Source organism: Pyrus communis, chromosome 9, assembly GCF_963583255.1.
Source record: "Pyrus communis chromosome 9, drPyrComm1.1, whole genome shotgun sequence".
Lineage (NCBI taxonomy): Eukaryota > Viridiplantae > Streptophyta > Magnoliopsida > Rosales > Rosaceae > Pyrus > Pyrus communis.
The window spans coordinates 18171260-18243348 of NC_084811.1; positions in this window are offsets into that span (position 1 = coordinate 18171260).

The following is a 72089-nucleotide window of genomic DNA, read 5'->3' on the forward strand; positions in this document are numbered from 1 at the left end:
TAGACCACAAGAACACCCTCTCAGTTCTGATGAGGCCTTCACTTTACGGATGCAGAACTATTCGAGCGGATGTGGTATACCCGTCAAAATGAATATTTGATCAGTTAGGGATATATGCCCATACGTGTACAAAATTCGAAATTGCTAGAGTTGAGAAAATTAACTCACATGTTGGACTATAAGATGAATGATCTTGGGAAAACTCGACATTACCTCGACCTGAAGTTTCGAGCTAGTTCTGATGGTATTCTGGTCCACCACTCAAACTAGACCCAGAAGGTGTTACGTCTGAGTATATCTTGATCGTCCGTATACTAAATGCAAATGAGACCTTTACGGAGGGTATAGAGCATAAGGTTTCATATTGGAACGTAAGGCATCCATATCTAAGTACCATTGGCGTTTGTTGTACTTAGCTCAAATGCACTAGAATTAGACATCTTATATGTTGATAATCTTTTGGCATAAAGTAGCACTGCGCCTAACACGCCACCACCCAATTTGGTGTTAAAAACGTTTTTTCTGTTACTACGGATTTTTGCTTATCTATCCCTATGCATCTCAGAATAGATCACACCCCCTTGATCTTTGGAATGATGCCTGCCTTGTGGGATTCGCTGAATTAGACCATCTGTTTGACTGCACAAGGTACGTTTCCGCATGGTTATATCTTTACCATTAAGGAAACCTTTTGTTACGAAACCTTTGAATCGTTCCAAGAGTCACAATGTCTCATCTCATGAGAGATATGGTCGAGAACTCTTGTTGAGCATATTCAAAATCCCTGCGATCTTCATCCATTGTTGAGTCCCAACAACGATCCATGAATACAACGCCATATGTATCGACCAGATCATGATACATCCAACATGTCAACACCAAGCATATTGTGTCTACATCAGCATGAGCATCAGAAGATTAAAGTCAAGCAGTCTGATCCCTTACAACCTTACCGACCTATACACGACGTCACTGCCGAAGTCTACCCTTCCAGAAGCTTGTCCAAGGAATTGGTATGCGTAACTTTCTCACTTGTGATGCTTGTAGTTTCATTTGGAAGTTTTGTCAAACTCAGGGGGATTATCCATAAGTATACTCACTTGATCTTAATGTACTATTTTTCCCTACGATTAAGAGCATTTTTCCCACTGGGTTTTTGCTACCTAACTAGGTTTTAACGAGGCACCCATCCTGGGCTGATCATACCCTTGTGAGCTCTTCTACTTGCGTCCAGAAGATGTATAGTTTTGACTTAATGCAACTTCTTAGTTTTCTTCTTAGGTTATGGGTTTTTCTCCCACCTTGGGTTTTGGCATAGCGAGGTTTTGTGAGCCCATGAATTCTTCCGTTTGTTTTGAGACTCGCATTTACTACTTGTGCCAGCTAAACGAGACGACTTCATCAATTGCTTCTACATTTGCCTGAAGATTTGATGCGCCATCTACTTGAGTATTTGCACACTTAAGGGGGAGTGTTGTGACAGATGTTCTTATCAATATGTGATTGTGTAAATCCTAAGTAGAGATAGAATAGGAATCCTTTGGGATCTAGAAGATCTTTCCTAATATACTTTGTATTACTTGGAAAGCAAGTTTTTCTCCTCCTTATTACTATAAATAAAAGCACAAGGACTGGGGAATTAACACACAATTCCTCAAGCCTATTCTTCAATCTCTTTATCTTCCCTTTGCCGCACCTTTCTATTAAATATAAGCCACAACAATAATTAGATTTAAGACAATAAATGTGATACATTATTAGGATTAGTGCAAGGTGTTTTTTTTTTTTTTTTTTAATCAAGTCCATTGACAGTATTTCCAACTCGACTTCTTTTCATTTCTGGTTGATGAGTCAACCTATGACACCTCGACTAGAATTTTAGTGGGCACCAAAATTAAGGAATGTGGCCATAATTTGGATGGGTGATAAAGCCATGATATCCATGAAGTCATAATAAAAGTTGTCAAATATTAAAATCTACCAAAAATTCAACAAAACTTCCCCTAAATAGGGATAAATCCAAATTAAATCACTTGCAAGGAACCACATTTAATTCAACTCATTCTCGAAAGGCCACACCAATAGGTCTCGACCCCATATTACATGCTACAAATAAAGTTGAGTAAGTATCTGACTCTGTAAGAATATATCAGAACCTACGATATGTACCTCGACATCGGATACGATTTTTATGACTACTGAGTTTGGTGCCATGGCATACAAAATCATGTACTAGCCATAATTAGGGTAAGTTGAAAATATAATTGTGTCATTGCCGAGTAATCTTGAGGCAATGACAAGCTGAGAATATAACTGTGTAATCATGTCATTACGGGTAATTTCAATGTAATGACAAGCTAAGAGTATATTTGTATAACCAATGCATTATGGAATAATCTCTATGTAATGGCAAGTTGAGAATGTATCTGCATAACCATGTCATTACCGAATAATCTCGATGTAATGACATGGTATATGTTTACGAAACAATGTAGATGTAATGGCAAGTTGAGTACGCATATGTATATGTATAACCATGTCATTACGGAATAATCTCAACGCGAATGTATTTGTATAACCTTGTCATTACGGAATAATCTCGACGAAACGATAAGCTGAGGATGTATCATACAGGTGTAAGTTGAATACCATGTCCGTAGTATGGACAAGCTAAAACCATACATTTGTATGCTGTATACCACTCTGTCATATGGACAAGCTGAATAATATAACCATAAACGTGTAACTGAATACCATGTCTGTAGTTTGAACAAGCTACATATGTATATCATACAACCAATGTAATTCATAAAACATAACTGAAATTCATATTTATCTAGACATGCTTCAAAATTTAGATAAATAAAACATTCTTTGAAATAAATGTCCACCCACACATCTAGCTAACTCTCATATGAGGAATCTTGTTGTTGTCAATCTGGTACAATCTATAACTAGACCAAATCCCAATAAATTCACATCCTAGACTCCTATACATGATAAACTATTTACTTTCATTTAGTCTTATGGTTGCATCTAACTTTCAAGTTAGAATGCCTACATTCCCTATGAAGAGATCAAGCCAATCGTAGTTCATCGTTTGTTAAGCTCTAAAATTTCTCCAGGCATTAATTGGTAGAAACATAGAGTTCCAGAATCACTCAATGGAAACACGTATGCAATAAGAATTTGAATCATTGAGTGTTGAAGTGTTAAACCACTTCACTAGATGAAAACTAGGCTAGGACTTCACCTTTATGTTCTTATCCTAATGATTTGCTAAGTTTATTGTAAAATGTATAGTGAACCATTACCACACGCCCTCCAAATCGTTTGATGTGTGTAACACTATTGAAATAAGTTTCAAGAGAGACAGCGGGAGTTTAAGGACCATATGACTATTGTAGTCATAGGATAAGTCAAATAAAGATGGCAAAATAACTCCAAGGGAACAAACTTTTTTTATGATAGGATGGACATTGGAAGAGGTATTTGCAAGAAATGTCTTGCAAATGTCAAGAACACATCTTTCGAAGGTGTTGTAAATTAATAGTTCAAAACTTCTTGAAATAGTTCAAAAGAGTTGGTTCTTTTACTTGAATGTTTGACTCTATATTATTAACTATGTTTTGCAATCGTTGTAAAAGAGTGCCTAATATGAAGTAGAAGATTAATAGGAGAACAGAAAGCACTTCACATTCGGAACGTGAATAAAGATATTGATCTCTGCTAAAGCAGTTAGTATGAACTACCAAAAAAATTGGAAAAACAAAGATTGTCTTTACATTCCAATTTGAATAAGAAAATTAATTGTCACTTTAGTTTTAAGAGGTGGATGAATGTTTTAATTGACAAAACATTGTTCTTTATTAATGAATGATTGGATTATGGTAATCTGATTAATTGTTTGTATATTGTAGAGATGTGATAGTGTCAACTGTTTAGAATATAATGATGCTTAAAACCCAAGAGGTTACAAGGTAGTGACTAACCCTACTGAGTTGTAACACCTCAAAAACATAAACAAGAAGTTGGCTATAGTTGGATGCTTTGGATCGTTAGGTCCAAATCCAATGCCTTCTTGTTAAACTTGTACAAGGGAAAAATGTCCGAATCTTTATTCTTTTTGAAAGAAGGAGTCACAAAGTTGTTGAGGTTAATTCACTACATAATACTACTCATGTTGTATGACATTCACCGAAGAGCACTCTCGGTTGGACTATCGTGGCATTTGTCCACAACATAATAATACTCATGTTGTATGCATTCACCAAAGATCACCCTCCATTGGACTATCGTGTATTTTGAATAAACACAAGTTTGAATACTTTGCAAAAGATTTCAAAGAATTCAAGAATGTAAGTTGATGAGTAAAACATCTAAAGTATTGATCTCTTTAGATTTGATTGAAGGAAAAGAACATTTTATAAGAGTTTTCTTGAAAGGTACCAAGGAAAGTAGCATCGTAAGATAATGGATTTCTCTGTTAGGAGAAGAACGAACTCTAATTGATATAGTTCGTTAAACATTGTCAAATTACCCGTATATAGGATTTACACTTCTAAGACAACATAATTGTCAATTAGAATGTCTTCCAAAATGTTTCATAACTCCATATGATGTAGTTGGAAAGAATAACAACTCTTAATTGAGTTAAGATTTGGGGTTGTGTGCTAATAAGCAATATTTGTTTGAGAAGAATCTTGTGGGATATCCTTAAATTAACATTTGGATATCACTTCTATAGACCAACTAACAAAAGTTGTTTGTTAGGTAGTTCATTGCAATCATACAATAGGATTTGCCAAAGATAAAGCAAATGAACGAGAGATAAAACTCAAGGAATGGGTTCTTTGAGAGACAAGATGATACTCAACAAACTTAACGATCTAATTCCTACACTACAAGCTCCAAGGTAGTCGAGAAGGATCTATAAACCGTTTTAGTTGAATGGTTTGAACTTTATGACTATATCATAGAGTTATACCTCTTAATTTGAAAGAAATTAGAATGAAGATCCTTACGACTACATTGAGTGTTTGTATGACATATACTCAAGGAAATGGTATGACAACATTTGACCCAAAATAGTGAAACCGTCAATGCTAATTGGCAACTTAGGGTGACTATAATCAAAGAGACTGGTTGACTTGGAAGAAACCATCTTTGACGTAGTCTTGGTTTCAATTAATTCGAAGATCGCTTGCTACAACTAAATAGTGAATCGATGTTTGGACATAATATGGGTTTCCTAAACCATTATCAAGATAGTCTTGATGATATATGTCTACGAATCATAAGATGTGTAAGTTGTAGAGATTCATCCATCATGAATCTAAGGAAGCTAGTGAGAGCTATAAGTGTCTCATGAAAAAAGATCGAATCCTTTGATTTCTCGTAAAGATGTAAAGGACAAGTCTAGTGAGACTAGAAAGTTGTTGTTCTAAAAGGGAATGTACCCTTTGACTCCTAAAGAAATATAATGCGTAAATAGAATCCTTTATGCATATGTAGGAAAGTGATTTATGTATTTATTTAGCATAAAAACATTGATATGATTGGTACCTAGAATGGTACAAGATGATATCAGTGCAAGCCTAAGATCAAAACCATGACAACTGTCAAGTGAGTCCTTATGTATTTAAGAAATACTATAGGATAGGTTCCTCAAGAATGGGGAAGAACTAGAGTAACGAATGGAAGCATAAACATAGATTATGAATCTAATATCGTATCCATCATTGGACATCTCTTCATTATGACATAAGATCTAATTGGATATCTATTTATTATGACTAAAGAGATATTTGGGTAGAAACACTAAAAGTAATGACTTTAGTGTGTTTCATCATGCATGCAAAATATATAGCCATATAGAAGCTTACAATAATGTTGTTTGGATGGGAAAGTTCATTTATGAACTCTCCATTTGGTTTCAATCAAGAAGTGCCACTAGTGTACCCACAGTATGACACTAATAGGGCGATAGCTCAAGTCAAGGAATCAAGGTTTCATCAAGATCCAAATGCAATTAAGAGACTGAACCACATGATTGAGAATCATGTATAATGGTGACGTCGTTAATCTCAAGGTTGCCTCTAAGGATAACATATAGATTTCCATTATCTAGGCCTACTACTCATCTATTGTTGAAATGACTTCAGAAGAGGTATCATCACTGATGACATGTCTGATTGGCTCTAGTACAAGTGGGAGATTGTTAAATGTGCCCTAAACCCAAACATATGATGATACTTTACGAACATTTCACATATTAAACTAAACTAGTTTTGTGAAACCCCATCGTTGATTTATCGTATTTTGTACTATCGAATTTATGAAATTACCATTGTACCCTTAAGTTGACTTTCGTTGATCGTCTCGTTGAAATGTGTAGCTTGATTTTAATTAAATTATTCATATCGTACTCATCGCCACGAACATGTAGGCGCGAACGGATTCGAAATCGGATGTATAATGAAGATTCTACATTTGAATGTCGAACGTTTTCAGGTATTTTGTGTTTTGTCTTATGTGTTCTTAAATTACAAACCAAGAGGACCCACTTGGTATTTTGTCCCCTCATCCCCTTTCCCTATTTGGATACCCCCTTTCCTTTTTGAGATTCCTTTATCTCTCTCTCTCCTTCACTTTTCACTTTCTCTCATTCTTTCTAACTCTTACCCCCAGACTCTCTCATTCTCCTCTTTGAGCTCCATTTGCACATCAACAAACCACCATCACCTGGACTTAGAAAGCTCGAGGACACCAGGCCAAACGTCGTGGAACCCCAACAATGACGGGATCACTGTGCATTGTCCCTTGGAGTAAAACCTAAAATTTTTAGCCCAGAAACAGCTTTTCTGCTCTAACCTTTCTGGCCTAAAATTTTAGCCCTAGATTATTAAAGAATGAATTTAAGCTAATTTTTTTTTTAAATTAACTTAAACAAAAAATTATGTAGACTATCCTAAAATAATTTTAAGAACATTTTAACCAAAAAAATATTTAAATTCGATAAATATTGAAAAATCACTAAATCGACACATGAAGCTCATGAAGCACTATGGAAAAATCACTAAATCGGATCATTAATGAAACCATGATTAATAGAAATGGTTTGGGAAGATGGTAGAAAGAAAAATTGAAAGAATTGTAAGAAAAAAGTGATTTCGTGGGGATGTTTGAACAAATATATAGGTATTTATAGAGTTTTTGGGTGAAGTTTGAGTTAAATAAAATTTTTAAATCATTTAAGCTGTTGGATTTAAATCTGGGCCATTAGATCTTTTTTTTTTACCGTTAGATTTGATCATATTCAATCTCAACTGTTGGATTCAATAAATAGATAAATATAAAACTAAAAAAAAAAGTTTGAACATGGACCATTGGATGAACCAATGGCCCATTTAAATTGGATTGCACGATAAAAAATAGAGCCATTAGGCTCATGTTCTCATGTCAACAAGTGGGTTAGGGTCATGATTGCATGGCAACAAGTGGGCAGCAAGCCCACGTGGGTGTGTTGGGTAACCTGCTAGGCTTGGCGCGTCCGGGGCGTTCACATGTCCTTGCCTGGCAGGTGAATTTCACCACTAAACTTGGCCTAAATCTTGGTCGGAATCTGGAATTTTTTTTAGTTTAAGATTTAACCCCATTTTAGAACAAGAGTTGGAATGAAATTGAGGGGGAATAGAAGGGAAAATTTAGAACTTACTCCAAGGGTTGAAGTTAGTCTTAGGGAGTAAAGTGGCAACTTCTGAGTTATAAGGAACCAAGTGAGACTAAAATCGAGTTCCAGGGGACGTAGCTAAAAATAAGCCTAAAAACAATTTGCTAAAACCCTTTTAATCAGTCATAATATTGCCATTTGGTTAATAATTGAAGGGTAGTTGATGTACATGTGGCTATTGTTGATTAGTTAGAATGTAATAAGAAGAGATGTAGAGCATTGCTACCTATGCAAATTAGTTAGAAATATAGTGTTATAAAGGCTGTTGAGAAACGATTGCGCTTCATTCAATACAGTTAGACATTTCTCTTCCGTTGCTTTGCTTCTTTCTCTTTCTAGCTTTGCTTTTCTTAGCTTTTGATAGGAGCATATTTATGCGACTTTGTTAGCTTGTTTCTTTGCATTTAGTGAGTTAGTTTCTATTTATTATAGTGATTTAAGCTATTTTCGGGTGTTTGTAGGTCAAATTGGCAAAAGGGACAAGAAATAGCAGTTTGGAGCATTTTGGAGCAGTTTTGGACTTGGAATGGATAGCATATGTATAGAGCATAATGGATGGATGTTTTTTGTGACAAATGATGCTAAAAATGTGCTACAAATCTGGAAGAATTAATTCAAGGCATTGAAGATAAGGAATCAATTGAAAAGAAGGAACCTTATCCAAACTTACCTTATCTTATCCAGTCCTGTTTTATCTTAATCCTATCTTATCTCCTCTTATCCAAACCAATTTATCTAACATTATCTCAGATTATTTCCAACTGTAAAAGGAGTCCTTATCCTATTCTAAATCCTTCCTATTTGATTCAAGGAGTCCTAAAGCAATGCAAAGACCCTACCCTTTTCTTCCTTGGTTTTGTACTCCTTCAACACCCGAACTAGTTTTTCCTCCTCTAATGTCGTCAGTGAGGAAGAGATTATGACCACCAAAGTCTATTGGTCTCCCAAGCAAACGTACTTGAAATGATTTGGTAATGGTTTAAGCTCAAGGGAGGGTGCCTGAATCACTAAGGGTAACATCTTATTAGTAGAAACGGGAATTGGAATTGGGATTGGAGACTTACCAACATGTTGTGGCAATGATTCAAGGGCAGCCACCATCTCCACTTCTGCACCATTGGGCATGGCAAAGGAACTCTCATTCTTGCCGTTAGTGTTCATGATTTCTGTACCTTGTTCTTTGAGCCCTATTCCTCTTGTAATGGTTGTTTCAAAGGCATCCTCATTGAGGTCTTCAAGATATTCCTGCGCCAATGAATCGATTATATCAATAGAAAAAACAAGAATGATCATCACTAGGATATCTCATAGTTTCAGAAATGTTAAAATCAATAATCTTGCCATCAAATTCCTTTGTTAATGTCCCTTTGAACACATCGATCTTGGTGCGGACTGTTTTCATGAATAGTCTTCCAAGGAGGATCGGCAAAGGTGTGGAATGGGTCGAATCTTCTATATCAAGCACATAGAAATTAGCTGGAAAGATTAAATTATTAACCTGCACCAAAACATCTTCCAAAACTCCTTTTGGATATGCATTAGAACGATCAGCTAATTGAATAATAACACCATCATTTTTCAGCTCTCCTAAGTTCATAGATGCATAAATAGAGTATGGCATGACATTAATGGATGCACTTAAGTCTAACATGGCATGTTCAAACTTAGTATTGCCAATAACACAAGGGATTGTGAAACTACCTGGATCTTTGCATTTAGGAGGCAATTTCCTTTGTAAAACTGCTGAAACATTTTCACTTACCCTTACCACTTCCTTGTTCGAAATCTTCTTCCTTGTTGTGCAAAGCTCTTTCAAGAATTTGGCATACTTTGGAACTTGTTTGATTGCATCAAGGAGTGGGATATTAACTTGCACCTTTCTAAATGTCTCAAGAATGTCCTTGTCACTTTCTTCTTTCTTTGATTACATGAATCTGTGAGGTAAAGGCACATTTGGTGGAATAGGGCTAGAATTAAGTGAATTTGGACCTAACTTACTTGTGGTGGACGATTTGGGATCCCTAGGTGGCTACGGCAAGGGTGCTTCTACCCTTGTCGTGGCTTGGGCTTGTTCCTCCTCTTCTTGCAGTAACTTTACATCCTCTTTTTGGCTTGATTTGGATGGTTATGGGTCGGTTCCAACTTCCTTGCCACTTCTTAATGTGATAGCTTTGGCGGTTTCAAATCCTCCTCTTGGATTCACAATGGTTGAACTAGGCAGTTTGCTTTGTTCTCTAAACTGTCCCATGAACTCAGCTACTTGCCCCATTTGCTTATTCAATTCATCCACCTCCTTAGCTTGATTTTGCATCTCCTTAGTTTGATTTTGTGCTCCCTGCATCAAAGAGGTGAGTAATTGAATAACTTTATCATTATCCAAAGACATTCCTGAATTTGGTGGGGCCGGAGGTGGTTGAGGTTGCATTGGTGCATATGGCATTTGAAAAATCCCAGGGGGTGGCTGTCGAAATCCTCCTTGTTGTTGAGGTTGTTGAGGCTCTCTCCACTTCATGTTTGGGTGATCTCTCCATCCCGAATTGTAAGTGTTGGTGTATAGATCATGCCTTGGTTGATTTTGGCCTTGAAAGCCCACAGCATTGGCACTTTCCCATCCTCCATCCTCTATCAATTGAGGACATTGCTCAGATGGGTCCTTGCATGGTGCACACGCCACGTACACTTGCTTTTTGCACTTTGGATCCATCAACAATCTATGACACAAGAACAGTGAGATTAGCCAATTGAGATTGAATTTCAGAAATTGCACTTATCTTATTCACTTGTGGTTGTTGCCATGGGGGGTCTCTTTGTCCAACTCCCTCGTATTGTTGTGCATTCAAGGCTCGATTGGCAATTAGGGTCTTGGCAGCTACGAGTGTTTTGTCAACCAAAGCTCCTCCCGTCGAGGCATCTAGCATTTGTCTCTCAATTGGAAGAAGTCCTTCGTAGAAATATTGAATTAGAAACTCTTTTTTCATTTGATGTTGAGGGCATGATGCAACTAGAGTCTTGAAACGCTTATAATACGCTGGAAATGATTCTCTTTGGTTTTGTTGAATTCCACTAATCTTCTTTCTTAAAAGAATGACTCTTGAAGTTGGGAAAATTTTCTCTAAGAATGCTCTCTTCATGCTTTCCCAAGAAGTGACGGTTCCAGGTGCCAATTCATACAACCAATCCTTAGCTTTTTCCAAAAGAAAGAATGGAAAAGCTTTCATCTTTAAAATATTGCTATCCACGTTAATTGGGGTCATGGTTGAACACACCACTTCGAATTCCTTCAAGTGCTTGTTTGGATCTTCCATGGACAACCCATGGTACTTGGGAATATGATGCAGCAAGCTAGACTTCAATTCGAACTCATCGGTCTTGTCTTGAGCTACCCTAGGATATTGAATGCATAGGGGTATGGCATTGTCCAATCCCGAGGCTGAAAGTTCCTTGATTGTTCGATTATCCACTGCCATAACTTGTGCTTCCTCTAATTCCCTTGCCGTGACCTCATCTTCCTCTTCAAACTCAGATTTTGAGCTAGAACTAGGTGGATTAGGTTCTGGCTCTTTCCTCTTCCTTCTCAAAGTTCGTCAAAATTGTCGTCAAAATCTAAGATATGCTCACGAACCAGTTGAGAACTTCGAGTCATGAACTAGTACCTAAAAATAAGAAAACAAAACAAAGTCAGAAACTAAAACAAAATACACGAAAAAGAAATGAGGGGGATTAGCAAAGTACGGTGCCAAAAATTTGATGTGTTATAAACTAGCACTCAAATTAAACCCTCTTATTGACAATTGTAGTAAAGATGTAAGTAGGGATCGTTCTAGGCCGGGGATTAGGAGGGATTGCTAATCTACTCTAAACTGACTTAAAAACACAAAACTAAACTTAAAAACTGAAAACTAGACTCTAAGACTCTTAACTATACTTATATGACTCAAAATAAGCTAATCAAACTCAAAACTGCATAAAACAATCAAAAAGACTCAAAACAGACATTAGGACTTACTTTGGACAAAAATTGAATTAATTTTGACTCAAAACACTCATAAACACAAGTTTGGACATATTCTCACTAATTTGACAAAACAAAGTAAAGGGGATTGGGTTTTTGATGAATTTAAAACTTAAACAAACAAATTGCAGAAACTAAGTAAAGGGATACGAATTTGGGTGAACTGATAGGTGATTGGCTAGCTAGAGGGTTCTTCTCCATACATGACACATATGCATACAAATCGATTTCCAATTATTAGTGCAATAAACCATGAACCTCAACACCCCAGATTAACCATGAACAACACTAATTAACCCTCAGATTTTCCTTAAGTCATTGAATTGGATGGAATACGCATCGGCAACCAAATTATTCTTCAATAGTTCCCTACATGAACAACATAATAGAGATACAATCCAAGATCATTAAGCTTTGTGAAAATCATAAGCATTGACAAGGCATTCGTAACTATGAAAGCATGATACTTTTGCCAGGAATTTACTTAACACGATTGTGACTAGCAACCTCCACTACTTGCAAATATAAGTTCATAACGATTAGGTGAAAATCCCTTATATTTTAGCATCAAATTCATGCATGCAAACTAAGTAGGCCTCCTTAATCAACATACAAGAATAAGTTATCAATCAAGCAGTTAAGCAAATTGCATTCACGATTTATGAAACAATAATTGGATGAAATCAATTCATATCACATATATGTTCATGGCTTTGAATTCTCCTCTAGCCAATACAAAATTAGTTCCTCATGTTTGCACTTAAACAATGAAAATTTAAATTAAACATTGAAAACAAAAGATAGAATACACCTAAGAATGTTCCAACAATCCAAAACTTGAATGGCTAGCATGGCTCCAAGGGTCTTCTCTCTTTTCTCCTTGAAAAGTTGCAGCACAAGGTGTGTGTGTATGAAATTGGGTGATGGTGTGAGATGGATAGATGGTGCGGCTTATGTGTGTGAGGGATGGATGGCTGAATGAATGAATGAATGAATGAATGAATGAATGAATGAAGGGTTGAATGAATTGTGGTATATGGTTGTGGGGCAGAATGTGTAAAATAAAGGAAGAAAAAGGCAAGGCATTAATTAATGTTTTGGGAAAGATTTGGACCCCAAATCCTCAAGGAAAAAGGCTAACTAAATCAGAATCCAAGAGGAAAAGGGTAATTAAGGTGCGGCAAGGAAAAGAAAAGGGGAAAGGGGTTTGCCTTACATGGCAAGGGAAAGGGAAAAGGAAGGAATTTGCGGCAACCTTTTTGGAATAGGCTTAAGGCTTCTAGAACATATATTTAAGTGTCCTAATATAATTAGGGATCTTCTTGGCAGCTGGAACATAAGTAGGAAAAGATTAGGATTGACTTAGTCAAAATAAGGAAGTTTGACTCATGTTTCCTTCTTTCTAGCTGATTCCTTGTCTTCCAAATCTTGAATTAATTTCTTCAACTCTTTAGCATATTCCTAGCCCTTCTTGAACATCAATTTCATCCATCCACCTTGCTCCATGCATGTGCTATCCATTCCAAGCCCAAAACTGCTCCAAATTGCTCCAAATTGCCTTTTCTTGCCACTTTAGCCAATTGGACCTACAAACATATGAAAATAGCTTAAATCACTATAATAAATAAAAATTAACTAAGTAAATGCAAGGAAATAAGCTAATAAAGTCGCATAAATATGCTCCTATCAATAACTTATTCTTGTATGTTGATTAAGGAGGCCTACATGCATGAATTTGATGCTAAAGTATAAGGGAATTTCACCTAATAGTTATGAACTTATATTTATAAATAGTGGAAATCACTAGTCATGATTGTGTTAAGTAAATTCCTGGCAGGAGTATCATGTTTTTCATAGTTACGAATGTCATGTCAATGCTTATGATTTTCTTAGAACTTACTTTGATATGTATTTCTATCATGCAGTTCATATAGGGAACTTGATAAGAATAATTTGATTGCGTCGCTGAGTCTAATTCAATGAATTTAGGAAAATCTTATAGTTAATTTGTGCAGTTCATGGTTAACTTGGGGCATTGTCATTCATGGTTTATAGGAATAATAACATGGAAATCGATTTATATGCATATGTGTCATGTGTAGAGAAGAATCCTCTAGCTAGCCTTTCACCCTTAAGTTACCTTAGTTTCGTACCACCCTTACTTAGTTTCTGCAACCTACTTAGTTTTAGTTTAAAATTCGTCCAACCAAACCCCCCTTTAGTATTTCGTGTCAATTTACTTCAATTTTCGTCCAAAACACCCTTTAGTGCTTATTTTGTGTTATTTGAGTCATTCTAGCTTAGTTTTGTGTATTTGAGTCTAGTTTTCAGTTTTTGAGTCAAGTTAGTGTAGATTAGCATCCCTCCTAATCCCCAGCCTAGAGCGATCTTTACTTACCCATACTACAATTATCTAAAAGAGGGTTTAATTTGTGTGTTAGTTTATAACACATCAAATTTTGGCGCCGTTGCCAGGGATTAGCAAAATTGTTAATCTCCCCCTTGTTTCTGTTTTTGCTTTTCTTGTATTTTTGATTTGGTTTTGTTTTGTTTACTTTGTTTTAGGTATTAGTTTATGACTCGACGTTCTCAACCTGTTCGTGCACATATATTGGAGTTTGACGACGATTTTGAACGAACTTTGAGAAGGAAGAGGAAGCAACCAGAACCCAATCCACCTAGTTCTAGCTCTGAATCCGAGTTTGAAGAAGAAGAGGAAGAGGAACAAGACATGGTTGTGGACAATCAAATAATCAACGAACTTTCACCCTCAGGATTGGACAATGCCGTCCCTTTTTGCATTCAATACCCTAGGGCAGCTCAAGGCAAGACCGACAAGTTTGAATTGAAGTCTAGTTTGTTGCATCACATTCCTAAATACCATAGGCTGTCCATGGAAGATTCGAACAAGCATCTTAAGGAATTTGAAGTGGTGTGCTCAATCGTGGTTCGGGCTGTTTTCATGAAAGGTCGTCCAAGTAAGATTGGCAATGGTGTAGAATGGGCCGAATCCTCCATCTCAAGCACATGAAAATCTGCTGGAAATATCAAGTGGTTAACTTGCACCAAAACATCTTCCAAAACTCCTTTCGGATATGTATTAGAATGATCGACTAAATGAATTATAACACCACCGTTTTTAAGCTCTCCTAGGTTCATAGATGCATAAATAGAGTATGGCATGATATTAATGGAAGCACCTAAATCTAACATGGCATGTTCAAACTTGGTATTACCAATAACACAAGGGATTGCGAAACTACCTGGATCTTTGCATTTAGGTGGCAGTTTTCATTGCAAAACTGCCGAAACATTCTTACTTACCCTTACCACTTCTTTGTTCGAAATCCTCCTCCTTGTTGTACAAAGCTTTTTCAAAACTTTAGCATCAGAACCATAACAACTGCCAAGTGAGTCCTTATGTATTTAAGAAATACTAAAGGATAGGTTCCTCAAGAATGAGGAAGAACTAGAGTAACGAATGGATGCACAAACATAGATTATGAATCTATATCATATCCATCATTGGACATCTCTTCATTATGACATAAGATATAATTGCATATCTCTTTATTATGACTAAAGAGTTATATGGGTAGAAACACTAAAAGTAATGACTTTGGTGTGTTTCATCATGCATGCAAAATATATAGCCATATAAAAGCTTACAACAATGTTGTTTGAATGGGAAAGTTCATTTATAAACTCTTCATTTGGTTCCAATCAAGAAGTGCCATTAGTGTACCCACATTATGACACTAATATGGCGATAACTTAAGTCAAGGAATTAAGGTTTCATCAAGATCCAAACACAATTAAGAGACTGAACCACAGGATTAAGAATCATGCATAATGGTGACATCGTTAATCTCAAGGTTGCTTCTATGGATAACATATAGATATCCACTATCTAGGCCTACTACTCATCTATTGTTGAAATGACTTTAGAAGAGGTATCATCACTGATGGCACGTCTGATGGCTCTTGTGCAAGTGGGAGATTGTTGAAAATGTGCCCTAAACCCAAACATATGATGATACTTTACAAACTTTTCACATATTAAACTAAACCCCGTCCTTGATTTATCGTATTTTGCACTATCGGATTTATGAAATTACCATTGTACCCTTAAGTTGACTTTCGTTTATTATCTCGTTGAAATGCATAGTTTGATTTTAATTAAATTATTCGTTTCGTACTCATCACCACGAACACGTAGGTGCGAACGGATTCGAAATCGGATGTATAACGAAGATTTTATGTTCAAATGTCGAATGTTTTTAGATATTTTGTGTTTTTTCTTATGTGTTCTTAAATTACGGACCAAGAGAACCCACTTGGGATTTTTGTCCCCTTATCCCCTTTCCCTATCCAGATACCCCTTTTCCCTTTTGAGATTTCCCTTATCTTTCTCTCTCTCTCCCTCACTTTTGACTTTCTCTCATTCTCTCTAACCCTTACTCCCAGACTCTCTATTTCTCTACAAACTCTCCTCCTCTTTTCCAAGCTCCATCTGCACATTAACAAACCACCATCACCTGGACTAAAAAACCTTGAGGAAACCAGGCCAAACGTCGTGGAACCCTAACACTGACGGGATCACTGTGCATTTTCTCTTCCGGCGAGTTTTGACGTACTTTGTGAATTTTTTGACGTAGGTAGGCTTCTAGAAACCCTTAGGATGTGTTTTAAGGTAAGATCAAAACTTGTTTTAAGTCGTAAAACATGTTAAACGTAGAAAGTAACTTAGAGTAGCTTTTCCTAGTTTTCTAGCGAGCATCGCCACTTTCGAGGCATTTTTCGGCCAATCTTCGGTGATTTAGCCATCATGCAATATACCATTCTCCTCATATCATTGAGAATTATGATTTTCATTTTTGAATCACTTGATTTGGTTAAATATTAAAGAAGTTATGAGCGTTGAAAGTTCTACCCATAAACCAGCTAACCCATGGCTTGAAACCGGGTTGACCCGACCCGATAACCCTAAGCTGATCTAAACCCAATTGCTACCCAGCCCAACCCAGAGTTTCAACCCACTAAGCCAAGCCCAAACCCAAACCTTTAGCCCAACCTAGAACCCAGATCCGACCTGGATCTGACCTGATCGGATATGAGAATCCCAATCAACGCATGGGTTTGCACATGGGCACACGTGGGCACCTTTCTTGTTTAATGCGTGGGGCACATGCACTAGGGATCTTTCCGGGGAACTTTCCAACGACCCAACTTGGTGTGTGGAGGCACGTGGCCATCCGGGCCGCCGTCCCGTGGCGAAGCATGGGGTACCCGAGGTCCCCTTTTATATTTTTCGACGTCTATTTTCTGAAATTCAATCGTTATGGTAGAGTTTTATTAATTGGACCCTTTATGTGCTTAGGTGTGTTTATTAGCGGTGTTTCCGTCATTCCTATTTCGTACGACTCTTCAACGACGGAGTATCTGTGAGTTGACCCCTTCCAAAATGCATGTTTTAATTGCTGGAAATGTATACATGAAAATCATGATTTTATGAACATGTTTTATGAAACGTTTATGAGAAAATTGGATTCATGCTTTATGAAATATCATGCTTCATTGGATTAATGCTTATTGAGATATTCATGACTATGATTTAAGATATGATGTTTGAGCTATTGAGCTTTGTTGAGATATATACATATATTTTGGAAATATCATGTTCATGATTTTATGTGCTTACTTAGTGGTTATCCATACTATGAGCCTACGGGCGATTGATACTTATATTTGGCTTCGGTCGGATGATGTAGTGGCTTCGGTTAGAGGACAATTATATTTATCTTTGGTCGAGTGATGTAGTGGCTTTGGTCGGAAGATATATATATATATTTGGCTTCGGTCGTGTGAAGTAGTGGCTTTGGTTGATTTTGATAACACTATTAAGCACATTATATATGATATATGTTTTCTGAAGTTTTATGGCTTGCTAGGGTTTTCGGAAAACCTATTACATATTATGCTATTGAGTTTTCATAAACTTTGGGGGTTAGTACGTTGATGAATAACTGTTTTAGTATTACTTATATATCAACTTGGTCCACTCATGTTTTGTTTTGCACCTCCTCAAGACCTAGGAACGAGGTATACGATCTGAGCTACGAAGCATTTCCATACCAGTGACTTTATGCCCTTCTTTTTGCTTGGACATTCTTGTAGTAGCACTTTCTGTTACACCTTCTGCTTGTATTCTGAATTAGTAATATGCTCTGAACATGTAATGCATTATCACTTTTATTTTGTTGACAATTATTATTTTGTTAAGGTTGTATTTGATTATTACATTGCGTAGTTATGCGTGAAATTTATATGCATGTTTCACATGTTCTCAGCATATTCATTCATAAAATGGCTTGCGTCACCCTTGGGTGTTGGCCAACACGTGGCCATCCCATTGTTTTTTGAACACTAGGATTGAGACGTGTCAGATTGGTATCAAAGCATACTTAGGACTTCATTCTTCCATATGGTAATCATAATCTTTCTTGTAGCCAGGATCTTTCATCCTTCTAAATCTTGTTTGCCTCTTATCAGAATTATGGATCCTCCTGGTGGAAACGTGCCTTGTTGACCTCATTCTGATTTAATGGGTTGGGATTGGATAAAGAAGATGGAGGACACTCTAAAGGGTATGAAATGCCCAACGGCTGAGTGGGCGAATACCGTTGGTTACTTCCTTCAGGGTAATGCGAGATATTGTTGGAAGTTAGTGACGGACTTTTGCTCGCGTAACTCTATGATGATTTGGGCTATGTTCAGGAGACTTTTCAGCAATCACTTTTTGAGCTCTGGTATCAGCTGAGGAAGAGACAGGAATTCCTAAATTTTCGCCAGGGCAACTTGACTATTATGGACTTTAATAACACAGTTCAGTGGTTGGCGAGACACCGCTGCGAGGACCTATGGGAACCCTCAGGAGATTATGGTGCAATTGGAGATTGCTATGAATGATAACATTTGCGAGCTTCTAGCACCGTAGACGTATGCATCTTATGAGGAGATGATTGAGGTAGCTTTAAGGGTCAAACAGTCGCGATGGAACAGACTTAACCGGGACTAGCACAGAAACCAGAATTAGCGGGGTCGTGGATTCTGATCCCGGAGCATGAGGGAGCCTTCTACTTTTTCTTTTTCCTTCGGCCCTAAACACTCTCAGTCGTTCAAATGACGTGGTCAGGGTTAGGGATCTTCTAGTGAGGGCTCAAGCAGTGAGATGGTGAGGCAGTCGTTCAACAATGTTAATCCAGCAGTCGCAGATTGTGCGCCTTGTGGTAAGTGTCATCGGGGTGATTGCATTACTGATGTAGGCTTGTGTTTCAGGTGTGGTAGTCCTATACACTATATCCGTGATTGCCCTTCTACACACCTATAAGAGAATTATGCTTCTAGTTCAGGCTACGGTGGGAGTAATAATCCGAGTACTCAGAGTTATGGTGGGAGTAGTAATCCGAGCACTTAGTTTTCTATTTAGAGATAGACACAGTTTTCTGGTACAGCTTATGGCAGTCATGCCCAAGGTAGTAGAGTAGGCCGTAATAATCAGGGTGCTAGAACTCGTGGGGGTCGTAATAGTGGTTCAGGGAGATTGGCCCACAGAGGTATCAACAACATAACTCAGCGAGAGGCGGAGCAGGACCCCAGAGTTATCATTGATACGTTACTTGTTTTTGATCATTGGGCAAGTGTTCTTATTGATCCAATGCTACTTATTCATTCATGTCTCCACAATTTGCGTGGGTGATGAACCTGTAACCTACATCACTTGGATATGATATGTTTATACAATTTTCTCTCGGAGATTTATTTTGTGCACAGTAGGAGTTTAGGGATTGCCCATTTATTGTCAAAGAGGAACTTTTGGAGGCCAATTCGATTCCCTTCAAACTTGTGGAGTTCGATATCATTTTGGTAATGAATTGGCTAACTAAGAACAACACTTATGTTGGATATAGAGAAAAACTGGTGATGTTTGATCGGGTTGGACGACCAGCGATCACGTTTCAAGGTGAGTGACGAATCCTTCAGAATAGTATTTCCGGACAACGAAGTTACTACAGAAGGGTTGTATGGGATTCTTAGCTCACGTGGTCACACAGGTTTAACCTTTTCTATGTGCTGAAGATGTACTAGTGGTGAATGAATTCACTGATGTATTTCCAGAGGATTTGCTAGGGTTACCACCTGCGAGGGAAACCAAATTCACCATTTATTTACTTCCAAGTACCAATATTATTTCCTTGGCAACATACGGAATGAATGGGTTGAGGGACTTGAAGATTCAACTCTAGGAGCTCGTGGATAAAGGCTACATCCAGCCCAGTATGTATTCCTGGGGTGTTCTTATACTATTTATGAGAAAATAGGATGGATCGATGAGACTCTGCATCGACTATAGGCAGTTTAATCAGGTGATAGTGAAGAACCGTTATCCCTTACTTTGGATTGATGAATTGTTTGATCAGCTGAGTGGTGCTCAGGTGTTCTCTAAGATTAATCTTCGTTCGGGTTACCATCAGTTGCTGATCCGGGACGAAGATGTACCGAATACCGCTTTTCGCACTAGGTGTGGACACTATGAATTCCGTGCCATACTTTTTGGGTTAACTAATGCACCGACAACTTTCATAGATCTAATGAATTGAGTTTTCAGACCATATCCTGATTGATTTGTGAATGTATTCATTGATAACATATTAATCTACTCCAATAGTAATGCTGAGCATAGGAAACATTTGAAGTTGGTGTTGGAAAGGTTGAGGAAGCATCAATTGTATGTGAAGTTTAGTAAGTGTCAGTTTTGGTTGGACCAGATCAGCTTCCTTAGGCATGTGGTTTTCGCTGAGAGATTTCTACAGTGTCTATGTGGGAACAACTAAGGAATGTTACTGAAGTAAGGATCTTTCTGGGGCTGGTTGGCTATTACCGATGTTTTGTGCAGGACTTCTTGGTGATTGCTTTACCTCTTACTAAATTGGCTCGGAAAAGGGTCAAATTTGACTGGGATGAAAATTATGAACAGAGTTTTTAGGAGCTTAAACATTGTCTTACTCATGCCCCCGTCCTTCCTCTTCTGGACGATGGCGATGAGTTTGAAATCTATAATGATGCATCCTTGTCGGGATTGGGTTGTGTTCTGATGTAGCATTGGAAAATCATCGCCTATACTCCCAGGCAACTCAAAACTCATGAGAGAAACTACCCCACTCACGATCTGGAACTCGGAGCAGTAGTCTTTGCTTTGAAAATCTGGCGACATTACTTATACGACAAGAAGTGCCACATCTTTATAGATCATAAGAGTTTGGAGTATGTCTTCATCCAGAAGGAGTTAAATTTAAGGCAGAGAAGGTGGATGGAACTCATTAGTGACTATGATTGCACTATTGAGTATCATCCTGGTCACGCCAACATCGTAGCAAACGTACTTAGCCAGAAATCTTATAGACAACTTACCTTCCTTCGAGCTATCCATGTTCCGTTACTATTTTCTCTTCGAGAAACCAGCGTTGCAGTGACGCCAGATTCATAGGGAGCACTGTGGCACACTTCCAAATTAGGCTTGTTTTGGTGGATTTGGTTCGGAAAACTTAGGAGCTTGATCAGTAATGTGCAGACCTAAAAGAACAGGTGCAGAATGGTATGAGGCAAGATTTGAAGATCCGGAGAGATGGAGCCTTGATGATGGGAAACAGGTTGTTTGTGCCTAAGGACAACGAAGTAGTGAAGAAGGAAATTCTTGATGAAGCCCACATTTTGACGTATGCCATGCATCCGGGGAGTACAAAATTATATCACACTATTCATCTGTTCTACTATTGGTATAGGATGAAACGAGATGTGGCAAAGTATGTGAAGAGACGCATAATTTGCCAGCAGGTGAAGGCAAACATGTAGAGACCTCAAAGGCTAATGCAGAATCTTTATATACCAGCTTGGCTTGGAAGTGGGAGGACATCGCCAAAGATTTCGTGTATGGTTTGCCGAGCACGCGGTCAAGGTTTAATGGCGTATGGGTGATTGTGGATCGACTCACTAAGACTACTTATTTCTTACTTGTTCGATAAATATACACACTGGAGAAGTTAGCGCAGTTGTTCATCGATGATATTGTTAAACTCCACGGTGTACCCATCACCATTGTTTCGGATGGAGATCTAAGATTCGACTCCAGATTTTGGAAAGCATTTAATGATGCCATAAATACCCAGCTGTTATACAACACTGCCTGTCATCCACCGCAGGTAGTCAATCTGAGAGGACTATTCAAACTTTGGAGGACATGTTAAAGGTGTGTGTTCTCCAGTGGAAGGGTAGTTGGGATAGTTATTTGTCATTGATCGAGTTTGCCTACAACAATAGTTACCACTCTAGTATCAGCATGACACCATTCGAGGCACTGTATGGGAATGCGTGCTGGACACCATTTTGTTAGACTGAGGTTAGTAAATGGGTGTTAGTGTGGCCATAAATTGTCGACACCACTAATACTAACATTCAGTTGATTAAAAGGAATTTGAAGACAGCATAAGATCGGCAAAAGAGTATCACGGACCGATATTCCAGGGATCGTGAGTATAAGATTAGTGACTTTGTCTTTTTGAAGTTGTCGCCCTGGAAGGGTGTGGTCCATTTTGGTAAACGAGGAAAGTTAAGTCCTCGTTATGTCGGTCCCTATAGAATCACAGAGAGAATCGACACGGTTGCTTATAGACTGGAACTACCACCAGAGTTGTCACAGATTCACATGTTTCCATGCTTCAGAAGTATGTACCGGATCATTCTCACGTTATCTAGCTGCAACCTTTTGAGGTGAGTCAAGATGCGAGTTATGTTGAGGAACCAATGGCGATCATCAATTGATAGGATAAAACTTTGAGGAACAGAGTCATTTCATCAGTACAGGTGTTGTGGAGGAACCATGCAGTTAAGGAAGCGACGTGGCAAACAGAAAAACTGATGAGGAGTCAATATCCGTACTTGTTTATTTGAGGTTGTTAATTTCAAGGGAGGTAGATTGTGAAACCTTGTCCTTGATTTATTGTATTTTGTACTATTAGATTTATGAAATTACCATTGTACCCTTGAGTAGTCTTTCGTTGACTTCTCATCAAAACGCGTAGTCTGATTTTAATTAATTATTCGAATCGTACTCATTGCCACGAACGCGTAGACGCAAATGGATTTGAAATCGGATGTATAACGAAGATTCTACATTCTAACATCGAACATTTTTGGATATTTTGTGTTTCATCATATGCATTCTTAAATTACGAACCAAGGGGACCGATTTGGAATTTTGTCCCCTTATCCCCTCTTCCTCACTTCTCACTTTCTCTCATTTTCTCTAACTCTCACCCCTAGACTTTCTCTTTCTTTGCAAACTCTCATTCTCCTTTCTGAGCTCCATCTGCACGTCAACAAACCACCATCAGCTGGACTTAGAAACCTCAATGACACCAGGCCAAACGTCGTGGAACCTCAACAGTGATGGAATCACTGTGCATTGTCTCCTCCAGCGAGTTCTGACGTACTTTGTGAATTTTCCGATGTAGGTAGGCTTCTAGAAACCATTGGGATGTGTTTAAAGGTTAGATCAAAACTTCTTTTCTTTTTTCAGTTATACATATGTTTTAAACGTAGAAAGTAACTCGGAGTAGCTTTTCCCAGTTTTCTAGCGAGCACTACCACTTTCGAGACCTTTTTCGGCCAAACCACGATGAGTTAGCCGTCATGCGAGCTACCATTCTTTTCATATCATTGAGAACTATCATTTTTGTTTTTGAATAACTTGATTTGGTTGAGTATCGAAGAAGTTATGAGTGTTGGAAGTTCAATCTAGAAACCGGCCAAACCACTGCCTAAAACCAAGTCAACCTGACCCAATAACCCTAAACCGGATCCAAATCCAACTGCTACCTGGTCCAAGCTAGAATTTCAGCCCACTAAGCCAAGCCCAAACCCAAAACTTTAGCCCAACCCAGAACCCAGATCCGACCCAACCCGATTAGATCCCAAAATCACAGTCAATGCATGGGCCCAACCTAGTAAAGCGGTGACCACGGCGATGTTGGTGGATTTTCCAGCCAACTTTCCCGCGACCCAACTCGATGTGTGGCGGCACGTGGTCATCCAAGTCGCTGCCCCGTTGTAGCGTGTGGGGGTACCCGAGGTCTTCCATTATGTTTTTCGATGTCCTAAATCCATTTATGATGTCCGCTTTTTGAGATTCAATCGTTATGGTAGAGTTTTATTAATTGGACCCATTATTTGCTTAGGTGCATTTATTAGAGGTGTTTCTATCCTTCCTATTTCACACGGCTCTTCGACGACGTAGTATCTGTGAGTGGATACATTCCAAAATGCATGTTTTAATTGCTAGAAATGCATACATGAATGATTTTATGAATACGTTTTATGAAACTTTATGAGAAAATTGGATTCATGCTTTATGAAATATCATGCTTCACTGGATTTATACTTATTGAGGTATTCATGAATATGATTTAAGATATGATGTTTGAGCTATTGAGCTCTATTGAGATATATACATATATTTTGGAAATATTATGTATATGATTTCATGTGCTTACTTAGTGGTTATCCATACTATGAGCCTATGGGCGATTGAAACTTATATTTCGCTTCGGTTGGAAGATATATATATTTGGCTTCAATCAGATGATGCAGTGGCTTCGGTTGGAACATATATGATATATGTCTTATGGCATGATAGGGTTTTCAGAAAACCTATTACATATTATGCTATTAAGTTTTCATAAACTTTAGGGGTTAGTACGTTGATGAATAATTGTTTTAGTACTACTTATATATCAACTTGGTCTACTCATGTTTTGTTTTGCGCCCCCTCAAGACCTAGGAATGAGGCATACGATTCGAGCTATGAAGCATTTTCATACCAGTGAATTTGTATCATTTTCTCTGCTTGGACATTCTTGTAATAGCACTTTCTGTTACATCATCCGCTTGTATTCTGAATTAGTATATAGTATGCTCTGAACATGTCATGCAGTATCACTTTTATTTTGTTGATAGTTGAACTTATTTTATTATTTTGTTAAGGTTGTACTTGATTATTACATTGCGTAGTTATGTGCAAAATTTATATGCATGCTTCATATGTTCTTGTCATATGCATTCATAAAATGGCTTGCATCACGTTCGGGTGTCGGCCAGCACATGGCCATCCCGTTATCCTTCGGACACTGGGATTAAGGTGTGTCAAGTTTAATATATGGGCAAAGATTGTTGTTTAAAGCCATCTCATATTAATGTTATGTGCTTAAGCAATAAGTATAAGGAATATGTAATTAAGAGAATGTAATCTAAAGAAATTAGATTCATGAGACCATTCTCTTTCATACACATATCCTAAACATTCCTGATCATAGGATTGCCAATTGGGCATTAACAATCCGTTAAGATCAATACATGCTATGTTTTCTCTCTGGAAGAGTGACTGGTCTCGAGTCATTCGTGTGATTGACATCAAGACATGTATATAAGTGCTCAATAGAGAATGAGTCAACTGAACACGATAAATGAGGAGTTCTCATACTCATGTCACATGAGAACTCATAGTTCAGATAATTCAAAGTAGTCTTTTGACATGAGGCATCATAGTTGTCTTCTAGTTAATTCCTGGATCATTAACAATGTTAAAAGCACTATATCAGAGGGTGTCCATAACATAGTTAGGGTTAAGCCACTTAACCATAGAGGTAGGTGAATGCACAACAAGGGAGCTCTAACCTTCAAACCGTTGAGGGAGAATACTTTATAATATTAATAAGAATCTCTGGCCAAATCACATTCAAGGTAATCATATGGACAAGAGAATCACATTGGATAGTAGACATGAATAAACTATCAAACCAAACAATGTGATCAAGAGTACAGTATTAGAGAAAGAACGTACTGCATTTGTAGTCCCAAACTGAATAAGTTCTTCAACCTCTTCTAATTAGCTTAGGTAGCCAAGACATACTGTTAGGTGTCACTCATAGCTTGCGGAAGTCGTGAAGATGTATAATCACTAAAGTAGAATTGAAATTAAGTTTATTGGTAAGAGTTCTTATCACTCACTACCTCGCTAAGAGGAACCTAATGGATCACACCCGTGTAAGGTAACAATTGATGGATATAATAAAGATGGGCAAGAAAATTAAATAGTTTAATTGTATATGGTAAGAATTAATTAAAAGTTAATTAATCAAGAATGAAATGTTCATTTTAGGCCTTAAGCTAGTTTCGGGACCCAAATGGGTTTTGGTCCAAAAGGCACATAAGGTTTAAGTTGTGTGACAACTTAAACAAAATGAGCAAATTATCCTAATTAACTACGTGTGGTTGGCCATAGAGAGAAGGGATGGTGTTGGTAGACTTATTACAAGTTTGCCACTCTTTTGGAATGACTATAAAAGCAACTTTATAGCTCCACCCTCATTAGGGTTTCTTTAAGGAAAGATGAGAGAACTTTTTTCTCTCTTTCTCTCTAGAAGGCCGGCCACATTGGGAGAGTTTACTCGCATTAGACTCTTCTAGTGTCACTCATCTTTTTCCTTCATCATCCTTGGTGTCAGAACTTAGAGGTCTCCAACTTTGGATATCTTTAGAGAAATTCATTCATCCATCATTCTCCAAGAAATCCATAAAGCAAAGAAGTAAGGAATGAAGGTCCTCTCTCATGGGTGATTAGCCTTTGCTTATGCAAAGAGGATTCAACAAAGTTATAAAAGTTTCTCAACTCTCTTTGTGTTTAGAGTTGAGTCTTGGTTCGCCACAACTACTAGACTTTGAATTTCATAGTTTAAGTTTTGTTTTAAAGTGCATAGAAACATGCTTCGGCCATATAATCGTTAAATCATGTATTACGTTGCTTAATGAACCTAGTTTTTCAAAAAAGTTTTCCTCACTATTTATAATATGGTCTCTAATTTATCGACCCATACTAGCCATCACTCATTAAGAAGTTTAGTAAACAATTAAATCTAAGTAGGCTACCACTTGCCCGCAAACCGAGATTCATATCACCCAAAATTGCACTCAAACTAAGCGAGGTTCACTAGGCTTTGTTGGGTCTTTAGTAATACTAATTCAACATTTAAGAAAGATTAAGGACATGTTGACCAAAAGTCAATCCTTAATCAAAGTGATCCCCGACTAAGCCATAAACCCTAATATTCTAGTCTGATGATCCGAGTGTCAAGTTTCTGTCTATAAATTCCTAAGATCCTCAAATAGTACGCATAACAACATATTAAAATTTCATAACGATCCAACGGTCGAATCTTCGCATACCACAAAGACCAAGTGGCGGACCTTAACGAAACTAGGGTCAAATGATGAAATCTTGTCAAATGGACAAGAAAAATAAACTCAGGGCATCGAAATAAGTCTAAAAAGACAAAGTCAAGTCATTTGGTTGGTAACGTCTAAGCTTTGTTGGATTTCCGATCATCATCGGTCTGGCTCAAAATTCACCAGGAGATAGATCTTGAAGAGTAGAGTATGAGGTATACCTGCGCCATACTTTCCTATAACTAACAAGCTGAACTAGAAGTTTTAGGCATGTATAAAACCAGAAGAGATAGAACTTTTCTACACATACACGTGCATACACATGAGCTACAACTACCACAATAACAAAAAGGGGCTTTCACGAAGGTTGATCATGTGAAGCCTTAATACTTAGCAGACTCTAAGATTAGGAAGCACTGGGTGCCTTCGAAATATAGCCACGAACCTCTGGTGGTCCCTTTGAATCAGACGTTTAGATTCCTATAGCTGGTCGAGCCTTTTTTTTCATGTTTGTCGAGTAATTATTTGCAAGTCTATAATCTCTGTTCATGTTCTTCGAGAGTTCTATAATTTCTTCTTTATGACTTGCCACATCAGCCATTAATGATTCAACTTGGCAAGTTTGAGCAAGTATATGTTGGCCTGCTTTGGATACAAAACTCACACACTTAACACTGACAGCTACAGAGTCTTAAACAACCAATTCATCGGACCCTTTTGAAAGTATTCTTTTATCTCTGGGAGTGAGAAAGTCCCTAGCTACTATTATGGCGGTTATATCATTCTTCACCACATAGTCTCCAACTGTAAAAAGAACATTAAAGGATAAGAAGTATGTGCACCATATATTTTCCTGAGGAGGCACACTTAACATTCAAAAAAAAAAAAAAAAAAAAAAACAATTGTCAGATGCGCAAATTATTTTCAGAAATGATGAAAGAAAAGGTGGTCAGGTAAATTGAAGTGGGCAACTTTTCGAGTGTGCATTTTTTTATGCAATAGAGGCAATTTCCACAAGTAGGCAACTTTTCGAGCATGCATTTTTTTTCAATTAATGCCTCTATAAAAGGAGAGGCAACACAACCACTTGTTAAAAAATCGAAGGGACAACCCTCCCCGATTTTCAATGCCCAGATTTTCCTGAATAAAGTTCGTTGGTAGTTCTCAAATGCAATTTCAGCCTTTCAAATATCAAGGACATCTTTGTCAACATATATCTGACAAAGTTGAAACGCGTAAATTTTACTATTCCAACTACACAACTGTTTTTGACAAGTGTGGATGACCAGGCCCCAATGACATCACCATTCATTATTGAAAAATCTCTATATATTTCAACCTCCGTCCTTTATGGCAAGACGAACCTCTAAGAATGCATTTTCAACCAAGCTTCTCAAAATGCTCAGCTTTCATTCTCTTTGAGAATACCTCTTCAATCAAGTCTCTCAAAATGCCAACTCATTTACTCAATAAGAAAATATTTTTGATCGAGAAGTTTTACAGCAACATTAAATCCTTTATTGTTTTTCTTCAAGATCAAAAGTATCTCATATCATCAGGGTCGAGAGCAAATATATCTCATATCATGCTTTTTCCTTGTCTTTTCCTTTGCCCTTGCTCTTGATTGCAAGACAAGGAGAAGGAAAGCAATCAGTCAGAACATGAAATCAAACTTCTAGTCCGAAATTGATTCTCTGGAACCTTCGCCGATTGCTTACCTTGCATTAATCTCGAGTAGTCATCTTCCACTACAAGAAAACATGGCTTAGGTGGCGACAGACATTCGTCACATAAACAAGAAAATTCGTCCATGTGATGAATTTTATTTTTGCCACATTTTTTCAGTATACGTGACACAACATTCGTCACTTAATAATAATAGGTGTGACGAATTATACATCACAAATTAACCATATGTGTGACGAATTATATGTCACTTAATAACAATATGTGTGACAAATTATACATCATCAAATACAAAATTATGTGACCTATTTTTTCATCTCGTATCAGGTTTATAAGTGATGATTTTGTAGTCATCCAATATGATACCAGATGATATAGTTTACACTAAGTGATGCTGAAAAGGTCACATATTCCCTTGATATATGGCGGAACTTACATCACATATGTTTAATTCAAATACCTTTTTAGAAATAATAACGACGAACTAATAGTTTTTCTTGTTTCGTAATCTAGAATTGCAGTTCATAACAATTATAAGGTAATACTTCACATTTTCATTAATCAACAATTAAATGACATAAGTCAAATACATTGACCAAATGTACATCCCAAAAGTTAAAGTCATGGTGACCTATCTCAAAAGAGAAGTTTAAAAGAGCTTGATATGCCTAATGATAGGAGCATATTCATGCGACTTAAATGCCTTGTTCTCGTACATTTACGTTATGTTTCTTTAGTTATTTTAGTTCTTTATGCTTCTTTTGTGTGTTTTCAGGTTCTAAGGGCTTAGGGAGCAAGAAAGTGCATTTTGAGGCTATTTGGAGCATTTTTGGGCATGGATTGGATAGCTTATCCATGGAGCCAAAAGGATGGACGAAATTGAAGGCCATTTATGCAATTTAGGACATACAACAAAGGGCCTAGCCCATTCTCTCTTATTCTCTCCCTTATAGCCATGCAAAGAACCATCCATTCCATAAAAAACAACCCTATTTTAAGCCCATTCTAAAACCTTGCCATGCATCACATGCATTCCCCTCATAACCTAGTTGTCATTCCACTTCATCAACACATGCATTCCTTTCATAAATCAGCCACATATTCACCCACATGCACTTTAATCATTCAAACATGCACTCCCATCAATTAAACCATTCAAACCAACACAAAAACACCAACATTCCCTCTTTGCCGTGCAAACACATGCATTTCCCTTGCCATTTTCAGCCATCACACTTCATCATTACACCACCATTCATTCTTTAATCCACATCCATTCATCATCATTCACCCTAACTTCAATTCACATGCAAACAACACCCATTTCTGCACCAAAGAAGTCTATGCCGTGACCTTCCTAGCCATTTCCAGCTTTTCCCTTTACATTTCACATGCATTCCATATTTCTCCTAGCTGTTTTCCATCATTATTTCAGCCACCATTCACTCTTTAATCCACATGCATTCACACACACTTCACACAAACAACATTCACATGCAAACACAAGCTTTAACCAACAAACAAAACAGCCAACACATGCACCAAAACACCCATGCCGTGCACTTCACATTGAAATTCCAGCATCTTCACATGCAATTCCAGCTTTCACATGTTGTCCTAGCTGTTTTTCCATCATTCCTCCACACAATCACCTTAAACAAACAGCCATATACACCTCCACTCTTCCTATAAATACCCTTGCATTCCCATTACCTAAACACATCTCATTTTCATACACAACACACCACATTCACTCTCCACCTTCTTTAGCCGTGAGTCCCCCTTCCCTTATAATCCAAACACCACTCCTCTTCCATTTCCATCACTCCTCACTCCATTCCACACTTCCATTCCCCCAAACAAACTATCCTTAGACCTTATGCCGCAACGAAGAGGAAGAGAAGAGGGCCTAAACGTTCATACAATTCAAGTTTGAGTTGTTGGAATGTTTAGGTGTTTCTTTGATTTCAATGTTTAATTTCAATTCTCTTTGTTTTGTATGAGGAACTAAACCCCCCCCCCCTTGGCTAGGGGGGGATTCGAAATATATGTTTATGCTTGCATTTTGATTTGATTACTTCTAATTGCGTTTCATAAGTTGTGGATTCAATTTGTTTAACTGTTTGATTGATAACGTATTTATGTATGTTTATTGAGAGAGCACGCTTAATTTTCATGCATGAATATGACGCTAGAATATAAGTGAGTTTCACCTAATAGTTACGAACTTATATTCACAAGTAGTGGAGGTTGCTTATAAACAATCGCGTTAAACGAATTCTTGGCATAAGTTTCATGCAATCATAGTAACGAATGCTTCGTCAACACTTATAGTTTTCAAAGAACTTAATGATTCTTGCTTGTATCTCTATTATGCAATTCATGTAGGGAACTTGTGAGGAATGCTTTGGGTTGTCGTATGCAATCATCCAATTCATTAACTTAAGGAAAACTTGACGGTTAATTTAAGCGGACCTAATTAACCCGGGGTGTTGAGAATTCATAATTTATTGAAATGCAATTGGAAATCTTTTTATTATGCAAGTGTAACATGTGTGGAGATGAACCCATTGGCTAGCATCCATTCATTCCATTTCATCAATTTCATATTTACATTCTGTCTAGTTTATTAACTTGTTTCGTTATTTCAATTTTCGTCAAACCTAAATCCCCCTTTTGCTTTAATGTTCAATTTAGTTAGAAATCAATTTAGTTTGTGTTTTTAAAGCATTTTGAGTCTTTTGGTTTGTCTTAGTGTTTTAACGTTTAGTTTCACATTCTTTGAGTCTAGTTTAGTGTTTTATATTGTTTTTACGTTTTTGAGTCAGTTTCCAAGAGATTAACAATCCTTCCTAATCCCCGGTCCAGAACGATCCCTACTTACATACTTCACTACAATTGACAAAAAGAGGGTTTAATTTGTGTGCGTATAATTCTCGCGTCAAATTTTGGCGCCGTTGCCGGGGATTAGCAACTTTGCTAATCCCTTGGATTGTTTTATTTTCGTTTGTTTCTATTTTTCCAGATTCTTAATTTTGTTTTGTTTCTTGTTTTAGATACTAGTTCATGACTCGGAGTTCTCATCCGATTCGTGAACATATCCTGGAGTGATTGGGTTCTTCGTCCGGCTGCAAGACGTAAAAGAAAGCGCTACTTGGGAGGCAACCCAATGCACTGAATAAAACAACGCATGTTCATAAAAAAAAAAAAAAAAAGAAAAAAAAAATAATTAATTAAATAAAATACTAAACATGGAGAAAGATGGAGCCTTCACAGAGGTTGTTTGCGTAAAGCCCCACTACGAGGCGTCGGAGCAGAAGGCATAGAGGCGGAAGGCATAGAAGCGGGAGGCATCGGAGCGGAAGGCATCGGAGCGGAAGGCATCGGAGCGGGAGGCATCGGAGCTAGAGCATTCCAGGCCTCAATACTTGGCCAAGCGCTGGATGACCCAGGAAAAAGGTGCCTCTGGAGATAAGCAGCAAGCTTTTGACGGTCACTTTGAATCCGACCTTCAGATTCTTGCAGCTCATCAAGCTTCCTCTTCATGCCCGCCGAATAGTTATTTGCAAACACATGCAAACTTCTATTCTCGTACTTAAGCTGTTTGATCTCCTGCTTAAGACTTTCCACCTCTGCCATCAACGATTCCACTTGGCGGGACCGAGCAAGCAGGCGTTGGCCCATGTTGAACACAGAGCTCGCACACTGAACACTGAGAGCGAGGGACTCTTGAACGGCCAACTCATCGGACCGTCCAGACAGCAGCTTACTATCTTTTGGAGTGAGGAGGTTCCTAGCTACTATTGTAGCTGTTGTGGCGTCCTGCATCACAAAGTCTTCACCTGAAAGAGGACCGTTAGAAGATAAGAAAGAAGGGCGCCATACGTTATCTTGACGCGGCGCGGTCGTATCACTGCTGAGGCTCAATTCTAAGCTAAGGTTCGATGGGTTTGCCATTTTTCAAAAGTGTTCAAAGAGAAGGGCTGGATGGAGTTAATTCTCAAAGGGCTGGAGTCGATTTTCAAGAATGGGAAATCTTCAGAGTGTGTATGTGGGCGGTGATCGATAGCTCTATAAAAAGCCAAGGCGACGCGTCCACCGATTCAAAAAGCCGGAATTTCCGGCGTAAGTTAGGCAACGCTCCCTCGGCTTTTCAGAAACGCGTTCAACTTTGTCAAAAGATATCTGACAAAGCTGAAAACACGTGGAGGCCATCATCGCAACTACACGTCTTTAGCCGACAAGCGCAAAGTTCGGCGACGCTTTCTCTGCTTTTCAGAAAACGCGTGCAGCTTTTTCAAAAGGAGCCGCATCCGCACTACTACGTGTCGTTCAGAAAGCAAAGGGGCGTCGTTCAGAAATCGAAGGGGCGTCGTTCAGAAATCGAAGAGGCGCCACTATTTCAAAAAGCCGGATTTGCGGGATCAAAACGTTTGTCGACAAGGGTAAAAGAACAGTACCACCACTTGATATTATCTCTATATATGTCGACCTTCATTTTGTTTTTGGCAAGGCAAAACCTGAAGAAAATGCCCAACTCTTCCTCACCTCTGAGGGCGCACTCCCAGCAAAGCCTTTCGAAATACTAAATTTTTTCTTCTTCCCCAAAGATGATACCAGATGCCTGGAGTACAGATGACCCAGGAGGAAACGATAGATTGAAGTGTGCTGATTCATTCACCGCTTCTTCAAAAGCAAAGGTATCTCATATCATCAAGGTCAAAAGCAAAAGTATCTCATATCATGCTCTTTCCCTGTCTTTTTCTTTGTCCTTGTTCTTACTTGCATGGCAAAGTAAAAGAAGCAATCAGCCGGCACTTGGAGTCAGTCTTCCGATCTGGAGCCGACTGCCTGGAATCTATTCCTGATTGCTTACCTAGCGTTGCTCTCGAGTAGTCATCTTTAACGGTTGATACACTTCCAGAGAAGGGACCACTGCTGCAAAGATTGAACAAAGAAACAGAGATAAAAGGAGCAAGCTCAGACCTTCGGGGGAGACCAAAAGAAATCCTGCTGCCTAGTTCAAGAGTAGCACAAAGGAAAATCAATGATGGGCGGAAACCAGTTCAAGAGTAAGCCTGTGGAATCACCAAGATCATGCCTCAATGCAATTACCAAGGAGAAGATGGAATTTACACTCCATAACCAGATTTGCGTCCCTAAACTCTTCTCTTTGTTAATTACATTCTGCCATGTTTAGTATGTTTAAGTGCTTTTTGTGTGTTTACTTATGTTTTGTGTAAATCTATGCTTGAAACATTGAGGACAATGTTTGATTTAAGTGTGGGGGGGGGGGGGGGGGGGGTAACTAATGTTGTTAATGCAAATTCGTGGGATTTTATCACCCATAACTTCAAATGTTGTTCTTTGCTGTTTTAAGGTGTTTTTAAGTTGTTTTAAAGTGTTTTAGTATGTTTTGTTTTTATAACTCCGAAAATCACATAAAAATTTGAAAAACATGTTTTAAAAAAAAAGCCTAAAAAGAGTGTTTTGAGTCATTTTTGTGTGTTTGTGTCTTAGGGTACCTTCCAACACTATGATAAGGATTTGGTTTGTAATTGCATGACTGTTAAAAATAGTTATAAACATAGAGAAAAGTTTGATTTACTCTTGGTATATGCTTGGTTATGGTTATAATATATGACTTCACATGCAATCATAAAAGAAAAATTCGTTTTTGTAACTTGCTTGAAGGAAGGAACTCAAACTAAAGCTACATCCTTGTGAGACTTGAGCCTATAACGTTCTTTGGAGAGTATAAATCTGTGATTCTTTGTTTTCTAAAGTTGTTGCATGATCTCATTATTCCTTGCTTGGTTGCTACTTAGAATGCAATTGTATCATGATAGAACTAAATGCTAGAACTTATATCCGTTTCATTCAAAGCATGACATTGATTTGCATAACATATATCAAGGTGAAGTTGTGTAGTGCCACCATAGCCAAATAGCCTTACTTCCCATATTTCGTATATATTAGTTTTAACCCCGTTGAGCCTCGTTTAGCCTATTTTCTTTGCTAACCACATCACCCCTTACCTAGCCTAGAGTAGGACTTTCCTATACCCTTGTTCTTAAAGTATAGTGAGCATGACTTAAATGAATTCCTTTTGAGTTACATTATGCAAGAAAATGAGTGTGGGGGAGTAAAAGTTTGTTCTTACGTTTATATGTATGTTTTGAGATTCAAAAGAAAAAGAAGAAGAAAAGAAAAAAAAAAAAAAAAAGGAGTGAAAATAAGTAAGAATGAACTCACGAGCGTTGATGGTTGAAGAAATGGTCCAAAAAGTTGAATATGGCCCTAAGTTTTGTGTGACTTTCCCTTGGGTGTTCAAAGTTGACTTCTGCGTTCTTAAGGGAATTCTAAGTGCCTAATTCAATACTTTGCTCACTATTGCTTTAAGAATGTTTGTTTATCCTTCACCTTTCATTGTTAGCCAATACCCTAGCCCCGTTACAACCCTTTGACTTCTATCTTGAGTGTTATGTGTTTCAAAATGTGGAGTTTGGAATTGATATGAGCTTATGGAATCACTGGTTCTCATTCTAAGTAGTGGCATTCCATTCATGAGATCATATTCATGTCATTATCGTAAATCCAGAAAATGCTTTCTTTGTTATAACATATGTGAGATACTAGTCTTTCATGGTTACATCAATCTCTCACATATAACTAGTGTAGGGTGTGTAGTCAGAAAATCTGTGTGAAAATAGAGTGCATTCTAGTAAGGAATTGAGGAAATTCTCTAAGGCATGTTACTACATTCAAATCATGGTTTTAAATGCTTAATTGTGAACTAGTATGTGGTGACTATGATTAAGAATGTACTTAAGTGTAAAGATGGCTAAAATCTGTGGGAATAATGATTTTTAACTTGTCATGTGCATTGGAAATCCGTGAGACGATTGTTGGAAGGTGTAGGTGGTGTTTTGTTCGTTTTGTCTAGTTTCGTGTTCTTTTGTTGTTTTGTTTTTTTTTTTCTGTTTTGCTCGAGGACTAGCAAAAGCTAAGTGTGGCGGTATTTGATAGGAGCATATTCATGCGACTTAAATGCCTTGTTCTCGTACATTTACGTTATGTTTCTTTAGTTATTTTAGTTCTTTATGCTTCTTTTGTGTGTTTTCAGGTTCTAAGGGCTTAGGGAGCAAGAAAGTGCATTTTGAGGCTATTTGGAGCATTTTTGGGCATGGATTGGATAGCTTATCCATGGAGCCAAAAGGATGGACGAAATTGAAGGCCATTTATGCAATTTAGGACATACAACAAAGGGCCTAGCCCATTCTCTCTTATTCTCTCCCTTATAGCCATGCAAAGAACCATCCATTCCATAAAAAACAACCCTATTTTAAGCCCATTCTAAAACCTTGCCATGCATCACATGCATTCCCCTCATAACCTAGTTGTCATTCCACTTCATCAACACATGCATTCCTTTCATAAATCAGCCACATATTCACCCACATGCACTTTAATCATTCAAACATGCACTCCCATCAATTAAACCATTCAAACCAACACAAAAACACCAACATTCCCTCTTTGCCGTGTAAACACATGCATTTCCCTTGCCATTTTCAGCCATCACACTTCATCATTACACCACCATTCATTCTTTAATCCACATCCATTCATCATCATTCACCCTAACTTCAATTCACATGCAAACAACACCCATTTCTGCACCAAAGAAGTCTATGTCGTGACCTTCCTAGCCATTTCCAGCTTTTCCCTTTACATTTCACATGCATTCCATACTTCTCCTAGCTGTTTTCCATCATTATTTCAGCCACCATTCACTCTTTAATCCACATGCATTCACACACACTTCACACAAACAACATTCACATGCAAACACAAGCTTTAACCAACAAACAAAACAGCCAACACATGCACCAAAACACCCATGCCGTGCACTTCACATTGAAATTCCAGCATCTTCACATGCAATTCCAGCTTTCACATGTTGTCCTAGCTGTTTTTCCATCATTCCTCCACACAAACACCTTAAACAAACAGCCATATACACCTCCACTCCTCCTATAAATACCCTTGCATTCCCATTACCTAAACACATCTCATTTTCATACACAACACACCACATTCACTCTCCACCTTCTTTAGCCGTGAGTCCCCCTTCCCTTATAATCCAAACACCACTCCTCTTCCATTTCCATCACTCCTCACTCCATTCCACACTTCCATTCCCCCAAACAAACTATCCTTAGACCTTATGCCGCAACGAAGAGGAAGAGAAGAGGGCCTAAACGTTCATACAATTCAAGTTTGAGTTGTTGGAATGTTTAGGTGTTTCTTTGATTTCAATGTTTAATTTCAATTCTCTTTGTTTTGTATGAGGAACTAAACCCCCCCCCTTTGGCTAGGGGGGATTCGAAATATATGTTTATGCTTGCATTTTGATTTGATTACTTCTAATTGCGTTTCATAAGTTGTGGATTCAATTTGTTTAACTGTTTGATTGATAACGTATTTATGTATGTTTATTGAGAGAGCACGCTTAATTTTCATGCATGAATATGACGCTAGAATATAAGTGAGTTTCACCTAATAGTTACGAACTTATATTCACAAGTAGTGGAGGTTGCTTATAAACAATCGTGTTAAACGAATTCTTGGCATAAGTTTCATGCAATCATAGTAACGAATGCCTCGTCAACACTTATAGTTTTCAAAGAACTTAATGATTCTTGCTTGTATCTCTATTATGCAATTCATGTGTGGAACTTGTGAGGAATGCTTTGGGTTGTCGTATGCAATCATCCAATTCATTAACTTAAGGAAAACTTGACGGTTAATTTAAGCGGACCTAATTAACCCGGGGTGTTGAGAATTCATAATTTATTGAAATGCAATTGGAAATCTTTTTATTATGCAAGTGTAACATGTGTGGAGATGAACCCCTTGGCTAGCATCCATTCATTCCATTTCATCAATTTCATATTTACATTCTGTCTAGTTTATTAACTTGTTTCGTTATTTCAATTTTCGTCAAACCTAAATCCCCCTTTTGCTTTAATGTTCAATTTAGTTAGAAATCAATTTAGTTTGTGTTTTTAAAGCATTTTGAGTCTTTTGGTTTGTCTTAGTGTTTTAACGTTTAGTTTCACATTCTTTGAGTCTAGTTTAGTGTTTTATATTGTTTTTACGTTTTTGAGTCAGTTTCCAAGAGATTAACAATCCCTCCTAATCCCCGGTCCAGAACGATCCCTACTTACATACTTCACTACAATTGACAAAAAGAGGGTTTAATTTGTGTGCGTATAATTCTCGCATCACCTAACAAAAGATAGCTTGAGGTGCCTAACAAATGACATCTTGAGGTACCAACAAAAGAGAAGTCTAAGCTAGAATAATCAAGAGTAGTAACACCTATATATAGACATCTTGGGTACTAACAAATGACAAGTCCAAGGCACATTTAGGTGCTAATTAACAAAAAGGTGCTTCATGTGCTAACAAAAGAGGTGTACCATGTGCATACTTGAAACTAACCACAAAAGACACAATATGGACATCATTCCTCTTCCAAATCATGTTCTTCCAGCTCAGGATAAGTATTTTCACCCTCTGAAATATGACCATCAGATTATGTAGAGTTGTTGGTCTTCTCCTGACTTACAGCAATAAATGCCTTGATTTTTGTGAACAGATTTTCATCATCATTATGTAAATCCAATTGAGCTCTCAATTGTTCGTTCTCTTGTTGCATTTTGAGGAAACCATCTAACAGAAGCTTGATCTGAGATCTTATATCAATTAACTCGGAACTTGATGTCATAGAAGAAATGCAACCAAAGGTATCTGTACGAGGAAAAACACCTACACCATTAATCGATTTTCCCTTCCTCCTAAGGTTTTCAGCCATGATTCCAAACTCATCATCCAATGGCACATGTACGGAATCTGATAGTGTACCTTCAGGTACTTCTTGGATCAACGTCTCCCTCATTTCATGCTTCCTTTTCTTCATGTTATCCTTTCATAATTAAATAGAAACAATTTAGTTTCTTTCATTCCAAACATTTCAGCTGTAATATGTTAAAGAAAACACAACTTGACCACTTGTATGTTATTCGTATCTGATACAGAAGCAAATCACCATGCAAAACCTGTATGTAAACATGATTTGTAGTTTCTATTTGACTATGGATTAAATTGGACTAGGCACATATAATGTTTTTCTCAACAAGTAACAGACGCAAAGTTAGCATAAGATATATTGGTGGGACAAAAAAGTAGTATCGTGTCAATTTTGCATGTTCATTTCAACTGTGTTTCTTAAGTTGTATCTTGTCAATTGTAAAATTTTAATCTTTAGTGCATTTGAAATGAAAAAAAATGAGTGGCCCATGAATAACTTACATATTTTTGTCGAGCAACATCATTGATCCATTGGCCGTTCTTGTCTTTGTGAAGAGCACCCGAATTGTCAATCGCTGATAATGAATCTCCTTTCTATTTAATAATGAAGAGACAAACATGAGAGTGCATAATGAGTATTATAAGTACTTTAGTTTCATTACCTTGTGAGTTGTCCTAGCATGTTGGATGAATGGCCTTGCTCCTCCCTTGTGGTGATACTTCAGTTTCTTCCTATTATTAGCATTTTGCTTTGAAAGCTCCTACATTACACAAGTGGTACATAACAAGCAAAAGAAGAGTTAGTATTGTAAAGGTGTACAATTTGGGAAGCTCCTACCTCCTAGACTTGTACATATTCATATATTTGAGTTGTACATATTTGTTCAAATGCAATAGAGTACCACTATCTAACATCTTCTCCAATCAATTAGAATCTAATTTTCATAAACACTATATCCAATGATTTTTGCTATCGTTCTCTTGTAGACGTTCTCAAATTTTACCAACCTGAAATGTAGAACTAAAAGCAATGGATAGCATAATAAATGCAAACAAGCCCTGCATTTGATTATGCCTAATACCAATAAAATACATGTAAAAGCTTGTGAAGAAGCAGAGCTTATTTATCAATAAAGAAGCTCTGCATTATATACATGTAAAAGCTTTTGAAAATGTAGAGCTTATTTATCAATAACATACATGTACAAGCTCTTCATTATATATATTATATTTCAAATTTTTTGCAAGACACAAAAGAAACTAAACAGGTGTTCCCCTATATTTCTATAAACTGATGATATTTGTGTTTTCACATAATGCTTTTACAGATTCTATAAGTTCTACTTGAAAAATACTCCACTCCCATCTCCATATTAACTTTAAAAGACAAATGTGTACTTATGGAAACTTTAAGTTTGTTTGAATTTATTTTTCATAGATTGATTGAATGTACAAGGGGGGATATATAATGAGGTAGAAAGTTACAAGCAACCCTACCTTGGCAAATCCTACTAACCCGGTATACCCTAAAGCTGTCACTCTTTAAATTAAGGGAGTGTAGCAAGTAGCTAGCACACAACTTGTTGGAAGTATGCCCACAAAGCCACTCATTTGATGTAATAGCTTTTTGGAATACTTATTGTGTTAAACTTTTATATGTTTAATAGAGGGCAAAGCTTATTGTTAATCACTATTTATAGTATCTTGTGTTTAAGCAATAAGGGAATCCAAGGAATGTATTTGATCTAAGAGACAAGTGATTTAAGTTAGTTAAATTAACGAGACCTTTCTCTTATGTTCATTCCTAAAACGTTCCTAGCCATAGGATTGCCAATTGGGCATTGACAATCCGCTAAGGTTAGTATGTGTTATGTCGACTCAAGCGTGAGCATGAACTAGTCTCAAGTCATTTGGTGTTGGACACTAAGGCAAACACATAGGTGCTCGAAAGAGTAATCGAGTACACTGAACAACGATCAAACGAGAGTTCGAACATACATGTCATGTGAGAACTCAATAGTTGCAATATGCAAAGTAGTCCTTTGACCTGAGGCATCATTGATGTCTAATGGTTAGGTCCTTGATCTTTGATTATGTCAACGGCATTCCATTGGAGTGTCCACGGCATTGTTGGGGTCAAGCTATCTAGTCATGTAGGCATATGAATGTACAACAAGGGATCTCTAACCTTCCATGATGGAAGGAGAATACTCTAAGATATGATTCGAGAGTCTTTGGCCAAAGCATATGAATATGACTAAGGAAGATGTTCCAAATCTTATTCAATTGAATCATATAGAGAAGTATCACATTGGATAGTAGACATGAAACAAACTATCACTTAAACAATGTGATTAAGAGTATTGTATTAGAGAAGGACCGTATTGCATTGTAGTTGTAACTGGATAGGTTCTCCAACCACTTCTACTTAGCTTGGGTAACCATGACATGCTGCTAGGCATCACCCATGGTTTGTGGAAGCCCTAAAGATTAGCAAACACTAATTTTAAGGGAGAATTGAAATGTGGTTTCAATTCACAATCGATAGTTAAGAGTAACATCGCCCACTACCTCGCTAATTGGAACCTAATGGATCGTACACCGAGTAAGGATATAAGTGAAGAAATTATATGAAATGGATAAGCAATTAAATGGTTTAATTGAAGAATGGTCAAGATTAATTAAATAGTTAATTAATTATACGAAACGTTCGTATTAGGCGTTTAAGTTAGTTTTGGGCTTCGGGGCGCAAAAACGTTTTGGTCCACAAGGCCCATTATGTTTAAGTTGTATGACAACTAAAACAAAATGGGCAATTAAGCCCAATAACAACATATGGCCGGCCATAAGGGTGGAGGGTAGTGAACTTGGCTTAATTGCAAGTTTGCCACTCCATTGTGAGGTGGTATAAAGACATCTTTATAACCATTTCATCCTAAGGGTTTTCGAATAGAATTTGGGTGAAACCTATTCTCTCATTTTCTACATAGAGGCCGGCCACCTTAGGGGAAGAACATCTAGCAATCTTTCTTCCCTAAGTCATCCATTTCATCTTCACACAACATCTTTGGTGTGGAGACTTAGAGACACCAAACTTTTGGTGTTTTGGAGAACAAATCCTCAAATCCTCAAAGAAGAAAAAAGAGCACTAAAAGGGAGGAAATCACAAGGAAGATCCAAGGAGCAAGGAGGTGACTTGAAGGCCCTCCACTTGGGTGAATCCCTTGTGCAATCAAGGATGAGCTTCAAGGGTAAAGAATCTCTAAATTCTTATTCTCTTTAATATTGTTAAAGAGTCTTATGGTTCACCATATACTAGGCTTTGAAAGTCATGGGTTTTATGAATTGTTTTTGAATGCATGCCTACTTTAAAGTGTTATTAGTATGCCTATGTATTCAAATGTTCATGCATGTTCTTAGCTAGGACAAAATTTTTCCTTCAAGTGGTATCAAGAGCCTAGGCCTAGTTTATGGTGGATCCTTTTGGGTTTTGTGATTTTTCATATTTTGTGATTTAAGTGTTGTAAATGTTACAAGCTTTGTTCTTGCTTTGAATATAAATTTTACTTGAAAATTTAGCATCTCAAATGTTGTAGATGTATTTCATTAAAGCATGAATAATGGAACTAAAAGTTGGTGCCAAGTGTTTTGGGATTTTCGGCCAAATCCAAAGGGTGATTTTTTGGGTTCATGTTAGGCTTGTTAAAATGGTTTTAAAGTGCTTTTTGGAACCCCTAAGTACCCTAGGATATTAACCCTCTTTTGAGTTGTGAAAATTTGAGTTTTTGGTGAAAGAAAACATCCATGGAGCTTGATGCGAGATTTATACGCGCACAAATTAAACCCTCTTTTTGACAATTGTAGTATAAGTATAAGTAGGGATCGTTCTGGACCGGGGATTAGGAGGGATTGCAAATCTCTTGGAAACTGACTCAAAAACGTAAAATAAAGTTTAAAACACTAAACTAGACTCAAAGAATTCAAAATTAAAGTTTAAAACACTAAGACAAACCAAAAACTCAAAATGCTTTAAAAACACAAACTAAATTGAATTCTAACTAAAATGAACATTAAAACAAAAGGGGGGTTGAGGTTTTACGAAAATTGAAATAACGAAACAAGTTAAATAAACTAGACAGAATGTAAATATGAAATTGATGAAATGGAATGAATGGATGATAGAATAGCTAAGGGGGTCATCTCCACATATGTTACACTTGCATAATAAAAAGATTTCCAGTTGATCTTTCGATAAATTATGAAACTCATCACCCCGGGTTAATTAGGTCCGCTTAAATTAACCGTCAAGTTTTCCTTAAGTTAATGAATTGGATGGGTTAGCGCAACGCAATTCACAACATTCTCCAAAAGTCCTTTACGTGAACAGCACAATAAAGATACAATCAAAGATCATTAAGCATTATGAAAACTATAAGTGTTGACGAGGCATTCGTTACTATGATGAGCATGAAACTCGTGCCAAGAATTCATTTAACGCGATTGTTTATAAGCAACCTCCACTACTTGTGAATATAAGTTCATAACGATTAGGTGAAAATCACTTATATTCTAGCGTCATATTCATGCATGAAAAATTAAGCGCGCATTCTTAATAAACATACATAAATAAGTTATCAATCAAACGGTTAAACAAATTGAATTAACAACTTATGAAATGCAATTAGAAGTAATCAAATCAAAATGCAAGCATAAACATATATTTCGAATCACCCCCTAGCTAAAGGGGGTTTAGTTTATTATAACTTTGAAATCAAAGAAATACCTAAACATTCCAACAACTCAAACTTGAATTGTATGAACGTTTAGGCACTCTTCTCTTCCATTCCTCATACGTACAAACAAAGAGAATTGAATTTAAACATTGAAATCAAAGAAACACCTAAACATTCCAACAACTCAAACTTGAATTGTATGAACGTTTAGGCACTCTTCTCTTCCTCGTTGTTGTAGCACAAGGTCTAAGGATAGTTTGATGGTGTGAATAGTTTGGGGAGTGGTGTTTGGATTAATAGGGAAATCACGGCAAAGAGAAGGAATGGAAGTGTTTGTGGTGTGTTGTGTATGAAATGAGATGTTCATGAATGAATGAATGCAAGGGTATTTATAGGAGTAGTGGAGGGAACATATGGCTATGTCATTTGTAGGTGAAGTAGGTGGATGTTGTAGGTGAAGTAGGTGGATGTTGTAGGTGAAGTGGATGTTGTAGGTGAAGTGGGTGGATGTTGTAGGTGAAGTAGGTGGATGTTATGTTAAGTGATAAGTGATAAGTGATATGATATGTGGTTATGATATGATAAGTGGTTAAGTGGTGATGATAAGTGATAAGTGATTAAGTGATATGATATGTGGTGATGATAAGTGATAAGTGCATGTGGGTTAACTAATGAAGGAAATGCATGTGCAATGACAATGTGTTAGAATGGATGTGTGTTATGCATGGCATGATTGGGATTAGGAAAGGTTTAAATGTCCTAAAACTAAAGAGAACAAGGTTCCAACACTTTGGCTCCAATTAGGTCTTCAATTTCGTCCAACATTTTGGCTTCAAGCATAAGCTATCCGTCCTTAGCCCAAAAGTGCTCCAAAAGTCTCCAAAATGCATCTTTTTGCTCCTTTAGCCCTTTGGACCTACAAACACACGAAAATAGCTTAAAGTACTAAAATAACTAAAGAAACATAACGTAAATGTACGAGAACAAGCCATTTAAGTCGCATAAATATGCTCCTATCAAATACCCCCACACTTAGCTTTTGCTAGTCCTCGAGCAAAACAGAAAAACAAAACAAAAAGAACAAAACACAACCTACACCTTCCAACAATCGTATCAGGGACTTCCAATGCACATGACAAGTTAAAAATCATTATTCTCACAGATTTGAGCCATCTTTACACTTAAGTACATTCTTAATCATAGTCACCACATACTAGTTCACAATTAAGCAATTAAAACACATTTCAAATGTAGTAACATGCCTTTAGAGAATTCCCTCAATTTCTTACTAGATGTACTCTCGTTTTTCACACAGATTTTCTGACTACACACCCTACACTAGGTATATGTGAGAAGATTGATGTAAACATGTAGACGAACACTCACATATGTTATAATAAGGAAAGCATTTTCTGGAGTTAATAAGCATGTTTAGATATGATCTCATGAATGGAATGCTACTACTTAGACGAGAGAACCAGTGACACCATAAGCTCATACCAAGTTCAAACTCCACAATTGAAATACATAACACTCAATATAGAAGTCAAAGGGTAGTAACGGGGCTAGGGTATTGGCTAACAATGAAAGGTGAAGGATAAACAAACATTCTTAAAGCAATAGTGAGCAAAGTATTGAATTAGGCACTTAGAATTCCCTTAAGAACGCAGAAGTCAACTTTGAACACCCAAGGGAAAATCACACAAAACTTAGGGCCATATTCAACTTTTTGGACCCTTTCTTCAACCATCAACGCTCGTGAGTTCATTCTTACTTATTTTCACTCCTTTTTTTTTTTTTTTTTTTTTTTTTTTTTTTTTTCTTTTGAATCTCAAAACATACATATAAACGTAAGAACAAACTTTTACTCCCCCACACTCATTTTCTTGCATAATGTAACTCAAAAGGAATTCATTTAAGTCATGCTCACTAAACTTTAAGAACAAGGGTATAGGAAAGTCCTACTCTAAGCTAGGTAAGGGGTGATGTGGGTAAACAAGGAATAAAGGCAAAACGAGGCTCAACGGGGTTAAAACTTACAACATATACGAAGTATGAGAAGTAAGGCTATTTGGCTATGGTGGTGGTCACTACACAACTTCTTCTTGAATATGTGTTATGCAAATCAATAACATGCTTTGAATGAAATGGGCATGAGTTCTAGCATTTGGAACTATATGATGAAACGCCTTCTAAGTAGTAACCAAGCAAAGAATAATGAGATCATGCAACGACTTTAGAAAACAAGAAATCACAGATTATACTCTCCAAAGAACGTTATAGGCTCAAGTCTCTCAGGGTTGTAACGTTTGTTTGAGTTCCTTCCTTCAAGCATGTTACAAAAACGAATTTTTTTCTTTTATGATTGTATGTGAAGTCATACATTATAACCATAACCAAGCATATACCAAGAGTAAATCAAACTTTTCTCTATGTTTATAACTCTTTCTAACCGTCATGCAATTATAAACCAAATCCTTATCATTGTGTTGGAAGGTACCCTAAGACACAAACACACAAAAACGACTCTTAAAACAACTCTTTTTGGGTTTTTCAAAACAATTTTTCAAATTTTTATGGGATTTTCGAATTATAAAACAAAACACACTAAAACACTCTAAAACAACTTAAAAACACCTTAAAACAGCAAGGAACAACATTTGAAGTTATGGGTGATAAAATCCCACGAATTTGCATTAAATATACTTAGTTACCCCCCCACACTTAAATCAAACATTGTCCTCAATGTTTTAAGCATAGATTCACACAAAACATAAGTAAACACACAAAAAGCATTTAAACATACTAAACATGGCAGAATGTAATTAACAAAGAGAAGAGTTTAGGAACGCAAATCTGGTTATGGAGTGTAAATTCCCTCTTCTCCTTGGTGATTGCATTGAGGCATTGATCTTGGTGATTCCACAGGCATACTCTTGAACTGGTTTCCGCCCATCGTTGATTTTCCTTTGTGCTACTTCTTGAACTGGGCAGTAGGATGGTTCTTTTGGTCTCCCCCGAAGGTCTGAGCTTATCCCTTTTATCTGTTTCTTTGTTCAATCTGTGCAGGAGTGGTCCATTCTCTGGAAGTGTATCAACCGTTGAAGATGACTACTCGAGAGCAACGCTAGGTAAGCAATCAGGAATAGGTTCCAGGCAGTTGGCTCCAGATCGGAAGACTGACTCCAAGTGCCGGCTGATTGCTTCTTTTACTTTGCCATGCGAGTAAGAACAAGGACAAAGAAAAAGACAGGGAAAGAGCATGATATGAGATACTTTTGCTTTTGACCTTGATGATATGAGATACCTTTGCTTTTGAAGAAGCGGTGAATGAATCAGCACATGTATTTGTTGTGCTGTTTCCTCCTGGGTCATCTGTACTCCAGACATCTGGTATCATCTTTGGGGAAGAAGAAAGAATTTAGTATTTCGAAAGGCTTTGCTGGGAGTGCACCCTCAGAGGTGAGGGAGAGTTGGGCATTTTCTTCAGGTTTGCCCTGCCATAAAAGACGAAGGTCGACATATATAGAGATAATATCAAGTGGTGGTACTTTTTACCCTTGTCAACAAACGTTTTGATCCCGCAAATCCGGCTCTTTGAAATAGTGGCGCCTCTTCGATCTTTGAATACGCCTCTTCGATTTCTAAGCAGGCGCCCCTTCGATTTCTGAACGACGCCCCTTCGCTTTCTGAACGACACGTGGTAGTGCAGATGCGGCTCCTTTTGACAAAGCTGCACGCGTCTTCTGAAAAGCAGAGAAAGCGTCGCCGAACTTTGCGCTTGTCGGCTAAAGATGTGTAGATGCGATGATGACCTCCACGTGTTTTCAGCTTTGTCAGAAATCTTTTGACAAAGTTGAACGCGTTTTCTGAAAAGCCGAGGGAGCGTCACCTAAATTACGCCGGAAAATCCGGCTCTTTGAATCGGTGGACACGTCGTCTTGGCTTTTTATAGAGCTATCAATCACCCCAACACACACACTCTGAAGATTTCCCATTCCTGAAACTCGACTCCGGCCCTTTGTGAAATTTTAACTCCATCCACCCCTTCTCTTTGAACACTTTTGAAAAAAATGGCAAACTCATCGAACCTTAGCTTAGATTTGAGTCTCAGCAGCGATCCGGTTGCGCCCCGTCAAGGTAATGTATGGCGCCCTTCTTTTTTATCTTCTAACGGTCCTCTTTCAGGTGAAGACTCTGTGATGCAGGACGCCACAACAGCTACAATAGTAGCTAAAAACCTCATCACTCCAAAAGATAGTAGGCTGCTGTCAGGACGGTCCAATGAGTTGGCCGTTCAAGAGTCCCTCGCACTTAGTGTTCAGTGTGCGAGTTCTGTGTCCAACATGGGCCAACGCCTGCTTGCTCGGTCCCGCCAAGTGGAATCGTTGATGGCAGAGGTGGAAAGACTTAAGCAAGAGATCCAGCAGCTTAAGTACGAGAATAGAAGTTTGCATGTGCTTGCAAATAACTATTCGTCGGGGATGAAGAGGAAGCTTGATGAGCTGCAAGAATCTGAGGGTCGAATTCACAGTGACCGTCAAAGGCTTGCGTCTTATCTCCAGAGGCACCTTTTTCCTGGGTCATCCAGCGCTTGGCCAAGTATTGAGGCCTGGAATGCTCTAGCTCCGATGCCTCCCGCTCCGATGGCTTCCGCTCCGATGCCTCCCGCTTCTATGCCTCCCGCTTCTATGCCTTCCGCTTCTGCGCCTCGTAGTGGGGCTTCACGCAAACAACCTTTGTGAAGCTCCACCTTTCTCCATGTTTAGTATCTTTCTTTTTTTTTTTTTTTTTTTTTTTTTTTTTTTTTTAACATAAATAAAATCAAACGGCATGGAATTGGTCCTTGAATGGAAGGTGATACTTGAAGTGAACCGGCAGTGGTTTGAATTCTAGTGTAGGTGCCTGATTAAAAAAAAATAGCAAGTTAGTATAAAATCTAATGGAATTTGGAAAAAAAAACTTACTTGTTTTGTCCGATAAGAACTCAATGACAAACACCACTCCTTTGAAAGTTTCAGGGATATTGGACTTGGCCAGATTGCAAGTGATGGTTATGACTTGTCCAATGTCATCAAATTTAACTTCTTTGGATTTTGTGGTTTCAAGAACGTCCTCTTTGATGAATTCATGACATTCCCTACTTGTCACCTTTGAAAGGGCTTCCAAGATGTCTTTTTCACCTTCTTCTTCCTTGGAAGTCATGAATCTGCAAGGAATAGGGATACTTGTTGGAACGGGGTTAAAAATAATGAAATTTGGAACAACCATACCTGTATTAGATGGCATAGGAGCAATAGGTGCCTCCGGTAAAGGTGTTTCCACCCTTTCCGTGGGTTGGGTGTGTTCCTCTTCCTTGTGATTTGATTTTGATGGTTGAGGGTCCGTTCCAACCTCCTTGTCACTTCTCAACATGATTTCCTTGGCAGTTTCAAATTCTCCCTTCGGATTTGCAATAGTTGAACTAGGGAGTTCGCCTTGGTCTCGAAACTGTCCTACGAACTCCGCGATCTGCCCAATTTGCTTATCCAAGTGGTCCAACCTTTGTGGTGGCTGCATAGGCGTTGAATAGAACTCCTCATATGGCTGCCAATATCCTTCTTGTTGAGCCTCATTGTCTTGAATTTGTGAGCCCTGCACCAAACAAATTAATTCATTAAGCTTTTGATTATAATCTATTGACGAACTTGAGTTTGGTTGGGCATATTGAATATGAGGTTGTGGTGGCTGCCAATATCCTCCTTGTTGAGCATTTTGAGGTTCCCACCACATAGAGTTTGAATGATCACTCCAATCCGAATTGTAAGTATTGGAAAACACGTTATTCCTTGATTGAAGATTAAATATATCAACTCTTTGCATTTGGGACCTTTCCATGAGTTGTGACAAAAGAGAAGCATTATCAAGTGCCATCTTGTTCTTAACAAACAAAACACAAATAAAAAAAACTAAATCTAAAAGACAATACAGAAACAAACAATCCAAGGGATTAGCAAATTTTCTAATCCCCGGCAACGGCGCCAAAATTTGATGCGAGATTTATACGCGCACAAATTAAACCCTCTTTTTGACAATTGTAGTATAAGTATAAGTAGGGATCGTTCTGGACCGGGGATTAGGAGGGATTGCAAATCTCTTGGAAACTGACTCAAAAACGTAAAATAAAGTTTAAAACACTAAACTAGACTCAAAGAATTCAAAATTAAAGTTTAAAACACTAAGACAAACCAAAAACTCAAAATGCTTTAAAAACACAAACTAAATTGAATTCTAACTAAAATGAACATTAAAACAAAAGGGGGGTTGAGGTTTTACGAAAATTGAAATAACGAAACAAGTTAAATAAACTAGACAGAATGTAAATATGAAATTGATGAAATGGAATGAATGGATGATAGAATAGCTAAGGGGGTCATCTCCACATATGTTACACTTGCATAATAAAAAGATTTCCAGTTGATCTTTCGATAAATTATGAAACTCATCACCCCGGGTTAATTAGGTCCGCTTAAATTAACCGTCAAGTTTTCCTTAAGTTAATGAATTGGATGGGTTAGCGCAACGCAATTCACAACATTCTCCAAAAGTCCTTTACGTGAACAGCACAATAAAGATACAATCAAAGATCATTAAGCATTATGAAAACTATAAGTGTTGACGAGGCATTCGTTACTATGATGAGCATGAAACTCGTGCCAAGAATTCATTTAACGCGATTGTTTATAAGCAACCTCCACTACTTGTGAATATAAGTTCATAACGATTAGGTGAAAATCACTTATATTCTAGCGTCATATTCATGCATGAAAAATTAAGCGCGCATTCTTAATAAACATACATAAATAAGTTATCAATCAAACGGTTAAACAAATTGAATCAACAACTTATGAAATGCAATTAGAAGTAATCAAATCAAAATGCAAGCATAAACATATATTTCGAATCACCCCCTAGCTAAAGGGGGTTTAGTTTATTATAACTTTGAAATCAAAGAAATACCTAAACATTCCAACAACTCAAACTTGAATTGTATGAACGTTTAGGCACTCTTCTCTTCCATTCCTCATACGTACAAACAAAGAGAATTGAATTTAAACATTGAAATCAAAGAAACACCTAAACATTCCAACAACTCAAACTTGAATTGTATGAACGTTTAGGCACTCTTCTCTTCCTCGTTGTTGTAGCACAAGGTCTAAGGATAGTTTGATGGTGTGAATAGTTTGGGGAGTGGTGTTTGGATTAATAGGGAAATCACGGCAAAGAGAAGGAATGGAAGTGTTTGTGGTGTGTTGTGTATGAAATGAGATGTTCATGAATGAATGAATGCAAGGGTATTTATAGGAGTAGTGGAGGGAACATATGGCTATGTCATTTGTAGGTGAAGTAGGTGGATGTTGTAGGTGAAGTAGGTGGATGTTGTAGGTGAAGTGGATGTTGTAGGTGAAGTGGGTGGATGTTGTAGGTGAAGTAGGTGGATGTTATGTTAAGTGATAAGTGATAAGTGATATGATATGTGGTTATGATATGATAAGTGGTTAAGTGGTGATGATAAGTGATAAGTGATTAAGTGATATGATATGTGGTGATGATAAGTGATAAGTGCATGTGGGTTAACTAATGAAGGAAATGCATGTGCAATGACAATGTGTTAGAATGGATGTGTGTTATGCATGGCATGATTGGGATTAGGAAAGGTTTAAATGTCCTAAAACTAAAGAGAACAAGGTTCCAACACTTTGGCTCCAATTAGGTCTTCAATTTCGTCCAACATTTTGGCTTCAAGCATAAGCTATCCGTCCTTAGCCCAAAAGTGCTCCAAAAGTCTCCAAAATGCATCTTTTTGCTCCTTTAGCCCTTTGGACCTACAAACACACGAAAATAGCTTAAAGTACTAAAATAACTAAAGAAACATAACGTAAATGTACGAGAACAAGCCATTTAAGTCGCATAAATATGCTCCTATCAGAGCTATTATGAGTTTTCATGTATGTTCTTCATATTTCTTGAAGTTCTTATCAAGAACAAAAAGTTTTGAAGTTTTGATTCAAAAGTTTTATGTTTTACATAAAGTTTTGATTATTAGTTGATGGGTGATGATTATTGGTGAGAAATGATTAAATGGCTTTAATTATGTCAAAGATATATTTTTGAATATTAGTTGATGGATGATGATTGTTGGTAAGAAATGATTAAATGGTTTTAATTATATCAAAGATATATTTTCTTTTCAAACCATCCCCACCATCTTTAATCTCACCCACCAAAATCCACTTACAAAATTCTTTTTATCAAAAATCTCTATAACAACTATCCTTGGCCGGCCACCCCTTTAGTGGGGTGCTTTTGTGCAATTAAATAAAGTTTTGATACTTTTGTGTATTTGTATTTTGGCCCAAAAGTTTGTGTTTTTGCAAAATGGCCCAAATAAAATGAGAACAAAAATTGTTTTGTCTCTTTAATGAGAATTGGATTTTCATTATATTTAGTTCCATTTAAATCAATTCTATGGATCCAAAAACCAATTGTTTAAAGTTGTTTTCTTAGTTAATTTAGTTAATTAAGAAAAGGGTGATTATGAACCAAAGGCCTCGATAATTGAGCTATGTGATTGGCCGATTTACATTATGAATGATTGGGTTTTAAGTAATGTAGATTTGAATGTAATTTGATTAATTCAAGTTGTTGTAAAGGGCATAAGCCCATTATTTGTTTTGTAAAAGGGCATAAGCCCTTCTTATTATTTCATGTATTCCTCTTTGTTTATATGTATGCAAATTGGAATAGTTGGGTCCAACGCCCAATAGGAAATAACGGTTTAATTGGATTAAATGCGTAACTAAAATCAACAACTATCTACCTTAAACCCAAGGTTCAACACAAGGCTCGTGTTGGATCAAATCAAACGGTTCATAATCATCCTAAAACCTAATATGACTATATAGTCCATATGAGGATGCAATGCGTTCGTTAGTAGTTCCATATAGTCTCGCTTGTTTCAACGAAACAGTGGGAGTATTATATGCTACTAAATCATATTAACTTGGACCAATAGTTATGATAGGGCCATGTTCTTTTAATATGATTAAAATGTTTTTGATGTAGCCCAAAACTACTCCCTCAACAAACGAATATTAAGTTGATAAACGAGAGATGTTTTGAACATTTCTTCGTAGGCCTTCCACCGTGGTGGGCTCCAATCGTTTGTGACTCATGCACCGGCTTCACCCTATAATGGGGAAGTACAAAGTATGGGCTTACATCCAGGAGGAGTCCATAAACATATGATGAGGTGAGTGTAGACAACGAGTATGACCAACATGATATAATTCTGAGGTTGTGCTTGAACCTCTACATAAACTAAGCATGGTGGGAATAACTTAACTAAGTGCAATGGTGCCAACATGATATAATTCTGAGGCATTCATTCTCTAGAGGCCAAACTAGATGGGTAATTACAAGAGTTGTAAATGACTAAAGTGTTATTCTCTCATCATTATTTTTGCTAACCAACATGATATAATTCTGAGGTGGGCTTGGTAATAGTGAGTCTCCCATACCCCGCTAAGAGTTCAACATAACTCTCAGATTCTATTGAGGGATATGGAATTTGCCAAAAATAGTGGGTGATACTATTTGATTCAAGACCCAATCAAGTAGTTAATCAACAATCTAATACGATTTCTGTTATGTTATGTAGTTAACGACATGCCTAAAATACTACCCACCATTATACTTGACAAAATGGCCCAAGACTTTTTCCTTGCATATCTCTCGGATGATTTCACTAAGTTTATTGTAAACTATAAAGTGAATAGATTCGATCATACTTTTAATGAGATGATTGACATATGCTGTAAATTTGAAAAATGTTTCAAAAAGAACAGTGGGAGTGAGAATGCAAAAACAAGGAAAAGGTTACTTAAGAAGAAGGCAAAGAAATCCAAAGGAACATGCTTTCATTGTGGAAAGGATGAACGTTGGAAGAAGAAATACAGGGTGCGCATTGCGAGCCTTATGACACGAACTTTTGAAGAGACTATTTCGGTCATAGAAAGTGCTTTTACAGTGAGCTCCAATTCCTGGATATTTGATTCAGGCGCTAGTCAACATATCTGTAATACGATGCAGGGACTAGTAGGGAGCAAGACACTACGCAATGAGGAGATGGTTGTGCGAGTTGGGAACGGCGCTAAAATCTCTGCAAAAGCAATAGGCACCTACATGCTTAACCTACCCTCTGGGGAAGTCCTGGAACTTAAAAATTGTTTATATTTTCCTTCATGTATAAAGAATTTGATTTCTATCTCTAAGCTTTTACGAGATGGGCACTCAGTATTGTTTGACAAAATGAGTTGCACTTTATACTTGAACAGTCGTATTATCTCTCATGGTAATATGATAGAGGGACTTTTTCACCTAGAGACGAATAGTGGGATGCACTGTATTGAAAGCGGGAATACCTCAAAACCCAAAAGGGCTAGAGAAGAAGTTAACCAAGTTAGACTTTGGCATCTTAAACTTGGACATGTAAACCAGGATAAGATTCGCAAGATGTCGAAAGATAGATATCTTAGCCCATTAGGTAATGACCTCATGGGAACTTGTGAACCTTGTCTACTGGGAAAGATGACCAAATCTCCATTCACTGGGAAAGGAGAGCGTGCCACTGAAATTCTAGGGTTAATCCACACTGACGTATGTGGACCTATGTCTACTACGTCGAGAGGAGGCTTCTCCTACTATATCACATTCACCGACGATCACTCTCGGTTTGGCTATTTGTATCTTATGAACTACAAGTCAGAATCCTTTGAAAGGTTCAAAGAATTCAAGAATGAAGTTGAGAAGCAAACTGGGAAACAGATAAAGACCCTAAGATCGGATCGAGGGGGTGAATATCTGAGTAATGAGTTCCTAGATTATCTCAAAAAGTGTGGAATTGTATCACAATGGACTCCACCAGGAACTCCTCAACATAACGGAGTTTCTGAGAGGAGAAACCGAACCTTGATGAACATGGTTCGTTCTATGATGAGTTCCGCTGATCTACCAATATCATTCTGGGGATATGCACTACACACAGCAGCTTATTTGCTGAATGCAGTGCCTTCTAAATCTGTTCCACAAACACCATATGAGATATGGTATGGAAAGAAGCCAAGTCTTAAACATCTTAAGATTTGGGGTTGTCCAGCATACGTTAAGAAACAAGATGCTGGAAAGCTTGAAGCGAGATCCGTTAAATGCTATTTTGTGGGGTATCCTAAACAAACCTATGGATACGAATTCTATCACCCTGACGACCAGAAAGTCTTTGTCGCCAGAACTGCTATATTCATGGAGGATGAATTAGTTCTTAAAGGAACTAGCAAGATAGAATTGAAGGAAATTAATGAGATTAATGATGAACCACAAACAAGCACTCGACAAGTTGACAACCCTGTTCCTGAACCCCTAGCTCCACGTAGATCTGAACGGGTTAATAAGCCACCTAGGAGGTATGGCTTAGACAAAGACTTTGGGGAATTGTACCTTCTAGGTGACAATGACACAAAGGAAGACCCTAGAGACTACATTGAGGCAATGTTCGACATTGACTCAAAGAGATGGCAAGAGGCCATGAAATCCGAGATGGATTCCATGTATCAAAATCAAGTCTGGACTCTTGTAGACCCTCCAGAAGGTATAGTACCTGTTGGAAACAAATGGATCTTCAAGAGGAAAATAGGCGTTGATGGGAACGTGGAGACTTATAAGGCTAGACTAGTAGCCAAGGGTTACAGGCAAAGAGAAGGGATTGACTATGAAGAAACCTTTTCTCCTGTAGCCATGATTAAGTCCATTCGAATTTTGCTTGCTATAGCTGCGTACCATGATTATGAAATCTGGCAAATGGACGTGAAGACAGCCTTTCTGAACGGCTACCTAGAGGAAGAGCTTTATATGGCTCAACCCGAAGGTTTCGTGTCCAAGTCTGAAAAGACTAAGGTATGCAAACTTCAGAGGTCCATTTATGGACTTAAGCAAGCCTCCAGGAGCTGGAACATTCGTTTTGATACTGAAATCAAATCGTTTGGTTTTACTCAAAACGAAGACGACAATTGTGTTTATCAAAAGGTCGTTGGGGAAGCAGTTGTATTCCTAGTGTTATATGTAGATGACATATTACTATTCGGGAATGACACTGCAATACTTTCTTCTGTAAAAGTGTGGTTGTCCAAAACCTTCCACATGAAAGATTTAGGAGATGCATCTTATGTACTTGGGATAAAGCTCTATCGTGATAGATCCAGAAAATTAATTGGATTATCCCAATCTATGTACATTGATAAGGTGCTAAGTAGGTTCCAGATGAAGCAATCTAAGAAAGGTATTCTTCCTGTAGGACATGGAATTCATCTTTCTAAGTCCATGGGACCTAAGACTCCTGAAGAGATACGGCATATGAATATGATTCCTTATGCTTCCGCCATAGGAAGTCTTATGTATGCCATGATATGCACAAGGCCTGATATCGCATATGTTGTGAGCATTACTAGTTGATATCAATCTAACCCAGGATCAGAACACTGGGCAGCTGTCAAGACGGTCCTTAAGTACTTAAGAAGAACTAAGGACATGTTCCTCGTTTATGGAGGAGCGACAGAGTTGCGAGTGGAAGGCTATACAGACGCAGATTTCCAATCTGACGTTGATGATAGAAGTTCCAACTCCGGATATGTATTCACTCTGAATGGTGGGGCTGTCAGCTGGAAAAGCAAGAAACAAAGTGTAATTGCTGATTCCACGACAGAGGCTGAATATGTCGCTGCAGCTGAAGCCGGCAAAGAAGCGTTCTGGATGAAGAAGTTCATCACTGAACTTGGAGTGGTTCCAACCATTACATCACCAGTAACTTTGTACTGTGATAATAGTGGGGCGATAGCTCAAGCCAAGAAACCCAGGGCACATCAAAAGAACAAGCATTTTGATAGGCGCTTTAATATCATTAGAAGATATGCTGCCGAGGGGAAAGTTAACATCCTCAAAGTTGCTTCAGCCAATAACGTAGCAGATCCACTAACGAAGCCAATGTCTCAAATCCAACTTGACCGTCATATGGAAAAGATGGGTATTAGATACAAGGGAAGATGGCTTTGAGTGCAAGTGGGAGATTGTTGGAAGTATGCCCACAAAGCCACTCATTTGATGTAATAGCTTTTTGGAATACTTATTGTGTTAAACTTTTATATGTTTAATAGAGGGCAAAGCTTATTGTTAATCACTATTTATAGTATCTTGTGTTTAAGCAATAAGGGAATCCAAGGAATGTATTTGATCTAAGAGACAAGTGATTTAAGTTAGTTAAATTAACGAGACCTTTCTCTTATGTTCATTCCTAAAACGTTCCTAGCCATAGGATTGCCAATTGGGCATTGACAATCCGCTAAGGTTAGTATGTGTTATGTCGACTCAAGCGTGAGCATGAACTAGTCTCAAGTCATTTGGTGTTGGACACTAAGGCAAACACATAGGTGCTCGAAAGAGTAATCGAGTACACTGAACAACGATCAAACGAGAGTTCGAACATACATGTCATGTGAGAACTCAATAGTTGCAATATGCAAAGTAGTCCTTTGACCTGAGGCATCATTGATGTCTAATGGTTAGGTCCTTGATCTTTGATTATGTCAACGGCATTCCATTGGAGTGTCCACGGCATTGTTGGGGTCAAGCTATCTAGTCATGCAGGCATATGAATGTACAACAAGGGATCTCTAACCTTCCATGATGGAAGGAGAATACTCTAAGATATGATTCGAGAGTCTTTGGCCAAAGCATATGAATATGACTAAGGAAGATGTTCCAAATCTTATTCAATTGAATCATATAGAGAAGTATCACATTGGATAGTAGACATGAAACAAACTATCACTTAAACAATGTGATTAAGAGTATTGTATTAGATAAGGACCGTATTGCATTGTAGTTGTAACTGGATAGGTTCTCCAACCACTTCTACTTAGCTTGGGTAACCATGACATGCTGCTAGGCGTCACCCATGGTTTGTGGAAGCCCTAAAGATTAACAAACACTAATTTTAAGGGAGAATTGAAATGTGGTTTCAATTCACAATCGATAGTTAAGAGTAACATCGCCCACTACCTCGCTAATTGGAACCTAATGGATCGTACACCGAGTAAGGATATAAGTGAAGAAATTATATGAAATGGATAAGCAATTAAATGGTTTAATTGAAGAATGGTCAAGATTAATTAAATAGTTAATTAATTATACGAAACGTTCGTATTAGGCGTTTAAGTTAGTTTTGGGCTTCGGGGCGCAAAAACGTTTTGGTCCACAAGGCCCATTATGTTTAAGTTGTATGACAACTAAAACAAAATGGGCAATTAAGCCCAATAACAACATATGGCCGGCCATAAGGGTGGAGGGTAGTGAACTTGGCTTAATTGCAAGTTTGCCACTCCATTGTGAGGTGGTATAAAGACATCTTTATAACCATTTCATCCTAAGGGTTTTCGAATAGAATTTGGGTGAAACCTATTCTCTCATTTTCTACATAGAGGCCGGCCACCTTAGGGGAAGAACATCTAGCAATCTTTCTTCCCTAAGTCATCCATTTCATCTTCACACAACATCTTTGGTGTGGAGACTTAGAGACACCAAACTTTTGGTGTTTTGGAGAACAAATCCTCAAATCCTCAAAGAAGAAAAAGGAGCACTAAAAGGGAGGAAATCACAAGGAAGATCCAAGGAGCAAGGAGGTGACTTGAAGGCCCTCCACTTGGGTGAATCCCTTGTGCAATCAAGGATGAGCTTCAAGGGTAAAGAATCTCTAAATTCTTATTCTCTTTAATATTGTTAAAGAGTCTTATGGTTCACCATATACTAGGCTTTGAAAGTCATGGGTTTTATGAATTGTTTTTGAATGCATGCCTACTTTAAAGTGTTATTAGTATGCCTATGTATTCAAATGTTCATGCATGTTCTTAGCTAGGACAAAATTTTTCCTTCACAACTATCAAGAAGTCATCTAGATGCCAATATTCCTCAAATTAAGGGATTAGACTTAATAGAGAATCCCATGGAAAGAGGAAACATAAAATCTGGCAGCATTAGTCACCCTATATCGTCTAATATCCATATGCAGCATTAGTCACCCAATATCGCCTAATAATACTAATTAGCCCACAGAAATCATGCTCCATGTGCTAAATGCTCTCATAAATATCATTTTACATTTCAAGAACATACCATCAGACTCTTCCCCAACCAAGTTCATCAACTGGTCAATCCCTCTTACTTAAATAACACTTGAATAAGAAGATTCTGGTCCGTCCCACACTAAGCGAAAAACCTACTCCATAACAATGCAAAAAAAACCTCTAAGACAATGCATCTAGTATCAAGTAAGGACCTATATTTATAGTACTTCTTAAAAATTAAACTTGCATTGTGCTGATATTTTAAAAATTTGTTCATCGTAACTTGTAAACATAGATAGAGTATCATTATCAACTTAACTAAAAGGCAAATCGATTTAAGAACTACTAAATATATGACCCTGATAGGAGCATATTTATGCGACTTAAATGGCTTGTTCTCGTACATTTACGTTATGTTTCTTTAGTTATTTTAGTTCTTTATGCTTCTTTTGTGTGTTTTCAGGTTCTAAGGGCAAAGTATGCAAAAGGATGCCTTTTGGAGCCTTTTGGAGCAAATTAGAGATTGGAATGGATATCATATGCTTGGAGCCAAAAGGATGGACGAAATTGAAGACTTGAAGTAGGAAAGTTAAATCCTAAAAAGACCTCATGTTTGAGCATCATTGAAAACTCCTACGCATTTTAGAACACAAAAACAACATTCCTAGCAACCTTAGGACATTGTCGTGTGTTTCCTTGTGTCTCCCTTCCTTGCCATGCAAGGAAGGGCTTTGTTCCCTATTTTAAATACTTAAACACTACCACTTATCATTCACCACATATCATTCACCACTTATCATATCATACATTCATTTATCACTTATCATAATCATTCACTTATCACTTAACATATCATACACTTATCACTTATCACTCATAATCATCTACACATTTCAACCATTTAAACACATGTACTTCACCTACAACATCCACCTACTTCACCTACAACCACCACTTACTTCACCAACCTCACACACTTACTTCACCTACAAATGACATAGCCATATGTTCCCTCCACTACTCCTATAAATACCCTTGCATTCATTCATTCATGGACATCTCATTTCATACACAACACACCACAAACACATCCCTTTCTCTCTTAGCCGTGAGTCTCCCTTAGAATCCAAAAACTATCTTTCCATTTCCATCACTCCTCACTCCATTCCACACTTCCATTCCCCCAAACCAACTATCCTTAGACCTTATGCTACAATAAAGAGGAAGAGAAGAGGGCCTAAACGTTCATACAATTCAAGTTTGAGTTGTTGGAATGTTTAGGTGTTTCTTTGATTTCAATGTTTAATTTTAATTCTCTTTGTTTTGTATGAGGAACTAAACCCCCCCTTAGCTAGGGGGTGATTCGAAATATATGTTTATGCTTGCATTTTGATTTGATTACTTCTAATTGCATTTCATAAGTTGTTGATTCAATTTGTTTAACCGTTTGATTGATAATTTATTTGTGTATGTTTATTAAGAATGCGCGCTTAATTTTCATGCATGAATATGACGCTAGAATATAAATGATTTTCACCTAATCGTTATGAACTTATATTCACAAGTAGTGGAGGTTGCTTATAAACAATCGCGTTAAATGAATTCTTGGCACGAGTTTCATGCTCATCATAGTAACGAATGCCTCGTCAACACTTATAGTTTTCATAATGCTTAATGATCTTTGATTGTATCTTTATTGTGCTGTTCACGTAAAGGACTTTTGGAGAATGTTGTGAATTGCGTTGCGCTAACCCATCCAATTCATTAACTTAAGGAAAACTTGACGGTTAATTTAAGCGGACCTAATTAACCCGGGGTGATGAGTTTCATAATTTATCGAAAGATCAACTGGAAATCTTTTTATTATGCAAGTGTAACATATGTGGAGATGACCCCCTTAGCTATTCTATCATCCATTCATTCCATTTCATCAATTTCATATTTACATTCTGTCTAGTTTATTTAACTTGTTTCGTTATTTCAATTTTCGTATAAACTTAAATCCCCCTTTACTTTAATGTCAATTTAGTTAGAAATCATTTTAGTTTGTGTTTTCAAAAGCATTTTGAGTCTTTGGTTTGTCTTAGTGTTTTAAAGTTTAGTTTTACATTCTTTGAGTCTAGTTTAGTGTTTTATATTGTGTTTTTACGTTTTTGAGTCAAATCCAAGTGATTAACAATCCCTCCTAATCCCCGGTCTAGAACGATCCCTACTTATACATATACTATAATTTGACGAAAAGAGGGTTTAATTTGTGTGCGTATAAATCTCGCATCAAATTTTGGCGCCGTTGCCGGGGATTAGAAAATTTGCTAATCTCTTGGATTGTTCGTTTCTATTATGTATTTTAGTTTTAGTTTTTGAATTGTGTTTTGTTTGTTGAATTCAAGTACTAGAGAAGAACAACATGGCACTTGATAATGCTTCTCTTTTGTCACAGCTCATGGAAAGGTCCCAAATGCAAAGGGTCGATATATTTGATCTTCAATCAAGGAATAACGTGTTTTCCAATACTTACAGTTCAGATTGGAGTGATCATTCAAACTCTATGTGGTGGGAACCTCAACATGTTCAAGAAGAAGGATATTGGCAGCCACACGATGAGTTCTATTCAAGACCTATGCACCCACCACAACCTCATATTCAATATGCCCAACCAAATTTAAGTTCGTCAATAAATTATAACCAAAAGCTTGATGAATTAATTTGTTTGGTGTAGGGCTTACAAAATCAAGACAATGAGGCTCAACAAGAAGGATATTGGCAGCCGTATGAGGAGTTCTATTCAACGCCTATGCAGTCACCACAACCTGCCCAAAGTAATGTAGGTAATTCAAATGATAATGATACGATTTTTCAATTACTTACTACTCTGGAAAAGCAAATTGGGCAGATAGCGGAGTTCGAAGGACAATTTTGCGACCAAGGCGAACTCCCTAGTTCAACCATTGCAAATCAGAAGGGAGAATTTGAAACTGCCAAGGAAATCATGTTGAGAAGTGACAAGGAGGTTGGAACGGACCCTCAACCATCAAAATCAAATCACAAGGAAGAGGAATATACCCAACCCACGGAAAGGGTGGAAACACCTTTACCGGAGGCACCTATTGCTCCTATGCCATCTAATACAGGTATGGTTGTTCCAAATTTCATTATTTTTAACCCCGTTCCAACAAGTATCCCTATTCCTTGCAGATTCATGACTTCCAAGGAAGAAGAAGGTGAAAAAGACATCTTGGAAGCCCTTCCAAAGGTGACAAGTAGGGAATGTCATGAATTCATCAAAGAGGACGGTCTTGAAACCACAAAATCCAAAGAAGTTGAATTTGATGACATTGGACAAGTCATAACCATCACATGCAATCTGGCCAAGTCCAATATCCCTGAAACTTTCAAAGGAGTGGTGTTTGTCATTGAGTTCTTGTCAGACAAAACAAGTAAGTCATTTTTTTCAAATTCCATTACATTTTATACTAACTTGTTGTTTTTTATGAATCAGGCACCTACATTAGAATTCAAACCAATGCCGGTTCACTTCAAGTATCACCTTCCATTCAAGGACCAATTCCATGCCGTTTGATTTTATTTATGTTAAAAAAAAAAAAAAAAAAAAAAAAAAAAAAAAAAAAAAAAAACATGGCAGAATGATGGAGCCTTCACAGAGGATGTTTACGTGAAGCCCCACTACGAGGCGTCGAAGCAGAAGGAATAGAAGCAGAAGGCATAGGAGCAGAAGGCATAGAAGCAGGAGGCATAGAAGCGGAAGGCATCGGAGCTAGAGCATTCCAGGCCTCAATACTTGGCCAAACGCTGGATGACCCAGGAAAAAGGTGCCTCTGGAGATAAGACGCAAGCCTTTGACGGTCATTGTGAATTCGACCCTCAGATTCTTGCAGCTCATCAAGCTTCCTCTTCATGCCCGCCGAATAGTTATTTGCAAGCACATGCAAACTTCTATTCTCGTACTTAAGCTGTTTGATTTCCTGCTTAAGACTTTCCACCTCTGCCATCAACGATTCCACTTGGCGGGACCGAGCAAGCAGGCGTTGGCCCATGTTGGACACAGAGCTCGCACACTGAACACTAAGTGCGAGGGACTCTTGAACGGCCAACTCATCGGACCGTCCTGACAGCAGCCTACTATCTTTTGGAGTGAGGAGGTTCCTAGCTACTATTGTAGCTGTTGTGGCGTCCTGCATCACAGAGTCTTCACCTGAAAGAGGACCGTTAGAAGATAAAAAAGAAGGGCGCCATACATTACCTTGACGGGGTGCAACCGGATCGCTGCTGAGACTCAAATCTAAGCTAAGGTTCGATGAGTTTGCCATTTTTTTCAAAAGTGTTCAAAGAGAATGGGTGGATGGAGTTAAATTTCGAAGGGCCGGAGACGATTTTCAAGAATGGGAGATCTTCAGAGTGTGTATGTTGGCAGTGATCGAAAGCTCTATAAAAAGCCAAGGCGACGCGTCCACCGATTCAAAGAGCCGGATTTTCCGGCGTAATTTAGGCGACGCGTTCTCGGCTTTTCAGAAGACGTGTTCAACTTTGTCAAAAGATTTCTTCTTTTCAGAAAACACGTGGAGGCCATCATCGTAACTACACATCTTTAGCCGACAAGCGCAAAGTTCTGCGACGCTTTCTCTGCTTTTCAGAAAACGTGTGCAGCTTTGTCAAAAGGAGCCGCATCTGCACTACCACGTGTCGTTCAAAGAGAAGGGGCGTCGTTCAGAAATCGAAGGGGCACCTACTCAGAAATCGAAGAGGCGTATTCAAAGATCGAAGAGGCGCCACTATTTCAAAAAGCCGGATTTGCGGGATCAAAACGTTTGTCGACAAGGGTAAAAAGTACCAACACTTGCTATTATCTCTATATATGTCGACCTTCATCTTTTATGGCAGGGCAAACCTGAAGAAAATGCCCAACTCTCCCTCACCTCTGAGGGCGCACTCCCAACAAAGCCTTTCGAAATACTCAATTTTTTCTTCCCCAAAGATGATACCAGATGCCTGGAGTACAGATGACCCAGGAGGAAACAGCACAACAAATACATGTGCTGATTCATTCACCGCTTCTTCAAAAGCAAAGGTATCTCATATCATCAAGGTCAAAAGCAAAAGTATCTCATATCATGCTCTTTCCCTGTCTTTTTCTTTGTCCTTGTTCTTACTTGCATGGCAAAGTAAAAGAAGCAATCAGCCGGCACTTGGAGCCAGTCTTCTGATCTGGAGCCGACTGCCTGGAATCTATTCCTGATTGCTTACCTAGCGTTGCTCTCGAGTAGTCATCTTCAACGGTTGATACACTTCCAGAGAAGGGACCACTCCTGCAAAGATTGAACAAAGAAACAGATAAAAGGGGTAAGCTCAGACCTTCGGGGGAGACCAAAAGAACCATCCTGCTGCCCAGTTCAAGAAGTAGCACAAAGGAAAATCAACGATGGGCAGAAACCAGTTCAAGAGTAAGCCTGTGGAATCACAAAGATCAAAGCCTCAATGCAATTACCAAGGAGAAGATGGAATTTACACTTCATAACCAGATTTGCATCCCTAAACTCTTCTCTTTGTTAATTACATTCTGCCATGTTTAGTATGTTTAAGTGTTTTTTGTGTGTTTACTTATGCTTTGTGTGAATCTATGCTTAAAACATTGAGGACAATGTTTGATTTAAGTGTGGAGGGGTAACTAAGTATGTTGATGCAAATTCGTTGAATTTTATCACCCATAACTTCAAGTGTTGTTCCTTGCTGTTTTAAATGTTTTTAAGGTGTTTTTAAACTGTTTTAGCGTGTTTTGTTTTATAACTCCGAAAATCACATAAAAATTTGAAAAACATTTTTTTTGAAAAGCCTAAAAAGAGTGTTTTGAGTTGTTTTTGTGTCTTAGGGTACCTTCCAACACAATGATTAGGATTTGGTTTGTAATTGCATGACTGTTAAAAAGAGTTATAAACATGGATGAAAGTTTGATTTACTCTTGGTATATGCTTGGTTATGGTTATAATGTATGACTTCACATGCAATCATAAAAGAAAAATTCGTTTTTGTAACATGCTTGAAGGAAAGAACTCAAACAAACGCTACAACCCTGTGAGACTCGAGCCATTACCTTATTTGGAGAGTTATAATCTGTGATTCTTTGTTTTCTAAAGTTGTTGCATGATCTCATTATTCCTTGCTTGGTTGCTACTTAGAATGCAATTGTATCATGATAGAACTAAATGCTAGAACTTATATCCGTTTCATTCAAATGATGACATTGAATTGCATAACATATATCAAGATGAAGTTGTGTAGTTGCCACCATAGCCAAATAGCCTTACTTCCCATATTTCGTATATATTAGTTTTAACCCTGTTGAGCCTCGTTTAGCCTATTTTCTTTGCTAACCACATCACCCCTTACCTAGCCTAGAGTAGGACTTTCCTATACCCTTGTTCTTGAAGTATAATGAGCATGACTTAAATGAATTCCTTTTGAGTTACATTATGCAAGAAAATGAGTGTGGGGGAGTAAAAGTTTGTTTTTTTAAGTTTATATGTATGTTTTGAAGAAAAAGAAGAAGAAAAGAAAGAAAAGGAGTGAAAATAAGTGAAAATGAACTCACGAGCGTTGATGGTTGAAGAAAGGGTCCAAAAAAAAATGAATATGGCCCTAAGTTCTGTGTAATTCCCCCTTGGGTGATCAAAGTTGACTTCTGCATTCTAAAGGAAATTCTAAGTGCCTAATTCAATACTTTGCTCACTATTGCTTGAAGAACGTTTGTTATCTTTACCTTTCATTTTTAGCCAATTACCCCAAGCCCCGTTACAACCCTTGACTTCTATATTGAGTGTTATGTATTTCAATTGTGGAGTTTGAACTTGGTATGAGCTTATGGTGTCACTGGTTCTCGCGTCTAAGTAGTAGCATTCCATTCATGAGATCATATCTAAACATGCTTATTAACTCCAGAAAATGCTTTCCTTATTATAACATATGTGAGTGTTCGTCTACATGTTTACATCAATCTTCTCACATATACCTAGTGTAGGGTGTGTAGTCAGAAAATCTGTGTGAAAAACGAGAGTACATCTAGTAAGAAATTGAGGGAATTCTCTAAGGCATGTTACTACATTCAAAACATGGTTTTAAATGCTTAATTGTGAACTAGTATGTGGTGACTATGAGTAAGAATGTACTTAAGTGTAAAGATGGCTCAAATCTGTGAGAATAATGATTTTTAACTTGTCATGTGCATTGGAAGTCCCTGATACGATTGTTGGAAGGTGTAGGTTGTGTTTTGTTCTTTTTGTTTTGTTTTTCTGTTTTGCTCGAGGACTAGCAAAAGCTAAGTGTGGGGGTATTTGATAGGAGCATATTTATGCGACTTAAATGGCTTGTTCTCGTACATTTACGTTATGTTTCTTTAGTTATTTTAGTTCTTTATGCTTCTTTTGTGTGTTTTCAGGTTCTAAGGGCAAAGTATGCAAAAGGATGCCTTTTGGAGCCTTTTGGGAGCAAATTAGAGATTGGAATGGATATCATATGCTTGGAGCCAAAAGGATGGACGAAATTGAAGACTTGAAGTAGGCAAGTTAAATCCTAAAAAGACCTCATGTTTGAGCATCATTGAAAACTCCTACGCATTTTAGAACACAAAAACAACATTCCTAGCAACCTTAGGACATTGTCGTGTGTTTCCTTGTGTCTCCCTTCCTTGCCATGCAAGGAAGGGCTTTGTTCCCTATTTTAAATACTTAAACACTACCGCTTATCATTCACCACATATCATTCACCACTTATCATATCATACATTCATTTATCACTTATCATAATCATTCACTTATCACTTAACATATCATACACTTATCACTTATCACTCATAATCATCTACACATTTCAACCATTTAAACACATGTATTTCACCTACAACATCCACCTACTTCACCTACAACATCCACCTACTTCACCTACAACCTCCACTTACTTCACCAACCTCACACACTTACTTCACCTACAAATGACATAGCCATATGTTCCCTCCACTACTCCTATAAATACCCTTGCATTCATTCATTCATGGACATCTCATTTCATACACAACATACCACAAACACATCCCTTTCTCTCTTAGCCGTGAGTCTCCCTTAGAATCCAAAAACCATCTTTCCATTTCCATCACTCCTCACTCCATTCCACACTTCCATTCCCCCAAACCAACTATCCTTAGACCTTATGCTACAATAAAGAGGAAGAGAAGAGGGCCTAAACGTTCATACAATTCAAGTTTGAGTTGTTGGAATGTTTAGGTGTTTCTTTGATTTCAATGTTTAATTTTAATTCTCTTTGTTTTGTATGAGGAACTAAACCCCCCCCCCCCCTTAGCTAGGGGGTGATTCGAAATATATGTTTATGCTTGCATTTTGATTTGATTACTTCTAATTGCATTTCATAAGTTGTTGATTCAATTTGTTTAACCGTTTGATTGATAACTTATTTATGTACTTATATTCACAAGTAGTGGAGGTTGCTTATAAACAATCGCGTTAAATGAATTCTTGGCACGAGTTTCATGCTCATTATAGTAACGAATGCCTCGTCAACACTTATAGTTTTCATAATGCTTAATGATCTTTGATTGTACCTTTATTGTGTTGTTCACGTAAAGGACTTTTGGAGAATGTTGTGAATTGCGTTGCGCTAACCCATCCAATTCATTAACTTAAGGAAAACTTGACGGTTAATTTAAGCGGACCTAATTAACCCGGGGTGATGAGTTTCATAATTTATCAAAAGATCAACTGGAAATCTTTTTATTATGCAAGTGTAACATATGTGGAGATGACCCCCTTAGCTATTCTATCATCCATTCATTCCATTTCATCAATTTCATATTTACATTCTGTCTAGTTTATTTAACTTGTTTCGTTATTTCAAATTTCGTATAAACTTAAATCCCCCTTTACTTTAATGTCAATTTAGTTAGAAATCATTTTAGTTTGTGTTTTCAAAAGCATTTTGAGTCTTTGGTTTGTCTTAGTGTTTTAAAGTTTAGTTTTACATTCTTTGAGTCTAGTTTAGTGTTTTATATTGTGTTTTTACGTTTTTGAGTCAAATCCAAGTGATTAACAATCCCTCCTAATCCCCGGTCCAGAACGATCCCTACTTATACATATACTATAATTTGACGAAAAGAGGGTTTAATTTGTGTGCGTATAAATCTCGCATCAGACCCTGTATCGCAGAACCCGCTTTGATTGATTCATCCTTAATACCATCTGGCAAAGGCCATCCTAAGCATGAAAGTAATTCCATAAACACAGACACATAAACACAAGAACAAGAGCTAAATTATCAAATGTAGGAGAAAACAAGAGAGACCCATATGGGAAAACAATGAATAACATAGACCCATTGAAGCAAAATTTCAAATTTTCACAGTTGAGTTAAATATACAAGAGAGAAATCAAGAAAAGTGCAGTAATTTCAAGAGACTGAGAGAGATTTGAGTACCTTTTGAGAAGAAATTGGGAGAAAGGATAGCTAAGAAACTAGGTCTTCAAATCAAAGAGAGTAGAGTATGAGAGCAAGCAGCTAAGGTTTGAGGAAGACGAAAGCGCGATGCAGTCATGGCCACCAACAATCCGTCATCAGCAAAGTTGAGAGACTAAGAGACGAGGGGTGGAAGTAGAATATATGAGTTCTAATTGGGGCTTTGTGTTTATGTTTTTTTTTTTTCCTCTGCCTTTAGTAAAACAAATGGTGCTGAATTGACTTTTCTCACATACCTAGGTCACCTAATCTTAGGTTATGTCCAGAACCCAATCTTTTCGTCACCCAGTGAAAACAATTGGGCGGCAAATTTTGGCGCCAAAAAATTTGTCAGGAATTTAGACTTGCTATGTGACGAACAACATTCCAAAATTGTTTTGTATCCCACAATAGTGTATGTGACGCTTTTTTTAAATTCCTCACCTATTATACTAAAATGTGATGAATTTATAGGTGTCATATAAAATGTCGTCACCTAATCCATGGTTTCTTGTAGTGTTCAACTGTTTGTTCACGTGGGATTTGAAGTCATCAACACCTGAGAACAGTTGACATGATGTTGGCTCTTTACATTGAAGCTGCTAAGCATGGATGAGTTAGCCCCAACAAACTCTACCCGAGTCTACAATAGCCAAAAGACAAGAATGGCTTCAACAATTATTTTGTCTCATCAATTTACATCATTCAAATCATGTACAAAAAGGTAATCCAAATTTTGAAAATTACTAGTTAATTACCAAGTGCATTAACAAGTTGCAAAGATACCACATGGATTGAAGTTTCTATAAGAATATCCATGGACTTAGTGCTCCTAAATTGTTGCATGCTCGAAACATGATAGTCGCTGCATGGATTCAAGTCTCAAAAAGACAATTCATGGACATGGCAATTTTATTATGTTTCATGCCTGAAGCATGATAGATATAGGTTCCAATGAGTCAACTTCCCAGAAGTGGAGATTAAAAAATCCAAGCTCTATAACGCTCTAGAGGAGGTTATGATCCAAGTTCTCAATTCAATTCATCCAATAAGATGTGATTGTCCTAAAGAGACTGTAGACATCGAAATTTCAGTAAAACAAATGTTCACCAACGCATTAAAGTTTTGACATGTCAGGGCATACATGGCATACGCCACGTGTCGTACAAATTGTACACATGGCATGTGACTCAACAAAATAGGAAGAAATACCCTTGGATGATTAAACAAGTTTTTTTCTTCTCAATTTGGGCAATGACAAGGTAAGCACATTTCAATCCATTGAGGATCAAAACAAGTTTTTCTTCTCATGTTGGGCAATGACAAGGCAAGCACACTTCAATCCATTACGGATCAAAGCAAGTTTTTCTCATTTGGGCAATGACAAAGCATACACATTTCAAGTTTAAAATGGTGTTAAGTGGGAAATTAGGCCATAAGTTAGACCACTTCAAGTTTAAAATGGTATTAAGTGGGAAATTAGGCCATAAGTTACACCGCTTCAATTTCAATATTGCATTAAGTGGGAAAATTAGGCAATGGTGCTTGGAAAGGAAAAAAATATTTTGTGGTGGTGATTCATTCTCAAAGCCTATAAATAGGCTTCTCCATCAAGGTATCAAGCATCAAGGAATTCACAAATACATTTCTCTACTCCAAAATTAGAAGAGAATTCCCCAAATCCTTGAAGCTTTGAAACTCCAAAGCTTCCAACCATCCAAATTCCCAAGAATTCCGAAGGATCAAGAAAGCTCTCTTCGTTCTTCGTTAAATCCTCTTTCAAGATCAAGCCCCGACGGCCCTTGAAGAAAGTGTTCATCCGTTCATCCTAAGCATAAGCCCCCAACGGCCCTTTGGATCAACAACCTCAACAAATCCACACATCCAATCGTTCTTCAAGATTAAGCCCAAAAGCCCTTGAAGATCCGCTCATCCATCAACCTTCAAGATCAAGCCCAAAAGCCCTTGAAGAAATCCACACAACCATTATTCAAGATCAAGCCCCGATGGCCCTTGAAGAAAGTGTTCATCGTTCATCCTAAGATCAAGCCCCAACGGCCCCTTGGATCAACAGCACAAACAAATCCACACATCCAATCGTTCTTCAAGACTAAGCCCAAAAGCCCTTGAAGATCTGCTCATCCATCAACCTTCAAGATCAAGCCCAAAAGCCCTTGAAAAAAATCCATACACCCATTCTTCAAGATCAAGCCCAATGCCCCTTGAAGATCCGTTCATCAACTGTTCATCCTTAGATCAAGCCCCGACGACCCTTTGGATCAACAACTCATCCATAAACCTACACCCTACGAAGATAGAATCAGAGGACCAAATTTGAGAGAGATCGTAACCCCAAAATCATAAACACAAAAATATTATTTTGTACACGTTATTCTGGTTTCTTGTTTCAAGGAATCTTTCGTGTTCACAAATTTGGCACGCCCGGTGGGATATCTCTACCTCTCATCTCTATCCTCAAATCATCGAAAAACGCAAATGGCATCAAGAAAGGATCAAGCTGTTCCTGCAATCAAAGCAAAGAACAAGAACATCATCGCCGCAAGTGGTGATATTTCGGGCACCATAACCCGAAGTAAGGCAAAAGCTCTTTTTGCCGCGGCTTCCGCCCCTGCATTAACTCTATCAAAGGAACAAGAGCACCTGAGGCACGAGCCTGTGATCACCCTAGCCTCGCTAAGGGCATCAAGAGGGGAAATCCTGAGGAAATACTCAGAGTCCCTACTCTCCGACGCTGATTCGAGCGGCAGTACAACCATGCAAGTCATGACCACTAGAGAAACTTCAATCGAGGAGCAGCTAGCTCAGATGAATGAAGCAATCGCAAAGCTCACACGGACTGCAGAGGAGAAAAACTTGCAAACCGCCGGACTCTTCAACCATCTGGAGGCATAGCATGGCGTCAAAATGAAACTAAGCTCTCTTCCAACTAAGAAGACCGAAGAAGGCTTTAACCCAAATACCTACGAACTTATGTCAAAGGCTAGGCATGACTTTGCTTCCTCTTCAAATCTTGGAAAGAAGGTTTCAAACACCGTCAATGACAAAGATCGTGACCTCACCGAGACTCAAAAGAAGTTGAAGGAGCATGATTACGGAGTTGACAACAACAAAGCTGGACTTAGCTTCACACCAAATACACCCGTGAAGATTTCAAGCAAAGTGAAGAAAGCTAGCGCTCAACACATCAGCGTGAGCATTGAACAAGACCAAAAAGAGCCTAAACCCGCCCCTCGGACGTCGGTCTTCGATAGGATGAGCCATTCAAGCTCCAGAATTTCAGTGCTTAATCGCATTGGTAGTCAAGGCCGAACCTCTGTCTTCAAGAGGCTTAACGCGCCAACATCCCAAAGCTCTGTTTTTGAAAGGTTGTTAAAGCCTAAGAAACAAAGCAACACAGCTATCTCTCCTCTGCGACGATCAGCTTCGGAAAGATTTGAAGATAATGAGAAGCCTTTTGGAAAAAGGAAAACAACACCAAAGGAAGAAAAGTTTGATGGGTTAGCAGAAAAAGGCGACGTTCGAAGCTTGATTCCTTCAAGGATGAAGCGCCAAGCAATCCTAGAGGTCGACACAAAAGGACCACTGAAAGTAAGGAGGCGCATCATCGTCCACACTGGCAAATCTTTATGCCAACAAACCCAAGAGGACGACACTGAAGATGAAATCCCTAAGAAAGATGTCACTTCTGGCTCTTTCGACTCAAAGTCTTCACCTCGACTGTTGGGGGCATGCTCCAAGTCAAGTGAAATTGAACGATGGACTCATGTCACTCCGAAGAAACTGCACGAGAAACATATGTCTTTTCCACAAGTGCACCAAACGCTCCTTGCCTACACGAGCTGAAACTGCAAACGGCACCAAAACGCTCCTTACCTGCACGAGCTGAAACTGCAAACGGCACCAAAACGCTCCTTGCCTGCACGAGCTGAAACTGTAAACGGCACCAAACGCTCCTTGCCTGCACGAGCTGA